Here is a 72,089-nt window from a genome sequence, read left to right on the forward strand (position 1 = left end):
TCCACGCGCCTTCATTCTAGTAACTGAATGTCCAGTCATGAGTTCTAGAATGCTGGTGTCTTGAATCCCTAGGGAAGATGTTAACTGATGTTTGCAAGATGAGCCCTGGAGCTCTGTGTATCACACGAGGTAAGGTTGTAGCAGCCTGGCAGCTCTTATGTCCTGAGGGAAGCCATTTGTGTTTGTCACACTGAGGAGTCACCCTTAGGAGTGAGGCATTGGTGCTACCTGTCATTAGCCATGTCTTCTTCCTTCTTGGTAGAGAGTTTATGTACACAAAAGCCACCTCATGATATTAAGTTGGCTTAGGTCTGACGAGTTTCTTGATATCTGGCAGAAGCACCGATTTAACCCCCACGACTCTAAGTAATAATGTACAATCTGCAGGCATCCTGTTCTGTGTGCCGTGACTATAACTCACGACTCTAAGTGATAATATACATTCCGCAAGCATCCTGCTCTGTGCGCCATGGCTCTGTCTCATGAGTCTGCTTTAGATGCCGGTCTTGGAGGTTATCCAGTCTCGATACTTAGTCACTCTTGTGTAGACTCCAGGCTTGTTTGGAAGAGCACATGATTGTCCCCAACTTACTATGCCCACAATATACCAGATGTCCCGATTGTCATAAACCAGAGGTCCACCAGAATCACCCTGGAATAGAAATAAAGGCTCAAATTCAAGATCATAACATTCATCTCTTTTCCACAGACTTTGTCCCCCCAAAAAAAGAAAAAGAAGAAAAAAGAAATTGTTATATGGACTACAGAGACAGACTGTGAATAGATTTTATGTGTGTTTCAACTGAGTTAAGTATTTTTTAACTGTAAAGTACATTTTCTTTTTTAGTAGAAAGACCAATAAGCATTCATATGTAATGGTTACATTATGTCTGGCTGATCATCCTTGTATTTTTTATTTGTTTGGGTAGACATGTTCTACATATATGCTGGGGTTAGACAACAGTTTATGCACATAAAATGTTAAATATGAGATTATTATTTATAGTAGTAAAGAAAAACTTCCAAAGGTCACTTCTGAATATTACTGGCTTGGTTGTGCTTTATTGCCCAGCTCTTGGTCTCCATTTCTTTAGCTCATTTACTTCTCATTTACATTTTCTTAGTGAATTATAAAAGTTCCTTTTTTTCTTTTATGTAGTGAGAGAGATTAATTAGACAGATACTCTTACTGAAGGCAAAAATATGTTTTCAGAGGTTGAAATGCCTCAGTTTTAGGCCCATTTCTGTAAATTATGGGCTATGTGATCTTGAGTAAAATATTTTAACTTTCTCTGTCTCTTTTACTTCATTCTTCGATTCACTTATCTTACAAAAAGATTTATTTGTATGTATGTGGTGTGGTGTGGGGTGTGCATGTGTGCGTGCATGCGTGTGTGTGTGTGTGTGTGTGTGTGTGTGTGTGTGTGTGCAGGTACCTGTAGTGTTCAGAAGAGGGCACTGGATCCCCTGAAGTTGGAACTACTGCTACTGGTGGTTGTGGGCAGCCTGCGATGGGCACTGGGATTCGAACTCAGGTCTTCCAGAACTGCCTAGGCACTCTTAACCACTAAGCCATGTTTCTAACCTCCTCCATATACTCTTTCTAACCATTTGTTTAGTTCCTATTATATGCCTCATAAATTTTGATAGTTATTGAAGATATAATAATGACTCCCCAAAAAATGAATGTTTCCTTTGCTCACAGAGCTTGAAGTATACATTGAATAGGCTAATATTTAAATAAATCCCAAACAAAGACAAATCATAACTATGGTTACTGACAGAGAAACTAAAATATGAACATTTGATTGTTCAGGGTGTACCCTCCCAGTACAGCCCTTGGGAATGTAATGGTGTTGGTATGAGAAGGTAGAGGGGTTGGTTGTGCATCGGGAAGTGGCAATGTATTGCATTCTAGACAGAAGGAGCATTTTCACAAATGCTCCGTGGTGTGAAAGAATCTAGCATATACAAGGATAAAAAAGATGGAATTGGGGAGTGAAAAAATGGCAGGAGGATGGGATCAGAGGTGTGAGGAGACTGGCAGATGGGGGCAGGAATTACAGACTTCATTTAGAAAGCTTTGTTTTGTATTTTTAAGAACAAAAAACAGCGACGGAAATATTTTAATGAGCCACTTGACATAGCTAGAGCAGCATATTATTATAAATATTGCTGACGTTTATCTGACAAACGCACTAAAGAAGTACAAGAGTGAAAATGAGATGACTAGTGAGGAGATGGAAGCTATGTGGCGAGCAGAAAGAAGAGAGCAGGAAGAACAGTACAGAACCGGTGAAACAGAAATTACAACAAAAGTAAAAATCCAGCGGATTCAATCAGCAACTTGATACGGGGCATGAAGAGGAAAATGGTCTGGAAATCATTGAAGACTTGAGAGAAGACAATGCTTCAAGAAAGAAGGTAGTAAGCATTAGTAAATGCTGTTAATGGGCTTTTAAAAACAAGAACAATGTCAAAGATGCCTATTAGAATTTAACATTGATGTCACTGGTGAGTCATTAGGGAGGAATATTTGGAAAAAAATAATAGGGAAAATCCAGTACATGATGGTTGAAAGCATTAGAAGGAAGTGAGAAATAGAGACAGTCGGCATAGACATTCTTTCCAAATATTATATAGCCAAGCCACAAATAGGGTTCTAGCTGGAGGCATCTAGCTAGAGATTTCCTCGCAAGACAGCTGAACAACAATAATAAAACAAAACCAGTTAGTTGCAAGGTAAATGTAAGTAAGAGACTCAGTCAGAGCCACTGTGAACTCTCCCCGAAAGGCCAGTGAGAGCAGAAACTTGAGTGGAGAAGGGGGAGTGGGCTGTAGAGAAGAGGTGACTTACAGAGCTCTCCCTTGAACAAGAGTGGCTTGAAACTACAAGTCAATAAATGGAAAATCTGTACAAATTCACAAATATGGGAAAAATATACTTCTAGACAACCAGTGAGCCACAAGAGAAATACAAAAGAAAATACTCTGAGACAAAAATTGAAACAGTATCCCCCAAAAATTATGAGATGCAGGAAAAATAGATGCATAAGGAAACTTACAGTGTGGAATGGCTAGATCAGAAACAAATAACAATCTCAATTAAATATAACATTACTCCTTGAAAAGGGGGAAAAAACGAACAAACTAAGGTCAAAGTTGGAAAACAGAAGGAAATGAAGTACAGAGCAGAAATAAGTAAAATATATACTAGAAAAACAGGAAAAAGGCATGTACAAATTGTTCTTTTTACCATTCTACTCACAATAGCTAGAAAATGGAAGCAGACTAGATGCCTTTCTACTGATTAATGGATAATAAAAATGTAGTACAACAGAATTCTGTTCAGCAATAAGGAAACACAAAATCATGAAACTTGCTATTAGATGGATGGAACTGGAAAATATGCTAGTGAAGTAGCTCAAACTCCAAAAGGAAAACACCACATGTTCTCTTTGTGGATCTTAGCCATGAATCTTGAGATCTGAGTAACCACAGAAGCCAGGGCAGTAGAAAGGGACCACTGTGGGTGGGGGGTGGGCGATCTAGCTCTGAAGAAGATGATAGGGCATAGGTGTTATCAAAAAGGAAATGGGCAAATGGGGAGGAGGAACTTAATTGGAGAGGAGGAAAAGGAGGATAACACAGAGGGAGAGACAGGAAGGCGGGATAAATAACACCAAAGATGTTTAAAAAGCCACAGGAAAATACATCATTTTATAATGTATTATATTATAAGCTCACACACATGCACACACATGCATGCATGCCCACACATAATTAAGTTCATAATATAGGTGAAAGTGTTCCCCCAAGAGCCATACACTATCTAACAAAAACCCTCAATTCCTGCCGAGGGAAACCTGCCTTGTAGTTGTTGGTCAAGAGGTTCCAAGAAAACGAGTTATTCAGAGGAGTGGTTCTCTGTCTTTGGGGCTTGATTTAGAGAAAATAACAATGGAAGTCAAGCATGGTGGTGCACTCTTATAACCTCAGAATTTGGGTGGTAGAGAAAAGAAGGTTAAGAGTTTAAGGTCATCCTCAGGTACATAGCAAGTTTGAGGCTAACCTGTACTGCTATATGAGACTCTTGTCTCAATGTTCCACTCCCATCCCTCATCTCAAATAAGGAAGGAAAAAGAATAATGAAGCATAAAGTAATTGTGTGGGCCAAAAGAGGGGACAACTGAGTTTATTTTCCTGAAGTGTAGAATAGGGAAAATTATATAGTTCTGCATATATCTTGCTACATTGAAAATCAATAATAATATAAGAAAATAATAAGTATAAACAATAATATAACAATAAAATGCTGTTCTAAAGGGGCTGTACTTTGGGTCTGTGCACATTAAACACTCAATACAGTTGTCCTACTAGTATATGCTAAGCTCAGAAAGAGCCAATAGAAACTTCTTTAGAAAGATTGACTTCAACTTTCGACTTACCTTACATGCATCTACTTTTCCTTCCATGAATCCAGCGCACAGCATCCCTGGAGTTATCAGGCCGTCATACACATCCTTTCTGTTACACACATCAGTGCCTATGGTTTCCACCCTGGCTTGCCGGAGTTTATTTTGTGTAGGTCCTATTACATACACACAGATAAATAAGCAAAGAAATAATGTGCTATTTAAATATGACTGTGCCTCTGCTACAGACTAGAGGTAAACTGTGTATACCCAGGAGCCAAAGCACAAGTATTTTATTAATATTGGTTTTTGCTGAATTGTATCTGCTCTATCCTAAGTGTCTGCATGAAAGAAATCAAACATACAAGCCTCAGAACTGTATCATATTAGTGGTTCTCCCAAAGCATCCTTTAAAACTACATGCAGATATTATATGTATACAAGAGTTTCCATGAGGATACACTCTGCACTCTTCACTGGATGCTCAGAGAGATCAATCACACTGATCTAGTTCAAGTTGCATGATAAATAAATTTGCTGTTTTTTTTTCAGCTAATATCAAAGGAGAAACCAAGACACAACACAGAGAAGCATTCTTCCTGGTGTCACTGGTAGTGTGTTATTTAAGGCATTTCACAACATAGAAAGTAAATTGGGTGAACTTGTGCCAGCTGTCTGACAGCAGAGTGGTGATAAGGGCTAGGAGTGGAGGATGCTGCATGGTTGAACACAGATAGGAAGTAGCTTGGGGTTTGGGTGACCTAGGGGTGAATAAACATTAGTTAGTTAGTGAAAATGAAATTCATAATAAACTCTTTGAAAGTCTAGTTGGATATATATGAGATATATGTGAAAAGTTTTCATAACAAAACTATACATTCAAAGAGCTAGTCTAAGTGTTTTAGCATGTGTCCTGTCTCTTACTTCCTTCAGTGTACTCTTTTTTGGGGGGATGGGGTTCAAGACAGGGGTTTTCTCTGTGTAGCCCTGGCTGTTCTGGAACTCGATCTGTAGACTAGGCTGCCCTTGAACTCAGAGATCTGCCTGCTGCTACCTCCCAGTGCTAGGATTAAAGGCGTGTGTCACCATACATGGCATCATCAGTAGATTCTTCATTGAACATTAAATGTGTCACTTTTAAGTATTTGATTTATCTCTCTGTGTGTAGCAAATTAGTACTTAGAATTCTTAAGGTTTGATTTTCAATTTATGAAATTCTTAGACTTGATATCTTTAAAAATTTCTAAAGCGAGGATAAGGGAAAAATAAGGAAAAGACAACATCAAGAACGAGATTTAAAATATATGCTGATCAAAAGGATTTACACCAAGGAAGTATACAATTTGTTTATAGCTACTCCAGTATGTGTCCTTTATTATATTATCTAATGTACTCTTTTCTTCTTTATTAATTTCTGTCCTTTCTTACTACTCTTTCAGTTGTGAACTCTGAGACAAGGTTATTTCATTTACTTTTCAACATTCAGCACCCCATTCCACCAAGGACCACACACGTAAGAGCTTTGCCATCATTATCAATATCATCATCATCATCACCATCATCATCATCATCATCATCATCATCATCATCATCATCATCTGTGTGTATGTATGTGTATGTGTGTGGGTCGTAGCATTTGTGTGAGTATGTGTTTGTATGTGTGCACATATGAATATGTGCACAAGTGTGTATCTATGTACATGCATGTGGAGGATAGGGGCTGCTGGTCACTGCTTTCTTCAATCACTGTCAGCAAATGTTTTGAGACTGAGTTTTAGGTTTTCTCACTTAACACTGAATTCATTGATTACAGGTTTGAGGCACACAGTTGGCTTACATGTGGATGTTGTGGACCCTAACTCATAACCTTTTGCTTGTGCAAAAAGATATGTTTCCCCTGCACCAATATTTTTATGAAAATATTTTTGTATCAAAAAAAATAGGGTGGAACTACTCACCATCATCTACAATAGACCCAAATCCCGTGACAAACACACTTGTTTTCGGTGGCAGTTTCATAGACGAATCTGGGAGGCAGACTCTCTGAACCACATTTGAAAACTCTACACGGGTGGTGAGCTGGGCCAGAGCAATGTCGTTTTCGTTGCTTTCTCTGTGATAATTTTCATGGATGATAATCTTGCCAACACTTCGTTTCACTGCAGGTGGTGTTATAGTTGTACCAAAAGTAGCAATCCACTTACTTGGGTCTCTGTTTCTACAGGAAATTAAAGGTAATATTTGTGATGGTTCTCATTACCTTCTTAAAAAAAAAAAAAGATCAAAATCATACTTCTACCCGACTTTTAGAATTAAGCTCTTGAAGAATTCCTATGGTGGAAGAATCAACAGTTGGTGCTACTGTGAGAAAGGGGTATCCTATGGTTAAACAAAATAATTGTACATAATTTTTCAATCAATTAGCATGATCAGTTTTCAAAATTCAAAGTTGTGCCTTGTTAGAGTTCATTGGGCTCTCACTCTTTGATTTCAGTGATTTATGCAGAAACTAATTTGCTCTCTTTTCGATAATGAACGTACTAACAGAGAAGTTCCCTCTGCGTCAAAACACCCATCCTGATTTGACAACTTACTTGTTGGTTCTTGTTTACTGTGATCTTCGAGGCTGAGCAGAATGTGTCCACTGTGCCCTTCCTCGTATGCACAGAATTGTTTCTCCACCCAGGCCCACACCCCTTCCTGACAGTCAAGGGCTAAGCTGTTCTTACTGGAAGCCAGGCTCACACAGCCCTTTGCTGTAGTCTGTTCCCTCCTGCTCTTACCAGATCTTCTTTCACATAGATGGTTTTTTCTTTTTCAGGGTTATGTCACAAACTCCATCCAGCCCAATCAGCTCTTACCTGCCATAATTCTTCCCCAAAGTCCATTTCAGTTCTCGAATTATTCGCATCACAAATGATTAAACATATACAGGAACCAGAAATTGACCCAGTCAAGGGAAGTTGGGTAGAAGGAAATCACAGAGGAGAATTCAGAAAAGAAATTTCCTCATTTTTAAGGGATTATTATGTTGGTGAATCATCGACTTTTTTTTTTCTGAAATGATTTTTTTGTGTTTGCCTGTGTGAGGCTATGTGTACATGAATACAGGTGTCAGTGGGGGCAAGAGGCATCTGATCTGCTGGAGCTTGGGGTCACAGGCAATTGTTTCACACTTATTATGTCTGCTGGGGATGGAACTTGGGTCCTCTTTGAGAGTAGAATATTTTCTTAACCACAGAGCCATCTCTCCAGCCCATGAACATTACATTCTATATTGCCTGCTCTGAAGTCAAAGCTCTTCTTCCCTTCCTTCCTTTCTTTCTTATTTTAGAAAAAGTATTTATTTTGTATTTTGAGATTATCATATAAGTACACCATTCCCCCTTCCCTGAATCATCAACTTTTAAGATCAAACATTTTCAAAGTGCACTAGACTTCCCAGGGATGACCAGACAGAGCAAGGAGCAGAAAGAGAGTTCTTCTCTCATCTATTTATTTATTTATTTATTAATGGAAAATTTGTTCGATGTAGGCACACTAGGACAAGAACCTTCATTTGATACCTAGAATTCTAGGGGAGATAATGACTAACATGACTCCAGGAGTTAAGTAGATCACAGTTGTGGACAACAAAATAGAAGGATCATCCTTTTGTGTATCATCGAGACTCACAACAGGCCTAAACACCCTGCTTTGTGAATAAGGACACTAAGAGATACTCAGGCCTTGCTACATTTTGTCTTCCTACATCTTGTCAAAAACTTTTTCTGACTCACATTGTTTCTTTAAGACTGGAGTAAACTGCCGGGCGGTGGTGGCGCACGCCTTTAATCCCAGCACTCGGGAGGCAGAGCCAGGCGGATCTCTGTGAGTTCGAGGCCAGCCTGGGCTACCAAGTGAGTTCCAGGAAAGGCGCAAAGCTACACGGAGAAACCCTGTCTCGGAAAAAAAAAAAAAAAGACTGGAGTAAACTTTCCTGGATATGAAGCACTGGGATTGTACTTAAACACCATTTTAAAAAATATTATTTCTATACAAAAATTCATTTATTAAAATATGAAAACTATTTGGATAACTTCTATATTATCTTCAAAATATCCCTTTATTCATTTTCTAAATAGTATTTCAAGTATACAATATACAAAATTATGGCACTCTGAAAATATAATCCCTTTTCTTCAGGATCATCACCTTATCCAGCTCTTTGAATTTCTCCTATCAATATCAAATATGCTCTATTTGCCACATTAAAAAGTCTTTCTTTGACTTCATAATTGCCATTAACTTCCAAATTTCTTTGCCATCTCTCATTTATACACTCCTTAAAAGGAGTTTTTAAAGTTGCTGCACTTGTTCCTTCAATTACTTTTTCTTACCACACTATGAAAAATTACCTTATTAAGGTCAATAACAATCTTTACTTTACCCACTTCAACATCCAGTTCCTATGTCCACCTCCAGAAACTGCACTAGACTCATTGAAGGGAGTGTTTATATCCATTGCTAATATTAATCTGGCATTCTGATTGTAATTGTTACTTTATATAAACAGAGGACAATTGTAAACTAAAGTGAATTAACACTTTTACCAAAACAGAAAAACAAATGTTGAGAGACTATAAGGACTTGAATGTGTCAGAAAGTCTTTTTTTTTTTTTAATTTGGTTTTTCAAGACAGCGTTTCTCTATGTAGCTTTGGTGCCTGTTCTGGATATCCCTCTGTAGATCAGGCTGGTCTTGAACTCACAGAGATCCACCTGGCTCTGCTTCCTGAGTGCTGGGATTAAAAGCATGTGCCACCACCGCCTAGCCTCAGAAAGTCTTAACAAGCAAGTGGGACTTGTGTTCATCATGAAGACACAGTACTAGTTGCTTTGGGATTCATAGATATGCAATAGTGAGTCTCTTCTTCATTGAGGGAGGAACAGATAACTGTAAATTCATTAGGTCATTCTCATTTTACACCTTGTCTATGTAGAGACTGGTGAAGTGTCTTGGATTTATTCTGTTGCTGCCCTTAAAAGAATGATAAAAAAGCTTCCTAGAAGCACCAGGGAAAAGCTGCTTTGGGAGGACATATAGACAGTGGCATTGTGCAAGCAAAGAACCTTTATTCAGAGACCCTCCTGTCTTTTAAGATTCTCTCTATGCTGATGGTAATTCCCAAGGGAGAAAAGATTATGCAATTCAATCTCCAGGTACTCTTGAGAGTCTATGTATGTCTGGATTTTGAGAGCAACAACCACAAAAGCTAAGCTGAGAGCTCACACTATGCTATCTATACATGACCAAAATTCCATGCTATGAGGGCAGAGTGACACCTCTCCACACCTTCTGAGTCATGCATTCCCTTGGGGTTTCCTGGATAATGCATTGAGAAGGGAGTGCTTCAAAACAGATTTCGAAGCCTTTTTATTTTCTTTGTAATCAAATAATACTGGATACTGACAGTGGGAAGTCAATTAATTATTAGGGAGCAGAACAGAAGTGGCTAACTTTTCTCCTTGAGTATGTTGAAGACAAGTATTGTAGTTTTTTCACGGCAAATAACCTGTAATATTATGGGAAAGACAGCACTAGAATCACAATGATACAAACCAAGCACGCATGTAGAGCTCAGAGAAGGTACAGACCAGAGGACAAGCTGGTGAGACTGAGCCGTTCCCTTGCATTCAATCATTGACAAAAGAGGACTAGGAAACATACAAAAGCCCTGTCAACTTACTTCCAGAAACAGTGAGCTGCCGTGAGCAGCCATGTGTTGCTGATGAGCGTGGCTCCACACTGATGGCCAGCCCCTATGAGCTGTAGGCTGGCCTGCCATGGCCACTCCCCTTCCATAGCCGTTTCCCTTCCTTGGACAATTCGTTCAGTAGTAGAGGATGCTGGCAACGGCATGTTTGAAGAGGACATCCTTATCCCACATCCTGAAAAAGAAACACATAGTAGTTTGTTCTCATGACAACAGAGGAAAGTATCATGACTTATATTTAGGGAAGTTACCAAGAAAACCCTTTGCTCAATAACTCTTTAACCCATTCTTAACAGTCACTGGCATGTGTGTGTGTATATATATATATATATATATATATGTGTGTGTGTGTGTGTGTGTGTATGTGTGTGTGTGCATATATGTATATATGTGTGTGTATGTATATATGTATGTATATGTATATATGCATGTATATGTATATATAGTATTTATTACCCTGAGGTTGAGAAATATTTACCAATATGCTTAGGCATTTAGTTCAAAAATCAACTTCTGTCTCTCTATAAAACATATGGACACATATATTTGTAATCCCAGTATTCGAGATGCCTCTACTGGAATTTTGTCAGTATTTAGCCAGCCAGGGCTACACAACACAGTAACCCTCTCACAAACAAATAATATAGATCGATAATATGAGTCAAAAATAATAAATGAGCTTAGAAATAGAAGCAAAAACAGAAACAGCTTTATTGGGTGCAGAATAGATTTGAAAGTTGGAAAGTGCAGCCAGCTAGACTGAGCAAGTGTTCTGTCAAGGGGACATCAAATGTGTATGTGGTAACTTAGCATCCTTTGAGGGAGAGGGATGGAGTTGGGGCAAGTTCACAGATCAGAAACTAATGTGAACCCCGGTGGTCTTAAATTTTGTAAGTCTCTTGGAATGTCTAAGTCAAGAAATATACAATAAACTGACCAATCTGGTGTGCCCAATACCTGTTAAGAAATAATTAGGCTGGGGAAAGAAATCTCTATGGTAGATTGAGTCCCTGATGTGAGATATTTTTGTGGTAATCTGACCATGTCAGCATGTAATTGAAGTACAGAAAAGGATTTTTATTATCCTGATGACCATCCTAGACTCATTTTGTCATTTATTTTTTATCAACATATAGGTTATTTCTAAACATCAAAAATGTCTAGATACTTTTTAGATGAGAAAACCCGGCCTTGGAGAGGGACACAAGTCTTGGAGAGGGACACAAGTTGCTGTACATCACCTAGCTGGTGAGTGGCAGAGTGGGATGTAACATTAGGAGATTCCACATCCAAGCCAATATAGTATTTTACTGTTGAGAGACAGCCCAACATTGAATATAGGTCATGGTTTGCCCTTCGTGTGACAAGAATTGATTTATTATCTTTCATGTATTTTACTAATTTTAAATGATATTTTTCTTTTTCTAAAATGAAAACTACTCTATAAGAGCAGTTTAGAAAAACTCTTATTCCCTGATATCTTCAACTGATCAAACTTCAAACCAACCTTTAAAAACACTTGTAAGTGTTCTTACAACATTGATAATAGGCACATGTTTGCTTACAAAACTCAAAATATATGCAAGTGTGATAGGGTGAAGCAGGGTGAAAACCTTAAAAACTTTTTAAAAACACCTTAAAACCTTAAAAAGTAAAAATAAAAACTTCAACTTGGTCCTTTCTTGAATTATGAGAGAATATTAAAAATATTTTTAAAATATTAATACATCATCTAAAGTATTACACAACATGTATAGAGTATAAAGACTAAAATCACATTGATATACACCTAATATGGGAAATATTAAAAACAAAAATGATAAGACTAAGTACTTTATTTATGAAAGTATAAAAAGAAATGGAAAATCTTGTGATCTGTACTAACTCTTTTGTGATTCTTATCCATTCTCTTTATTAAAAAATAAACAGTTAATTGTGGATTTTGGAACTTACGACTATTGAGAAGATTTCTCATCTTTTTGCTGTCAATAGCTGTAAGAAAAGAATAGAAGTTAGTTGATATGACAACACAGTCCTTTTCCTGGACTATTTTGTTTACATGTTCATGAACAGCATTGCTAACTATCTGAAGTATCCATAATTCAGGAGGACTTCGAAATTTTCATAACCAAGTAATATATTATAATACTCTGACATAATCATTGCTTCAAATAATAGAATTTCATTTGAAAATAAACTCAGAGCATCTTACTTTATGATTTTTCTTTTATGAATAAGTAAAACAATTAGGAATGAAGGAGCAAGGGTAAATGTGCCAATGGCTTTCTTTACGGGGCTGTAGTCAAAGTCAAGGAAGTGGCCTCCAATTTCCATCACAACTGATGTTGTCCCTCAGTGTCCTTTGTCTGTATTCCCAACGGTCAGTGATGAAGTTAGACCCTCAGGGCCCAATGTCAAGGAAGGCCCTAATCTAACAAGAATTAGGAATTCTGTCCATGGACCTTGCTGACTTCTACCTGAGACCCTATCTCATATTGAAGTGTCTAAGAAGTTTGTGACTCGGCACTAAGAGAAGTGCATGTAGCTACTTCACTTATAACCTGTCTAAAGACCCCACCCATTTACAACTCTTACCCCACAGCTATGCCTGTAGAGAAGTAGCCAGAGACTAGGTAGTGATCCAGTGTAGGCAGACCCTGTCTGATCATTTTTTTTTTAATTTTATAATTTGATTTAATTTTACATATCAGCCATGGATTCCCCTGTCCTCCTTCCTCCCACCCCCTCCCTCGCCCTCCCCCAGCCCACCCCCCATTCCCATATCCTCCAGGAAGCTTTCCTCCTTTCCCAGACATGGTTCTTCTGGAAAGGGAGTCTTGTAATCTACTGTTGTTTAGGGTTAGAGAGTTCTCTATGACCTGTTCTTCACAGAAAGGTACATGGGTCAAACTCTCAGTAGCTGCTTTAGGAAAGAGGGATTCTAGTTGCTTGCCTTGGAGCAGAAGAGAGAAAATTAGGGAGTGTGAGATCCAGAAACGACTATCTTTGAAGGCCCTTTAGATTTATTTACTTTAGTTCAAAACTCTCCACGCCAAACAACATACTTTGGAGTATTCTGTTCTGTTATGAAAGTCCAAATAGGAATGTAAGCCCCAATCCCTGCTAAGGATTTCCCAGAGATTTTTTTTTTAAATGAATGGTATGTATGTAACAGAAGGAAATATATGCAAATGAATATTTAATATCAAGCATTGTCTTAAAATATGCTTATTTGGGTATCAAAATACCCTGTATGTTAAAAATGTCATTGTGTATAACCAAAGCCAAAAGTACTTTTGAAAACCATAAGACATTCTGTGATTTAATAATGCAGTAAACGTTTATGGTTTATATTTTACTTTAAGTATGTGATCATGACTTGGTAATAGCTTTATTATCAATAATCAAGATTTTCTCTGAGAATCCTCTTTACAGAATAATGAATATGTCCTATTTTCTTTTGGAGTGAAATATTTTAACAATCAAAATAATCTATAATAAGTAATGTGATCATCATTATTTCTAACTACCTATGAAATATATGGAAAGATTTGACTTAAAGATGTCCATGAAGGATCTACAAGCCCTTCCCTCTTTTATATAAAATCAAAAGTAACTAAACTTAGAAGTTAATGAGATAAAGCAAAGAATCTGGAAGGCCTGCTTTCCTGAGATGCAGAAACAGACTAAGGAGGTAAAGGAAAAAGAAACAAGTCCAGTTCTTGCATCTTAAAACACCATTTAAGACAGCATTTTATTTGAAGCAGTATTCTATTTTGGCAGAGAACAATAGAATCCCTCTTGGCATGGATTCTAACTAGCTCTAAGGTACTTCTCATTTTAATTTCATAAACTATTTGAACTTCATTTTCTTCTGCTTTGGGGGAAAACTAGGACTTTCCTGATATTTTCTTTTCTTTTGAGAGTAACAGGGAAATAATGAAAATATTTTGAAGTTAGAAATAAGTCAGAGGACCTTTTTATAGTTTATGTCTCTCTTATTTCAGAATCATTCTTCATACATGTTTGTTTCTTTGCTATAAAATGTAACTCATGGGGCTATAGAGAATTCAGTAGTCAAGAGGACTTGATGTTCTTGCAGAAGACCAGGGGCATTTCAGCATCCACATCTGCCTGTAATTCCAACACCAAGGGATCAGGCATCCTCTTCAGGCCTCCACTGGCATCTTCACACATGTGCACATGAACTCACACAGGCACATACACACTCACATTAATAGGTAAAAAGTCTCAAAAAAAACCAAACAAACAAAAATCCCTCAAAATGAACCCATAAAGGATTATGAGGCTCTTAATGTCTCTGTTTAATTCTGGTTATTTTTGCTGATTCATGTCTCAGGGCCTTGTTTAATGTCAAGCTCCCCATGTAAAATGTTGAAAATAATGCCTAGCCTTTGATGCATTTTAAAATATCCAATATCGTTTGGTTAAAAAACTTAGAAATTTTGTCAAAAGCTCTCATAAGTTTAGAAAAAAGTGTAATTCTAAATTTTATCTCACAGGGAATTTTTAATTTAGTTTTCTTCCACACTGATATGCTTTTATTTTGTGTGTGAGCATGCACATGCATGCATGCATTTACCATGTACATACAGGAGCCCACAGATGTCAGAAAGTTATCAGTTACCTTGGAACTTGGCTTACAGGTAATTGTGTTCTGTCATGTGGATGCTTGGAGCTGAACCTGTATCCTTTGCAAGAACAGAAAGTATTCTTAAATGCTCAGTCATTTCTCTAGGCCCATTGATACGTTTATTAGTAGTGAATTTGTAAAATGGGAAAATACATGAACCACATTCTTCTGACAAATACAGGAGACTGCAGTCAAAGAAAATTGGAAAAATGGCGAACAACAACAAAATACTTACGTGTGAGGCTAAATGATGGTTTATATATAGTCAAAGGCAACTGCTTGATCTTCAGACTTTGATATAAAGTTGTTTCAATTTTTTTCTTGATTCGTTCAACACTATCAGTAGATGGGTATCGAAACATGAGCACCATAAGAATGTTCACACCCTGTTCATCTGGACTGGAGCAAAATAGAGAAATAATTCCATCTCTGTGATCTCCATGAATTAAAAGAAACATTGTTGATGGGTATTTATGCACAGGAGACTTAGCATTACATCCAGATAAAGGGAACAAGATAGCGTACATAATGATAATGAGTGTGGCAAGCACTGTAGAAGGGAAAGCAACACGGTAGAAATACTAAGATTATTCTCACTTTTCCTCGGTTCAGAGAGTCTTGTGAGGTACTCATGAAACCACACTTTGTACTCACTTAAAGAATTAGCTTTTTAAGGCATTTTGAATGAAAGTGGTAAGATAGCTGAGGTCATTAGCCTCCTGAGCACAGAACTATACCGCATTTCTAACCTATCCTGATGTTTACTGAAACTCTCTCATGTATTCTGGCCAGAGGGATGTGGTCAGAAATGATGTCCCTTACTGCCAAGGTTTCATGCTTCTCTTGTCTGAGGCAGAAGTAGAAGATCTTGTGGCAATGCAATACTATAATGCCCACTGGCATCCACTTTTTTGCCCCCACTTTTGACTCTTTGAGTTGACCTACGGAAATGCAATAAATATTGTACAAAAACACTGATATTTTGGTATTTTATACAAATAAAAGAAGAAAGGAGACAAAAAGAAAAAGATGAAAAAAGACTATCACTCAGAAGTTAAACAACCATACATATCCTTTCTATTATCCACCTATCATCTCTATCAACCCCCTATCATATCTATCTATCTGTCTGTCTGTCTGTCTGTTTGCCTATCTATCTATCTATCTATCTATCTATCTATCTATCTATCTATCTATCTATCAACTCTCTATCTCTTTTTCTCTCTATCTATAATCTATAATCTCCATATCTATCTCTCATCATCTGTCTAATTATCACCTATCTATCATCTATCCATCTATCTCAGTGTGAAATCTAGGCCTTTTAAACATCATACTAAAACACACACAGAAGCTAGTGAGATGGCTCAGCAGGTAAAGGTGCTTGCCCCCAAACCTAATTATCTGAGTTTGATCCTTGGAATCCACATGGTGGAAGTAGAGAACTGACTCCTACAAGTTGTCCTCTGACTTCCATGGGCATTCTGGCTGATGCACATGCCCATATATGCACAGGATTTTTAAAAATGTAAAAAAAAAAAAAAGATAGATCTTAGTCTCTGATAATAACTCCATGTTTAATTTACATATATTACATTTTGCCAAAGTACTAAAACAAAAAGATGTTTTTTAAAAACAACAAAAAATTGTTCATATTAAGGAAAAATATTCCATAGGAAGGGACAGTGATGGTTACAGAGACGTAAAGAAAGGAAAATGAAAAGGTCCTACATTCTGTTCTATTTTGCTCCTTCTTGACGGGGGCAGGTTGGTGTTAGTAGAACCATCTCATTTCCTCTCCTTTCTGTGTAGTGTTTCTTACCTAATAGCAGTGAGTCTCCTTTGAAGTGCCTTCTATCTTCCTACTGTGACTAAGAAGTCATTGAAATGGTCAGACAGCTTAATTCGTGTTGCTTAAATTTTATGAAATCTCTTTGCTAAAATGATTCTCAGGCTGGCTGAGCAGCCATGTCAGTTAAACGTGCCACCTCTGCGTTATTGGCTTGAAATGACAGATCAGGTCTACATACCTAATCTTGATCACATGGGACTTGATAAATCGACCCACTCCAGAAGAACGTCGAAACATCCTAGACATCTGATAAAAAAAATAAATAAATAAAAACTGTTAGTCCTGAGAAACATATTATTTCTTATCTATCAAGAATTTTTTTGTGAAGAATAGGTTTTTAGCTGATTTTCATGATGCATATTGGCTTTCCACAGTGAGAAGACTAAATCTGTGTTCAATCCTTTTGGGACTGAACAACCTTTTCAAAAATGGCCAAATTTACTGATCCTCTCTAAAATGGGGTGATTGTGATATCTGCCTTACAGAGTTGATTTGGGAAGTAAAATTTGGAGCTTGAATGATGGATCAGTGGTTATGAATTCTTTCACTGAAATCATAAGGATAAAGATATGGATCCCAGTACCTGTGAGATAAGCCCAGTTTCCTTCCAGACTCCTGTAATTCCAGCTCTTAGGGGCTGCAGAGGCTTGCGGCTTTAAGCCTCTCCCCAAAAGCAAGCACCTGGGTTCAAGAAGAAACTGTGGCTCAGAGGAATAGATGAAAATGATATATATAAGAGGATACTTTATGTGATACCCTCTTCTGGCCTTGTATGTTCACAGAAAGGTGTACATGTACACTCATATAGACCCATACACGCACACACAAAGACAAATAGAATTTTTAAAAGTAAATAAAATTATATCATACCCGTGACGTCTAGCAAACTACTTACAAAATAATTTCAGTCTTAATTACCAAATGAATTAAAGTATGTGTTATTTTTAAGACATCATCCTCAGTCAAAAAAAAAAAAAGTCCAACAGCTGTTTGCTACACTCTCGTAGCGTCTAGTCTACCACTGATCCCAGTTTTGCTGATTTTGTCGATGATTACTGCATCACTTGACCATTTGAATGACTGTAACAACTCTGACACCTCACTCTGAGTCATCTCTCTGAGACATTCAGGGCTAAACATCTAATACTAGCACTAGTAACCAGTTTCACAACCCTTCCTACCATGAGCATGACATTTCTCAATCTTTCCAGATTGAACCTGTGAAGGATTTGAGATGTTCAGAGAATTTATTTCCTAAAGAGCCACGATTCCCTAAAAGGAGGCTTTATGAAACGTACCATCAAAGAGCACTGGGCTGACCATCCAAAGTCAGTAGACACAGGTATGTGTTAAAGGAACCAAAGTCTACTTACAAACTAAGTCTTACACCCCACCCCCAGTTACTACTCCCTCTGGGGACAAGGCGTTCTGTGTTCCTGCTCCATATGGTTTCTTCCTCTTCTTCACTCCACAAAATTAGTACAACACTCAGAAGACTCTACCTTCTAAATATTAAACCCATTTTCCTTGTTTTGGTCTAGTGACGGAGTAATGCCGTCTCCTGAAAACCCTGTGTTATATGGTCCTACTTGTTCCTGCAGTGTTCCCTCACAATGCAAGGGAAACTGACATCTATAAAATAGAAAGATGAATACATTAAACTCATGTTTCCAGATAGTATCTCCCTCAGAGTAGGCGCTATTATCCTCCTCCTTTGTTGGTCCCATCCTTGGCCCTCACTTGAAAGCCGCCTCTGCCTGTCTGTGGTTTTACAAAAGAGAATGTGAACATGCAGACTGATTCTGGAAGCTGGCTATCATGAGGTATCTATCAGTAAACAAATGGACAAAGAAAATATATTGTGTTATAAATGCATAATGGATTTTTAAGTCATATGAAAGAATGCAGTAATGCTATCTTCAGGATAATAGATGGAAAGAGTAAAGTCAGAAAAATAAGCTAGATCAGAAAGACAAATACCACATTCTTTCTCATATGTGAATCCTAGATTTTATGCATAAAATACCTTAAATATATAAATATATGCATACATAGCATAAAGTAGTAGTGTAAATATCTGGGAAAAGGAAGGAGACAGAGAAGGGGGAGGGGAATTAAGGAGAGGGTGATTGAGGAAAAGGGATTGGAAGTGAGAAAGGTCAAAGTACACGGTAAATGTGAATGAAAATGTATTTCTGAAACCAATCACTGTATACATAAATATATAGCAGTAAAATAATTTTTTCAAAATTGAAAACAGAATGGAGAGATGGTTCAGCCATTAAAGGCTAGGCTCACAACCAAATTACCAAATATTTTTTTCAAAATTTGTGTGTTGCTGGGTGGTAGTGGTTCCTGCCTTTAATCCCAGCACTCGGGAGACAGAGCCAGGAGGATCTCTGTGAGTTCAAGGCCAGCCTGGTCTACAGAGTGAGATCCAGGACAAGCACCAAAACTACACAGAGAAACCTTGTCTCAAAAAAACAAACAAACAAAAAGTTTGTTTGGAAATACCCAGTATACAACTCAAACAGTCAGTTAGTATAAACTCAATGACACTAACAAATTTATGAACAAAAAAATCAAAGAAAACAAGATTAGCCATTTATTTTATATAAAAATGAACTATTTTCTTGGAAGCCATTGTTATGGTCATTTTTCTAAAGAAATTGAATTTTTCTTATTGGTATATTTTCATTGAGTACTCAATAATATGATATCTAGTCCAAACTACTAATTCTATCCTTAGGTTTTTATGGTCCAACCCTAAAAATAACTTTGGTAATGATTATTTCACTTAAAAATCTGTGTCTAAACAGATGGTAAAAACCATTTTTTACCTTAAAATAAGATCGTAATTATCTCCCTTGGCTTTACTTGAAACAGTGGGTGTGGTTCTTAGTAGGCTGGTGGCTGCTCAGTTACTGTTTGGGTTTTTATTCTTTTCTCCTCTGGTAAGTAACTGTAGAAAGACTATGTTCTCAAGAAAGATCAACTGCTCTTGGATACCAGGAGATACTGCTTGAGAATTATCCTTGAGGTCTAGCTATGAAAATAAGGCCAGTTGTACAGGTATCTTTCTACTATAAGGGTGAATATGGGTCAGTAGAGGAAGAACACACTGATAGAACAGTCTGCTCCAGGAAGGCTTCCTGCTGACTCCAAAAGTTTCCTTCCTCAAATCTCCAAAATCCTGATCATTCAAATCACACAATTAGCAGTTGTACACTGACTGTGACAGGTCTCAGATTGTTCCATCCTGTCATTACTTAGTTTTAATATTGACTGCATTCTTTTCCATGAATAAGCTTCCATTAATAATCAAGATTATATGTTCTTTGAAGGAAGGGACTGAGCTGACCTTGGCATTATTTAGAGTTTTGCAGAAGGTATGTATGACTGAGCAATTACATATTCATTAATGATTGATTATCTACAGTTATGGCTAGTCTTAATCAGCATTATAAAGGAAAAACAGCTCTTATACTGCTTTTTTTATTCTTCTTATAGCTGTCTTCTTCCCTTTATATCACTAATTTATTCATTCAGTACAATCAAATGTACCCTATGTTCAAGGCATTGTAGTAGACACTGGATAAAAAGCACTGAACAAAAATAGTGCCAACCTTAAACTCAAAATACAGTTAGAAAGTAATAAAACAGACATTATCAAGAGTCATAAGTAAAGTAATGTAAGATAAACAGCTAAGAAATTGTAAAAGAGAAAGGTTCTCCAAGTAGGTGATGTTGGAGTGATATTTCAGATGATGAGGAATCAACAAGGTTGAGATAGTCTTCTATGTGGGAGGAACAGAATCGGCAAAGAATCCAAAAGAAGGCCAATATGGGCCGAGCAAAGTGAGCAAGGCAGGGTATGCAGAGACGGGAGGAGGTAGAGCCAGAGCATGTGAGCATTTGGAAACTCCGGTGAAGAGCTTAGATTTTGTTCTGAGCATATTCAGAAGCCATTAAGAAATTCTAAGCAAACAAATACAATACAGCATTTTCAAAAAGTCATTCTGATTTCTCTGTAGATGTGAGAGGGATCCTGAGTGGAAGCAGTGATAACTGATTTGAATATGTGAGCTATTATTCCAGCTAGTCTAGAATGGAGATAATGAACTAGACATAGAAATGTGACTCATGACTTGAATAAGCAAAGAGATAGAATTGTTCACTGAAAATTCAGAGTGAGAGAACACTAGAGGGAGCAGTCTTCAAGACAGGCATTTAAACTAGATTAATTTGAGATGCCTCCAAGAGTTCAAAGTAGAAATGTCAGGTAGACCATTGAATGAGGGTGAAGTTTTATCTATATAGTTCAAATGGAACTAAACTTATCTCCATGGCTCACAAAATTGGCAGAGTTTCAACATCTTGAAATTCTAAACATCTTTAATTCTAAATTTGACCAACCAAATAAGACCGATTCTTCAAACATTCATCTAAGGATGGTCATGGAGAAATACCCTGCTGCTTCAGTTAGTAACTTAGAAAAACGCATCAAGCAAGCATTAGTTGTATCTTCCAAGGAGAGAAAAAATAAGGAAGGACATTAGACCAAGGACATTGCTTGATCCCCTGAAACCAGCCTTATCAGAAACCAAGTGAGTCTCTGCTGTTGCCCACTAGTCTTCATTTTATTTATCTATATTTTAACTTACACTTGTTTAATGTTATTTAGCCCTGAATGTGTCCTATATGTCAACAGAGGAGAAATTCAAATAAATAAATAAATAGATTAAATAGCTAAAGCTCACAACCAAAAGAAGAAGAAATTTCTATGGCATTAGATTTGTTTTTTACAGTGTGGTAGATTGTGATGAAGAATTCATATTTATTTAACAATAAATTCATAATCACATTTACAATAAATTGTACTGAGTGGGTAGATGTAGCAGTTTCTGTAAGTGTCGGCTGATAACACCTCACACCTGTACTGCCCCACAGCTGTGTCCTTGTCTGACCTGGGAAACTTGCCCAGTGATGTCTGGAAAGTTATTATCTACCTTGTCAGGCATCACCTTTTGGTGTATGACAAACAGCCCAGCCCTACTATGTCTACACAGAATCACCTCTGTGATGTAACCTAAGTCCCAAATCTTCCCCACAACCCAAGCTGAGCCTGGACTTTTGAAACCACATCTTTGCTTAGATTCTTCCTGTGTGCATTCCTGCTGTCTCTGCATTCTAAATAAAATTTCCTGGAATTATTAGTTTAAAAAAATCATTTAATCAGAAATCTTCATTAATCAGGAACTTCCAGTCACAGAATTTGCTTGTTATAACTCAATATAGACAAGAATAAATTCTCTGGAATCAGAGAATGCTGCACTAAGTATCCATTCCTGCTGGGGGCCACAGGATTATGCAGTGAGAAATTCAGCCATCATAAAAAGGCCAACCCATCAGAGCCAAGGGTTCTGATGGAGGATTTAAATAAAAAACACAAAGCATATTGGCATTATTGCCTTTTGAGTGGTTTGGCTGTTTCTTGCTATAGATTTCTTGTGTAAAGCCATAAGCTTTTCCCCATATATTACAAATTTGGGATTTATTCCCATGGCATAGCAGTGTTTTGACCATTTACTGGGCACAAGTTCTCCTATGTGCTGGTATATTGGGTGACATCCCCTCCATTCTGTGGGACCTCCAGTGAGAGAATTCAAAGTCAATAAACTTGATTCCCACAGCCTAATCTCCACTCCATTCCCTGAGACATACATTAGAAGCCAGCTCCCTGCAATTATCTCCCATTCAGCAGGACACGTGGTCAGGAAAGGATCTTTCAAATAGATCACATTTGGGACCTTCAGAGAGAAAGGAATGTCCAAGCTCATTTGATTCCTGGTCCCTTCTGATTATGGAGATTGAGTGTCCTAAATTCTCCTGCAGCTGACTTGGGAAAGTGCTAACCTCAGCTGACCTCCCTGCTCTACCCTAAAAAGCTATTAATCCCCCTCATTCTAACTGCTTAGGTGATAGATGTAAACCGTTGCACATTTATTTATCATTAACCCCTACTTTAATTATACACACCTATGAATGAAGCATCATGCATGAACTCCCTCAGAATGGAGAACCCTATTAAATCAGCCTTTCTGCTTCTCAGCACTGTCCAGCATCTTTCTGGCCACGCCTCCCCAGAAGCAGAAAAGTGCTGATGGTGTCACTTGGGACAGCTCCTATCTGCCTCTTGTTCCTGAGAAGAAATGCTAGCTCTATAATTGTGGTGATATACTGTGTACCCTGGTAAACTTGCCTGAGGATCAGAGGACAGAGCCAGCCACTAGATTAGACACAGAGGTCAGGCAGTGAAGTCACACACCTTTGAGATCTCATGTCTTTTCTTGGGAAATACACATGCCTTTAATCCCAGGAAGTAATATGGCAGGGCAGAGAAAGGTATATAAGGCGTGAGGAAACAGGAACTCACTCTCTTGAGGCTGAGGATTTCGTAGAGGTAAGAGCCAGTGGCTGGCTGTTCTGCTTCTCTGATCTTTCAGTTTTCACCCTGATATCTAGCTCTGGGTTTTTTATTAAAAGACCATCTAGAAGCTGGGAGGTGGTGGCACACACCCTTAGTCCAAGCACTCAGGAGGCAGAGTCAGGAGGATCTCTGTGAGTTCAAAGCCAGCCTGGTTTACACAGACTGAGTTCCAGGGCAGGGTCCAAAGCTAAGTTGAGAAACCCTGTCTTGAAAAACAAAACAAAACAAAACAAATAAACAAAAGACCATCTAGATTCGAACAACAGTAACTTTTCGATTACCAGAGAACTGCCTTTGTTTTGTGTGTGTATATAAACTGAAAGACTCTGCAGCAGAAAAGAATAAAAAAAGTTGGCAAGAAAAAACATGGAGTGAGAGATTTTTTGTCCTCAGATCTTTTGAGTCTTAAGTTGGCTGTAGCCTTTCCACTGAACCCTGGGAGGACATTGAGGCTGGCCCTCAATAGCCCTCCATACATTCCACTGTGTCCTCTTGTTGGAAGTTCTGCTGTCACAGATTCCCAATATTTGGATGAGTCTTAGCTCTCAGTTGGGAAAATATTCAATGAACTTCAGCAGAAAAGTGGTTTGCATAGTAACTTTTTATGTTCTCATGTCCTTTTTGTATTTCAAATGTTATATCTTGACTTAGAAAGAAAATAAGAGGAACATTCAAACAGCCCCTCAAGCTTTACCATTGTTTTAGAATATTTTTTAATCATAAAAAGGGTTTCAGTAAATGTTCTTATGGTACATGGGATTAGATAAAGATAAAGTGAACGACTTTAACTAAATCAGTAATACTGAGTATGAAAACAATTGTTATCTTGTTTTTTTCTTTTTTTTTTGAAAATATAATTTAATTACATTTCTCTCTTCCCTTTCATCCCTCTACATCCTCCCATATATCCCTCCATATTCTCTTTCAAATTCATGGCCTTTGTTGTTGTTATTTTTTTTTTTACTAATTGTTATCGCATATATGTGTGTGTGTGTATATATATACATACATATATATATATATATATATATGTATGTGTATATGTATATCATGTTCAGTCCACATAATGCTACCTGTATGTATGTTTTCAGGGTTGACCATTTGCCACTGGACAATCAACTGATGTGCTCTTCCCTAAGAAGTAATGCCACTTCCATTCCCAGCTATCTACGGTTGCTTTATTTTAATCTGTCTTAGCTCTGCCCCAAACAGCAGAGTATTATACAAGTAGTCAATCAGAGAATTGCTGTGGAGTACTCCCTTTGTACACTGTAAAGATTTGTCACTCAAATTGGTTTAATAAAATGCTGATTGGCCAGTAGCCAGGCGAAAAGTATAGGAGGGACAGCCAGGCTGAGAATGCTGGGAGGAAGAAGGACAGAGTCAGAGGAGATGCCAGCCAGCTGCTAAGGATGCAGGATGTATAAAAAATGAGGTAACAGTACATGAGCCACATGGCAAATCATAGATAAAAAATATGTATTAATTAAATATAAGAGTTAGGTAGTAACAAGCCTGAGCTATTGGCCAATCATTTATAATTACTATTGAGCCTTTATGTCAGTTATTTGGGAACTGGTGGGCAGGACAGAAACTCCCACTAACAGAGAAGTCCATGGCAATCACTGTGTGGCTCTGAGATTGCAGGTAGTCTGCAGACAGAGAAAGGTGCTAAGAATAATGACTAGCCTTAAGATTTCTACTGAGGACTGATATAAGGCATCTATTTAACTGTTCATAAATTATTGTACATAGTCATAATGCTGTATTTATCCCCTCTCTTGGCCACTAATAAAACATAACATATTATCTATTATCATTATTTGACAGAATCCTACAAAATAGGATTCTATAAATATTCATTAAATACATATACAAAAAAATAATTTAGAAATCCATTAAATGGATAGAAAGATAAATGAATGAGTCATAAGCTACACTTTTTCATTTTCATCTCAAATATGTTTGGAGTAGAAAGAATATCTTAATAATTAAAAGGTTGTAGCCTGCATAAAAAAAGTGAAAGAAAAATCATTAAAACTGGAAGACTATACAATGAGAATAGTTCAATAGTTTGAATAGTTTCTGATGTTACTAAATGAAAACTGGTAAGTTGTCATCAGAAAAGTAATCAACTAGGAAACTCTCAGTTGTTTATTGTGTACAAGTCTTTACTGTACAAAACTCTTTAATTCTGTGTTATCCTTTGAGAAAGTGGATGTCAAATGAGAAATTATGAAGAAATGAGCAAATAAAATATTCAAAAACATAGAAGTAGCATTAAGGAAGGACTGACTTCTAAGAACTAGGAATTTTGAAAAAGTGAGTGTAGACTACATTTAAATTAATGGATTTGGGTTCAAGGTGACAGACTTCTCTTTAAAGACCTCATTAAAATTGTGTTAAATATAAAAGTAGGTAATAAACCCAAACACTAACAAAAAGTAGGAAAGATTTCCTTAATAGATGAGAGAGTCATTTCATGTCTTGAATTCAGACAAAGAAAGAAAGATAACTGGCTAGAGAGATGGCTCAGCAGCTTAATACTGGCTGTTCTTCCAGAGTACCCGAGTTCTATCCAAGTACCCACACTGGGCAGCTCCCTACTACCTGTCACTCTAACTCCAGGGGTTCCAGTATCCCTGTTCTGCCTTCTTGGTCATCTGCACTCATGTGCACATGTGAACATAGACGTATGAACCTATACACAACTTAAAAATAAAGTAAATCTTTGAAAAAGAGGAAAAAATCCTGAATTTAAAATTACAAAATGTACCTAGTATTAAATCTTAAAAAAAAACTAAGCAATTATTTATTTATTCTTTCTTTAACCCATGGAATCCAATTAGTGCTGTCTATATTGAAATGGGTGTGAGGTCCTGGGAGAACTTGGGTTGAAAGTGAAGGATGAATATAATCAAGATACATTGTACATATATACACATTTTTAAAAAAAGAATAAACTTCTAAAAATGAGTAATCTCTTTAAAGAAACAGTTTAAAGTTTTATTGAAATGCATCAAAGAAGTTCTAAATGAATTAGTCATTTTGTGCAGGCCTCTACATTTGAAGCAAGTTAAATAAAATTCCAACAAATGTGTGTGTGTGTGTGTGTGTGTGTGTGTGTGTGTTTGATACATAAAAGCAAAATTCAAGATTAGCCAAGATAAACCTGAATAAGATTATAATTCTAGATTATATGTATTAGATGTACTGGGTGTATATTCTGAAAAATGTATTTGAATCCAGAAATCTGTGAATATGATATCATTAAGCTATGAGAGAAGACCTGAAGATAGATTTCTTGGAGGCACTGAATGCCATATTAAAAAGCCTCATCAGAATGAAAATTTATAGAGAAATTAGGAGGAAGACCTTGTGAAGATGGAGACAGAGATTAGAGATTTTACTATTTGCAACAACAGATTAAGGAATGCTTGGAGCAGCCAGAAGTTAAAACAGATAAGGAATAACCCTTGCTATTGATGGAGTGAAAAATAGTTGCACAATTAAAGAGTTTATATGCCTCAGTTAATATGTCAAAACTTCATTTGTGGAGGGGTTGGCCTGACAGATAAGCATGAGAATGACTATTGTACCATAGTAGTGCTAAGAACACTGCTTTTTACATTATGGAGGAAATGAATTTAATTTTTTAATTCAAACACACATGTGAGTCAGTTCCATATAGCATAAATTTTAAATGTAAAAGGGAAAGCCAGGGTTTTAAAACCCAATGATATAGAATCAGAAATGATTTCTCATGCAAGTACAAATGGTACTTATGAGAAAATAATGATATGAATAACATTTTAAAATTTAGATCACCTGTCCATCTCAATACAGTATAACAATAATAAAAATGCAAGGAAGAAATTAAAAATGTCATTTTCAATATGTATTATCAGTGTAGGTTTATATACAAATGGTCAAAATCTTTAACAAATATTAATGGAAAAGAAATGCACATGGCAGATAACTATAGCAAAACTTAATTACTAAACAGGGAAATGAGAATTAAATCCTTAATGAGATTCAGGCTGCCAGCATGGCAAATTTTAATAGTCAAATTGTTAAATTCTGAGAAGGTTGTAGATCAGTGCTTCCCATTGAGCTTACCATTCTCTCAATCTGATGACTTCTTTCTATAAACTCTCTTGATGACCTCATCCCATAATTCTCTTTGTACTTGATGTTTGTGACTTGAAAAGAGGCAAGGTAATAGAATGACTTATCATCTGAAAGGCAAGGAGAATGGAAGATCCTGGGTTACATGTACTAGGTTTTTTGTTTTCCATCTTGAACAAAAGTTACTGTAGAACTCAAGAACGTCACCTTATAATTTCATCATGGCAGTCAGCCAACACAGAAAATTCAGTTCCCAAAGAACACTGACTGATACTCCTCTTGTAGATCCATATGCCTATCAAAACTTTCCTACAGTTAGACATGTACCATATAATGAAAAGTCAATGACAAATTAAATCATAAAAGTCATGTGCATTCTTTTCTCAGAGAACTGCTAACATACGTTTATCAGGGTTTTGATGAAACAGTTGCCCGAGTTTTGAAAAATCTATCCTCTTCATAATTCCCACTACCACCAGCAATCTAGTTTATGTTGTGTTATTGAGAGCAAAATCTACAGCCTTCTTAAGAGTATCCCTGCCGCTTCTCCCATTCTCCACAGAGCATCCAGTTGTGTCGAGAGCTGTCTTAGAGACTGCCAATTTGGCAATACCACTTGCCCACCAGAAGCCTTTCCTTTAGCCCATTACTATGGGAAGGAATGCCAACTCTTTTACTTTAACACACTGCATCCTTACTTGCATGGAACCTGCCTTCTTTTTGATATTCTTTGCTACATACTCAGAATTTGTGTTGAAGCAGCAGCAAAACTGTTTGTGTTTTCCTATATTTAGTATCCCCCTAAAGATTTTGCCTCTCTATTACTTTCTCAGGAAATCTCTGTTGGAGGGTGTTCTCTACTGTTTTCATCCTATTCTTGACATTGCCTCTTTTCAAGATGCTATTTGCTGCATCGACACTGAGCTACCAACCTCAACTGCACAGCTATACTACACTTTGAAGAGCTCCTACTATAAAATTCTAAAGGTTTATGCTTTTTTTTTCAATAGGATGTCAGCCTCTGGAGGGGAACTTTGGACTACTTTTTATTCAAAGAGGAAGAAACATTTCTGATAATAATAGCAAAAAGAACACAGTGTCATGAGTGCCCTAAACTTTTTTTATAAAGTAATAAATTAAGGAATATCTATTTCAATACTCTGTACTTATTAACTACACAATATTTTATGTTAAAATTGACATTTTAATTTAATTATAATTCCATTTCAAAATGCTTTCTAGATTAAAAATTATATCAAAGACCTGGAATGAGTAAGAATTACATTTATAAGAGAATAAACATATTCTAACTCTAATACCTACAAGTACTTGACATTATTATTTGGTTTTTTTTTCTGTTTTAACTGTTGTTTTATCTGGCTGAGGTGGATTACTACCACAATTTCATATCTTCTTTTTCTTATTTATCAGTTAACCCTAAGAATTTTTTTGAGACATAGTCTCTCTACACAGCCCTGGCTGTCCTAGAACTTATTCTGTAGACAAAGCTTGCCTCGAACTCACAGAGATGCACCTGTCTCTGCCTCCAAAGTGCTGGGATTAAAGGTGTGCCTATGCCCAGCTAGTATTTTGTATCTTAAAAATATAGTTTAGTTATCAAAGTTAAAAGTTGAAAAAGATGCATCAACGATGCCTTTTTACCTAAATAATCTATGCTCCATTTCGATTGTATTTATGGTTTCACTTTTAAGATCATAGCTTAATTCTTTGTCATGGATGAGTAGATGAATGAATCAATACTAAGTTCTAATCAATCACTGTTTACATGCAGTGTCCTAACAGATCCAAGCTATATCCCCACTCATATCTTCACAAGATTTCATAGCTGAGTTCTTTTATAAGAGGCTTTGTTATTTACTTCAATGACAGGTATTTTTTCAGTGATGTCTCTATGTATATTTCAATGCATTTTAATATATTATAATCTCAAAATATAAAAAAGTGATTTAAAAATCAATTAAAATGATGTAAAACACGAAGTTATGAATGGTTGTTGTTATTTTATTATTTTGCTATTGGAAAAATTCCATGTCATAAAATAGAGTCTGGAATCAGCATAATGATAATCCAAAAACAGCTTTCTCTGACTCTAAAACCCCTTACATTTTGCAGCTGTGTACTGTAATTAAACCATGTGCAAAGCAAATAGGTTTTTTTTTCAAATTATAATATAATATATCACTTCCTCTTTCCCTTTTCTTCCTTCAAACCTCACATGTATACACCCTTGCTTTCATTCAAATTCATGGCTACACATGCATATTCATAAATGCATAAATACAACCTGCTCAGTCCATATAATGTTACTCGTATGCATATGTTTTCAGACTGGCATTTGTCTCTGGGGAGACTATTGCTTCAATACTCAGCATCCTAAGTTGTCTGCAATTCTGTGTCTAGGGTTGCCAGTCCAATCTCTTGGAATGTTGTAGAGATGTAAAGGTGACTACAATAAACACTTAAATCATTATAAAAACTCTAAAATACATTGTATATTGTACTTTAATTTTAGTAGTCATTACATTACACTATAGTGATACTGAGCTTCCCTGGTAATTTCTGTAGTGAGGAAGTTGGACACAAAAAGGACTTTTTAAAGCTTGATTAATAGAAACTAACATCCCAAACCACCCAAGCTGGTGGACGTGAAATTAAAACCATGATACATCTGTCTCTGTATCTCATCAAAAAACAGAACTCCTACATCCCTGGAAGTAGAGTTGGTCCTGCATAGAGAGAAAACAAGTCGGCTGTCCCAAAGCAGATGAGCACTTTATAGCTTTGAGAAACCAAGTTTTAACACGGTTTCAAAAATTAGGTTTATGAATTTTGTGAAAATTCAATTTTACAAACTATATCCTTCAAAATTTTATGTGACATTATATAGCAGTTTTACCTTTACACCATAACAAGGGATAAAATAATTAATACAAAATTATCCTAAAATTTTTAACTATATAAAATTTAGAAAAACAGCTAGTATGTAATTCTAATAAGTAAATGCAACAATAAAAAGTCAAGTATCCTCCCTAAAAAAGAGCAGATAATTTTCAAACCCATGTGTTTGGACTTTCAGTTCATTCTATAGATCATATGATATGGTAGTGAGTGTGGTTTTATTCATTAATCTTTAAAGATACTCATATAGTTATTAAAAATATGGTCATTTAAAAATATTCCATAAACTTTTTCACTGGCAGTTTTTTCCAATATGCAACTGGCAATGAACACTAATCTATGAAGTATTCAAAATCAGTTTTTAAAAAAAGAAAAAGACATAGAAAAAGTAGAGAAAATGAAAGAAAGAAAAATGATTTGATAAGAAATGAGATACATTTTTTTTTTTGAGACAGGGTTTCTCTGTGTAGCTTTGCGCCTTTCCTGGGACTCACTTGGTAGCCCAGGCTGGCCTCAAACTCACAGAGATCTGCCTGGCTCTGCCTCCCTAGTGCTGGGACTAAAGGCGTGTGCCACCACCGCCTGGCCGAAATATATTTTTTAAACAAACAATTATAGGAAACACAAATGACCTACTGACTCATGGATAGGTCCTCAACATCACTGCTGATCAGACAAATGCAAATTAAAATTAAAATTTCAATGCTAATGTTACCTGCACCAAATTAGCAATTATAAGAAGGCATGGAAATTACTAAATGTTGATGATACGTGACAGTGATAATTGACATACAGTGATAAAAAATAAACAGTTAATTAAAAAAAAAGTCTCCATAGTCCAGGGTTTATACAGATAACCATACATTTTCATGTTTCCTAGGCAAACCCTTGTACATGTTCACATGTATACCAAGATAATATATGCGTAAGGTAAATAGTGGCCGGTATTCTCTTAAAATCTGTAACGTTCAGTAATCCCCAGGTACATAAAAAGGTAAGTAAATTAGGGTTGCTATAGCAATACAAATTTATTCTCATATAATTCCGGAAGTGAGAAGTCTCACAGCAGTTCGTAGGTTTAGGACCTCCATGTAGTGGAGTTTGGTCTTTCTGGAAAAATCTGTCTTGCCATTTTCTAGAGTGACCTCATCCTTCAGCTCCTCGTTCCACGTCACGTGACCTCGTTTCCCTTCTCTTTCAGTGCCTTCTCCCCTTCGACTTCTTTTTCTCCTCCTTCCTAGAAGCACCCTTGCAGTTCTACTTAGGGACCATACAGAACATCTATATAATAGCCCCATCTCGACATGATTAATGTCTCCTCTGCTGTGTAACATTCACTCAGTCTGAAGATGAGGATATGGACCTCATTGGACGAGGGCCTATCACAACCTTTACGACAGCTTTTTAAAATGCTTTTAGACACTATTTTTATTGTTCTTTCACTGTTTCTTTCTGAGGCACTGGGGTTCTTTGGAATTTATTTGCTGTTTTTAAGACACGGTCTTATTCTACAGCACAGATTGACTGGGAATTTGCGTGTGTTTCAGGCTGACCTGGTGAGTCTCCTGTCCCAGGCTCCCAGGTCCTGAAACTACTGGCATAAGGAGGGTATTTTTAATTTTAGGTTTATTGACTTCCAACCCAAAATGTCAATAAGAAAGATAAAATTACAGGAGATAATTTGATTTGGGTTTGTCTAAGAAATAAATATTAATGAGCCAATTAAACTGTGTAAACTGTAAAGTGTGTAAAAGTTCCCAGACAAGTAAACTGGGAACTTTAAACACTTTTCACTTTTACTTTATAGATTGTTCCAGTGTCGTATTATCATTAATACTGTGGGAGTTCCTAAAATCTTTTTTTTTTTTTTTTTTTTTGGTTTCTCGAGACAGGGTTTCTCTGTGTAGCTTTGCGCCTCTCCTGGAACTCACTTGGTAGCCCAGGCTGGCCTCGAACTCACAGAGATTCGCCTGGCTCTGCCTCCCTAGTGCTGGGACTAAAGGTGTGTGCCACCACCGCCCGGCCAGTTCCTAAAATCTTAAACAAAGTTTCGATCATTTATGTTTACAAATATGCAAAGACAGAGGTAAGTGAATCTTAGCTGTGTGTTATTTGGTTTTATCTGTGATAGCGTTTTTCTATACAGTTAGAAATTAGTTCTGAGTTTTTCATTCTCCCTCAATCATGAAAGTACTTTTCTTTCCTTCAGATAAAATGTTGACTTTGACTTCTTTAAGATGTTTTGGGGTAACTTTTTTATATAACAAGCTTTTACCCTCCCCCTCCTCCCCCTTCTTTCTTTCCCTTCTCCTTTCTTCTAACCTCCTTCCTTCCTTCCTTCCTCCCTCCCTCCCTCCCTCCCTCCCTCCTCCTTTCCTTCCTTCCCTCCTCTCTGTCTCTGTCTCTCTCTGTCTCTGTGTCTGTCTGTCTCTGTCTGTCTGTCTCTGTCTGTCTCTGTCTCTGTCTCTCTTTCTCTCTCTCTCTCTCTCTCTCTCTCTCTCTCTCTCTCTCTCTCTCTTTCCATTTCCTTATTTCTTTGTGGTATTGGTGATTTGAATCCACAACTGAGTACCTCCTAGACAATTGTTCTTCTACTGAACAATATCCTCAGCATTCTTTAATTCTTAAATTTTGAGACAGGCTGTTCATTTGATGAGGCTGTTCTTTATCTTACTCTGAAACTCAGGTAGTCCTTGAACTTGTAATTCTCCTTCTCCAGTCTCCAGACCAGCTGGGACTACTAGTTAATACTACTGAGTTATATCTATTATAAGCTTTCTGGAGGTAATTCATCAATATATTGATTCTGAGAAGAATCAATGGAAAACGAATGGAAACACATGAAGCCCATAACTTGACATTATTTGTCCTTATTCTGAAGAATTTTTTTCCCTTTTTTAAAATTCTTCTTTGTGTTTCATTTACATGTGCTTATCAGCATTGTGTCTATTTAAAATTTTTAGTATTTAGAAATGTGTAATGCAGCCTTTCTGTTCTTAGCAAACTACACTTTTACATCAATAAAATATTATATTTACCATTGAATGTCATCAAAATGTCCAATTTTATGCAACAGAGTGCACTGCACAATAGGAACTGAGCCAGGAGACTTACCTTCAACGACGAAGTGAGTGACAATGCCAATTGTGATTCCTACGATTGCTGCAATTGCCAATGTGAAAAGAGAGAGTCGAATAGGGTCCCAAAATTGTTGTTGTCTTCTGTGGTATTCAATTCGTGGGTATTCAGTTTCTGAAAATTCAACTGGTCTGAAGTAACAGAATGAAAAATGACAGCAATTCAGTAGACTTAATCATGGTCCTCCCTCACATGTATTTCCCTCTTTCTTTTTTTATTGAAAATAGATTCAGTGGAGAGTCTAAACCAGAAGTCACCATTGGGTCCCTCAAAAGTCAAGGAACCCTGCAGAACAGAAGAAAGAAAGATTGCAACAGTCAGAGAGGATAGAGGACATCAGGAGAACAGGGCCCACCGAATCATGTGCATTTTCTCATGTTCATTCCTTTGTCTAATGATTGGTATTGCTAAGTAGCATTGGGTTACTTGAATCGCAACGAGAACACCGTAATGTGCATACCCTCCCCAAACCACAAGCACAGTACATTAAGTTCTATCAATGTGATGATTTCTTTGGCCTGATTTTTGTGTGGCATACTGGAAATTTAAATGCTTGGTAATGAAATATAAATGCTAAATTAAAAAATTTATACTTTATAAAAATGTTTAAGTCATTTAAAGAAGGGAGATTTTAAGCACAGCTTTGCATAGTTCCATCAGTTGTAATTGATTAAAAATAAAAGACTTTAATAAGACTTAAAAAAAAATCTTAAGAAATTAGAACAATCCATCCCTCACCCCAAATCCACAGATTGAGTGGGCCCATCTGCTAGGGAGGACTCCTCATGCTGTGGCTGGAAGCTGAATCTGAATACTCCTCACAGGCTGACCTGGGGAACTTCCTCAATACTGTGACCCTCAGCTGGGCTGGGCTCTTCTAACTCAGAGGTCTCCTCCCTGCCAGTGCCAGGGGCTGAGCACACTCCAGATGCCAATTTCTGCTTCCCCCTGTCCCCTTGGTAGAGGTCTTTAGGGTCTTGGCCTGGCACCATCTAACCAAATTCTAGAGAAGTGGACCTTAGAAGGTGCACTCTCTGCTCCCTGGGGCCTTAGGGAAAAGAACCCGACCCTGGTGAAAGGGAGAGGAGGGGATTTAATTTATTTCTTTTTCTTTTGAGCTATCTCCCTCTCTGAGTGAGTTTTCATTTCATCCTAGTGGCATGGTTTTTATTATCTGGGTAACAGCAAGCAACGGAGAAAAAAGAGAGAGATTAAAAAGAAAAGAAAAGAAAAAAATTCTTGATGGTTTGTTTTTAAAGTAACTATATGAGCTAGAGAGAGAATGTTCAGTTTAAGAGCACTTGCTGCTCTTCCAAAGGACCTAGATTTGATTTCCAGCACCCACATGGTGACTCACAACCATCTGTAACTCCAGTTCCAGGGGATCCATCTTCTTCTTCTGGCCTGTGCTGGTACCGCATTCACGTGGTACATAGATACACGTGCAAGCAAAACACTCAGACACATAAATAAATACATTTATTTGTAAAATAAATACAAAATAGTTTTAAAAAAAGTAACAACATAGCTGGACAGTAGTGGCACACGCCTTTAATCCCAGCACTCAGGAGGCAGAGGCATGGGGATCTCTGTGAGTTTGAGGCCACCCTGGTCTACAAAGTAAGTTCCAGGACAGCCAAGGCTACACCGAGAAATCCTGTCTCTAAAAACAAAAAAAAAAAAAACAAAAAAAAAAAAATAGAGCATCACTTGCAAGACATGATCAGGGTTCTTTGTATTTTATTAGTATCCCCAGCAAAATCTCACAACTTATGAGTTGTACTTGATGACATTCCAGTATTTTTATGACTTGTATCACTCATTTGTCCCAGTTTCCCTGGTACACTACTTCTTCTTGGGACAGCGCTTCTTTTTCCAACAACAACAAAAAAGTTGCTATTTACTTAATTTCTGATTTCTCGAATGACATTCAGTGCTATGGTTTTTGTATTTTTATGAAAACTTTTTATTTGACAAACATGCACTGAAAATGTTCACTAGTATGAAAGCAATCCTCATGTTGTTACTTTTGACATTAAAATGCTTCACAAATCAACGTGTTTACCGAAAGGTTTTGATATGTGCTTTGCCTTTAGGATACTCATACTTTCGTAGAGGAGAAAGACATGGAAACAAGTTGTTGCAGCTCAGTTTTTTTAAAGATTATGTAACAAACAACCCTTTGGAGGGATATGGTAGGAGGTTTTTATCAAGAAGGTTACAGTGTGTGTGTGTGTGTGTGTGTGTGTGTGTGTGTGTGTGTGTTTCTTCGTTTCTTTTTGAGACCGGCACTCACTACATAACCCTGACAGACTTGGAACTCACTATGTAGACAAGACTGGCTTTTAACGCACAGATATCTAGGTTAGTCCCTGACTGTGCCTTGAGGGTTCTGGGATTAAAGGGGTGTGCTGCTGTGCCCAGCGTAGGCTACATTATTAAAACTTTGAGGAATCACTAGATATGAAGAAAAAGAATGGAGAAAACAGAACATGAAAAAGAAAACCTGAAAGGGTGAGGTGTGAGGAAGGGCTCCCTACAAATAATTGGTATCAGAAATAAAAATATAAATAAAATTAGGCTTTTGCCTTGAAGAATTTATGTTCTGCAAAGTGTATGCAGACAGGAAGCCTTTTCCAATACTACAGTACTAAAATAGGATGGAGTAGAATAGTCTGCTGTAAACTCAGAAGTGTGAGGTTTATAATCCCTGCAGACAGGTGGGCAACCAAAATTGTGATCAGGTAGTGAACATAACATAAATCACACAGGTGTGAAAGGAATGGGGATTAGGCAAGACACGGACAGGTATGTCAGGATAGAGGCGGTGTTTAAGAAACAAGAGAGAGGTGGCGAATGCCTGGACTGAGGTTGCAGCGTGGGAAGGAAAGAACATAGATCCAGCTTTAATCCCTGAGCCTTGCTGAGTGATTGACTGGGTGTGGGACAAAGAAACGATTGTCGGCTCATTAGAGTGGATGTCCAGGCAAACTGTTATGCTTCTAGGAAAGATGAGGACAATTAAAGGAAAAAAAAGTGCTTCCAATTAGGTATCAATAATGCTGATAGGATGCTCGGGCCGAGTCAGCTGGAAATAACATCTTTACTTTTGTATCACCAATGCCTACTCATATTTCAATGAAGGCAACTCTTAAGGTTGAAACTGCACAACCCAGAAGAAAAAAATCCCCCACATTCCCATGAGCATTGCTCTGCTTCTCTCTGATTATTTTGTGTATGTACCTAGTATTGTAATTCATTTGTATTCTTAGTCCCCCTTTCTCCACTTTTTCTTGATTTCATTCCTGCAACCTGACCCTTTCAAAAATCAGGAGAATCAAATTTTACCAAATTCCTTGTGACGATAGCTAAGCATCACATCATAAGATGCACCATTGTAAAAAAGACCCTTTTTCGTTTATCACAGTCATATTTAATTTTGAAACATATTTCTTCTATCATTGACTACTTGTTTTCATCCTGATAGGGCTCAAACGGTAAATTCTATCCCATAAAAGTTGAAGTGGGTTTTACCTAATATGTCTGTCCTGCGAAGTAGAGCCTACAGGGACAGCAGGAAGATGCCACCCAATTACTGAGGAAGTAACTTTCATCATCTTACGGTTTTGATATGAATTGCTTCCTCAAGTGGTCCATGTATTGGAGACTTGGTCTCCAGATGGTGGTATGTCAAGAAGAAAACATTCTTTGCCATGCCATTCAGCCACAATCTTCACCATCACCACATTCTAAGAACAAGGGAGCTGCAGGTACTCTATGCCCAGACACCTCTGAAACCCTGAGTGATTGCATCTTCCTGTAAGTTGTTTATCCCAGATGTTTTGGTTTTTTTTTTTTTTTTTTTTTTTAATCAATGAAAAAATCCTAGAACCCTCAAAGCAGGGGAAAAGGTTCATAAAAATCCACTTAGGTAGCAGTAGGGAGAACTGGCCCTGCCCCTCACCATCAGCACCATTCTGGAGAGTGGGCCCTGCACCTCCCCAAGCAGCACAGTAGAGCTGTCCCTGCTAACAAGGGTGCAGGTGATCCAGCCTTACATATGCAAGAGTGTAAGAGCTGTCCCCCAACTTGCTCCTTGTCCCTCAACACCTAGCCACCTACTGCAGGTGGTAAAAGCTGATCCTGGGGTCATTAGAGTGGGAAAGCTGACCTTGACCCTCACCAGCTGCAGTACTTAGGAGAGCAGGCCCTGTACCTAGCCCAGGCAACATAATAGATGAGCTGACCCAGTTAACAGAGGCATAGGTGATCTGGTGCCGCCTGGAATGCACATGGAAGATCTGCCTCGCCCCCCCCCCCCTTCATCTTCTGTATGGTAGAGTGGGTGAGGGAGAGATGACCTCTCCCTTTTCCCACCCCTCACTACCTACAGCAGGTGGGAGAACTGGCCCTGAGGTCATGAGAATGAGAGAATTGGCACTGCCCCCTAATGGCAGCAGCACTCTGGAGAGCAGGCCTTGCACCTTGCCTAAGCAGCACAATAGAGCTGACCTTGTTGGCAGAGGTGCAGGTAAGTATGCCTGAGGGGCATGAGAGCAAGCAGACTGACCCCATGTTCTCTCATCTGCCATGTAGTGGCATGAGAGGGAAAAAAATGTCCTCCCTCCCTTCATCCCTCACCACCTGTGGCAAGTGAGAGAACTGGCCCTGGGGCCACAGAGTAGGAGAACTGGTTCTGCCCCTCACCAGCTGCAGCCCACTGGGGGAGTGGGTACACATGGCACCTGACCTGGGCAGCACACTAGAACTGACCCTGTTGGTGAGGGTGCAGGTGAGTCAGGCCTGTGGGCATGAGAGCAGGAAAGCTGTCCCCAACTCCTCCCTTGTATGCTATGGGATGGTAAGGGTAAGGAAAATATGCCCCCCACCCCTTGCCACCTGAGAAAGGTGGGAGAGCCAACCTCGGGGGCATAAAAATGGAAGAGCTGGTCCTGCTGCTCACCAAGCACAGCAGTCTGGATAGTGGGTCCTGCACCTCACCTGGGCAAAACAATAGAGCTAGCACTGGTGGTGTGAGTGCAGGTGAACAGGACCCAGGGATGTGAGAACAGGAGAACTGGCCTCACTCCTTGCTGTCTGCTACATTGGGTGAGCTAGCTGGGGCAGTGCTGGAGAGCTTACCTGGGTGGTGATGATTAGGGAAAGCTGGCAGGCTGACCCAGCCACCACCCAGGCACAGAACCAAGACTATGAGTTAGCCCACCCCTACAACTGCTGGAGCATGTGAAGGGGTCAAACCTAAAGAGCAGGGGTTGAGATATAGATGTCTCAGTTAGGGTTGGTCACCGAGCAGTCTCTTATTCTTTATACTTTTAGCAGTTGGAGTTCTTAGTGTTAATCACAAAAAAAAATGACAGAGGGATAAAAGATGCACTTGTCTATAGATATATTGATCAATAACTGAAGGTAGTGTAACTGGTGTCTATTTAGCAAAATAATAGTCATATGTTCTCCCCTTGGGCCTATGACTTCTTTAGCATAGGTTTTTGGGTTTTTTTTTTTTTTTATCCTTTAGAGCTGTGCCAGGCATGGGTTCAATCTTGTGAAACTGGCCTTAAATACAATCAGAAAGTATTTGGTTACTCTTATAATATTTATGCTACTGTTGCACCAGTAAGCATATCTTGCCAAGGCGGTCATTATCATAACTCATGGGGTTTCACAGCTTGGTGAGATCAGTCATTACTTTTCTCCTTTAGTAGCATGTGTTGCGCCTTCCAGCACTATGGAAACTGGCCAGTAGGGATGAAGCCTCCAGGTCATTATTAGATTTGTGTCTCCATATTCTATGACTCAAGTATGTGATGTCTTCATCAATAGGCTCTTACCATCAAGTTCTAGAAGGTAACCAAGAGCAATGGCAATAGGCTGTAGTGTTTGAGGGCACATGGTACCCCGCTGATCAACAAGTGCAAGAGAGGTAACTGGTTCTCGGCACTGGGCTCTTTATTTGATAGCCTATTGAGCCTAAGAGGAACATTGTTCTATTCTTACAGGACACCTTCATCTAAACTCTTGTCTATATATGTTGTTTGTATATCTATAGCAGTAGGTTCCCATATGCCTTTTTCAAAGGACATTAGTTTTCCTTCCCTATACTCTTTCCTCTACCCTACCTTCCTGTCCACACTTCATTTTATCCTTCTTGATTATTACTCCTCAATCCCCCTTTATACTGCCTATCTTCTATCTCCCCTTCCTTGAAAGATATTTTAAAATAATGATATAAATAAAACTTGACAAGAGACCATAAGCATCTCTTAGAAAAAAGAGCAGTATGTCATACCACTTTTTAATCTAGCCCTGATATATAAGCTCTGACATAAATAATACTGCCTTTCATATGAATGAATAATAGCAAATAAGAGAAATGAAGTCTATACCTAATTCCAGGAGAAATTGTTTATATGCAAAATCTAAAGAATATTAAGAATTAGTCTTTAGATTCAAACAGTGATTTTAAAGATGATCACTAAAAATAATTATTGATAAATTAACAAAGAAAATGGCCCATATTATATATATATATGCATATATATTATATGTATATGTTGTGTAATATTTGTACACTGTGTGAAGGTGTATTACTGTGATTGATGTAATAAAAAGCTGAACAGCCAATAGCTAAGAGGAGATTATAGGTGGAACTTCCAGGCAGAGAGAACCCCGGGAAGAAAAAAGTCAGAATCACCAGCCAGATGTGGAAGAAGCAGGATGAGCAGTATGGAGAAGAGGTAACGAACCTCAGGAAGAACCTAGATTGAAAAGTATGGACTAATTTAAGTTATAAGAACTAGTTAGAAACAAGCCTAAGTTAAGGCTGAATTTTTATAATTAATAAGAAGTCATGTCATTTGGTGTTTGTAGAAAAAAATCTGACTATATGGATATATATAGCAAATGAAAAAATAGATTCAAGAGCTAAGAAAAGCTGAAAGGTTACTTTGATGGTTGCAGCAGTCTGGTTTGGTTCAGCTGATGGCACCATGTTGAAAATGTAATCAGTAACAGAGTATAACCTTCCCTAGAGGATAGTATTAAGTGTATCTCCCCATCTGTGAGTTTCCACATTCCTTCCTTCACACACACAAAAGGTAGAAAACTCAGCCTCAACTTGGTACTGATCCCCAACATGCACAGTAGCCTCGAATCCAAAGAATGAACAGTCTAGCACAATAGGAAGTATGCCCTCAAAACCACGGAAACTGACTCTTCCACTCTACAGGGAAGACCTGAGGACCAGCCAGCCAGCAATCTCCGATCCCTAATCCTACCACTCTGCCACCAGTGGCCCTACTCTACTCAGTGAATGACTCCAAGAACTTGAGAACTGGTCCACTAGGGCAGTGCATACCCCCAGCAAAGTCACACCATTGTCTCCACATAATCCTGTGGTGTATCTCATCAAGGTACTTTCAGACACACTAAATCTGAATATATCTTTAAAAAAAAAAACATGACACTATATCTCAGTACTCCCCAGAACCAAAGTCAAAGCACCTTGCCCAATCAATACTCATATTTCATTGGAAGAAAATGCCTTTCCTTTCAAAGATTCTCCATGAAATTGAAAGAAGCAGCTATTTGACTTTACAAGTATCAATATAAAGACTCGATAACCGCCTTCAAAGAAATAGAGCAATATTCTAGTAATAGTCCCCAATGTTAAATCTTTAAAGTGTTGAAAAGATAATTGAAAACAATCATTTGAGGGAACTGAGCCAGAAACAAGAGACTACAGATGAACAATTCAACATTGACAGTACAACAATGGTCTGAATGACACAAAGCAAAAGATAAACAGGCTACAAGCCACAGCCCCAGAGAAGCTAGGTAAAGAGGAGGTACATGTGCTGTGGGATGTTCTGTATGCTGTGAATGTGTTGCTCTGATTGGTTGATAAATAAAAAGCTGATTGGCCAGTAGCCAGGCGGGAAGTATAGGTGGGATAAACAGACAAGGAGAATTCTAGGAAGGGGCAGACGCCAGCAGCTACCAGAGGAACAACATGCCAGCAGATCAGTAAGCCAAGACCACTTGGCAACTTATAGATTAATAGAAATGGGTTAATTTAAGATATAAGAACTAGATAGCAAGAACCCTGCCATAGCCATACAGTTTTAAATAATATAAACCTCTGTGTGTTTACTTGGGGTATGTGAGTGGGAGAGATTTGTCCAGACCGCCGCCAGGCCAGGACAGAAAAACTTTCAGTTATAGACATGCATAGGTCACTCCAGGAAGGAGAAATGGTTAAGATCTTCTGGGTTAACTGGGACGGGGGAGTATAGAGGGAGGGGATGGGGAATAGGAACATGAGGGCTTGAGATGTCCCAGTTTGGTGAAGGACACAGAGGGAGAACAATGAAAGAGATATCTTGACAAAATGAGCCATTATGGGCTTAGGGGGAAATCTGGTGCTAGGGAAATTCCCAGGAACCCACAATGATGTCCCCAGCTATGACTCATAGTGATGGTGGGGAGGGTACCTGAACTGGCCTTCCCCTGTACTCAGATCAGTGACTACCCCAATTATCATAATAGAACCTACATCCAGCAAGTGATGGAAGCAGATACAGAGACCCACAGCCAAGCAGTTGGCCAAGCTCCTGAAGTTCAGTTGAAGAGAGTGAGGAGGGATCATACGAGCAAGAGGGGTCAAGATTATGATGGGAAAAAACACAGAGACAGCTGATCCAAGTTAGTGGAAGCCCAGGGACTCTGGACTGACAGCTGGGGAGTCTGCATGGGACCGCACTAGGACCCTTGAATGAGGGTGACAGATGTGTGACTTGATCTGTTTGTGAGTCCCCTAGCAATTGGACCAGGACTCATCCTGAGTGCATGAACTGGCTTTTGTAGAGCCCATTCCCTATGGTTCCATGCCTTACTCAGCCTTGATAGGAGGGGGGCGGCTTGGATCTGCCCCAATTTGGCATGCCAGCCTATGTTGAATACCCAAGGGAGTCCTTACCCTCTATGAGGAGTGGGTGGTCGTAGGATAGGGAGAGGTGGGGGGAGGAAAATGGGAGAAGGGTCAACAGAGAGTGGTATGTAAAAACGAAAAAAACTTTAAATAAATAAGTAAACATTAAAAAGTAATGGTTTGAATGAGTTCAATACATAAATGTATATAATGTATATCATGTACAACATATAATATAAATATATCACATATGCATTGTCTTTAAAAGAATCAGACTAAAAATATATCAGGGAAGCAGAGCATTCAATAGTTGAAATAAAACACAGTTGACAGTCCCAACAAAAGAGTAGACAGAGCAAGCGGAACAGTTCCTGAACTTGACTACAGGTCTTTTGAACTAAATCATCAGATGTGGAAGCAGGGCAGGAGCTGATTGCTATGCTACAGCATGTAAAATGATGCAGCATTTATGGTGCACTGATGTTGGTATTTTCACGATGAGAAAAAATAACTGTGTTAACCTTATGTATTTGAAAGAAAAGGAACAAAAATTAGAGGACTGCAAAACATGCACTTGGTTTTGTCAGAAAGCATGCGAGGGGACATTCTTAGCTGTGAGTGACTTCAGTGGCATAAAGAACTGGTGACATGATGGGGCACTGAGGGACTGTCAAGTATACTTTGGTCATCAAACTAAGCTCCCTATCAGCTAAAAATACCCGGTTTAGCAGACAATAAGGAAGAGAAAAACTGCAAGGTATGGAAAGAAGCTATATAGCACCTTGCTTTAATGTTAGAGTATGGGAGAGCTTTGCACGTGAGGGGAAATGTTATCCTACTACATTTTAATGACACTGGAGAATGAAAACGTAAGATAGTTCAAGAATTTGTTCATACTAATTACGTACATTTTCTGAAAATTATTTCTAAAGCTTTAGAGCTACACACATCCAGTATTGGATTCTTCATAGCTGACTTCAAAAATCATCATGAGCATGTCAGAGCACTAAGAAACAAGTCCCTCCAATACTGTAATACAGAAAAGTCAGCTTCACCTCTTAAAACAGCTCCATCTACAAATGTGTTTAGTAACTTAATTTACTTTGTATGAATATAAAAAACATTGGGTAGTTTCCCCTATGTTCTTCAAAAATATGTCAAGCTCTTCAAATATTTTATTTTTTGAATTACTATTTGAGATTAATTAGAATTATCATTTTTGCCCCAAGAAAATATAATGGGCTATCATGTACCCTCCAAAAATATTGAGAACAGATCATGTTCGATGTTTCACCTAACTGATTATCCAATAACAAGTGATCAGTTCTAAAAACATATACATTCAAGTAATACTAAATGGACTCAGCATGGTGTGTGTGTGTGTGTGTGTGTGTGTGTGTGTGTGTGTGTGTGTGTGAGAGAGAGAGAGAGAGAGAGAGAGAGAGAGAGAGAGAGAGAGAGAGAGAGAATAATTAAAGAATGAAAGACAATGAATTTAAGGAGGAGTTGGGCAGGACACATGAACCGGAAGAGCGAATGTGGGAAGCCAGGAATGTCGGAGGTAGAGGAAGTACTGAGTGGGTGTGTGTTGTTGATATAAGCATAGTCATGTCACACACCCCAATATCTAGACCCATGGAAATGGCAAATCCTTCTCTGGGTGAGAATAAGAGGCATAGCAGAACCTTCCTCTGGTTCAAGTATGAGGGTTTTCAAACAAATGTTGACAGGGTATGCAAACCATCAACTGAAGCTTCCTTCTCTGGGATGACTGAAGCCTGAGATTGTGCCTCTGCTGCCTTGTTCTGCTGTATACAACAAACCTTCTTCCTCAATTTAGATATATAAAATAAATGTGCTGAGTTTCCAGGTTGCTGTTATAGATGGTGTGTATCCATCACAATGCATGCGGTCCAGACAGGTCTCAGCTTTTCTATACTTATGTTTGTATGTCTGTCCTTTCTTCATTCCCCAAACAATGTAGGATGCATCAGGGAACATTACAGTAATGTAACTATATTTTAATTTTTAAAAAACCAAAATTAAATATATATGTGCGTGTATTGAGAACAGAACATATTAAATGAGTTAAATTATCTCATTCATTGAGCACATGTTCATTAAACATCTACTGTGTTCCAGACATTATTTTAGATACAAGAGATTCAGCATAAATGTACGTACACACACACACACACACACACACACACACACACACACACACATTTTGGCTTCCAGTAGGAAAGAAAGACATAGTGGACAACAGACAAATTTATACAGCAATGTAAAATACTAGGGAAGAGGAAAGAATTAATGTAAGAGAGGTAGTTAGATTACACTGAGCAGGAAAGAACATTTTGAACGGACAAAGGAAGATGTAAACAAAGTGAAAAACAGAGCCATGTAGATATCTAAGGTTTGTTCTTCAACCAGCAAAAAAAGAATGACGAGTCTAAGGGCTTAAAGTTGGAACAGTGAAGTATTTGCAGAGAACAGAAGTTTGGTGTGGACAATGTGTCGTGCACATGGGGAAAAGAAGATAATGAGGACATTGAAACTTATAAAACAGATCATAATCTGGAGACCAGCAGGTCATAGTAAAGACATCATGTAATTCTCAATCAGAAGGGAAGCCATTATGGAGTTTCGATCTGTGAGCTGAAATAATTTCTTTACAAAGATCACCTTCTCAAAAATGCAATGGATCAAGGCAGGTTGTGATGAGTGGAAACAGCAAACCGTCAAGAGGACCATAGCAGTGTAGCAGTAACTCTGGTGAGAGATAATGATGGCATGGACTAGGACATTACCAGTAAGATAAAAATTCATCCCTGATAGAATTTCCAGAAAGAATTAAAGAGGTTCCTAGGCTCCCTGATAGGTTATTGAACCCTGAATGGTCAGCCATAAACACATGTATATCTCTACAACACACACACACACACACACACACACACACACACACACACATCTATGATGAATAATTTGGGAGGAAGGAAGTGGGAAACAGGAGAGGAGACAAGGGGGTGCAAATGATGTAACTACAATACAAATTACGAAATTATATAACCTAGCTGTTATCATAGAGCCTTTATCCAGTGGCAGATGGAGGCATATACAGAGATCCACGGCCAGGCACCAGGCTGAGTTCCGGGAATCCAATGGATGAGAGAGAGGAGACATACTGCAGGTGAGGGACGTCGAGATCATGATGGGAGGATGTGCAGAGATGACGGACCACACTAGTGGAAACCCATGAACTGTGGACTGGTGGCTGTGGAGCCCCTATGGGAATGCACTAGGCCCTTTGGACACGGAAGACGGTTATTTGGCTCGAACTGTTTGGGGAGCACCCAGGCAGGGGGATCAGGATCTGTCCCTGGTGCATGGGCAGGCTTCTGGGAATCCAGTGCCTGTGGTGTGACACTTTGCACAGCCTTGGTGCCGTGGGAAGGGGCTTGGACATGCCTAGGCTCAGTGAGCTGGGCTCTGCTGACTCCCCATGAGAGACCTTGATTTGGGGGATGTGGGGATGCGGAGTGGCTTGGGAAATAGGGCTGGGGGGTGGGAGGAGGGAGGAGGGGGGTCTGTGGATAGCATAAGGAATGAGTAGAAAATTTCTCAATAAAGAAAAAAAAAGAAATTTCCCTCCCTATTTTATTTATTTTTTTATTACTCACTGCCAGAACAGGCAAAATAAAAATATTTGAAAATAGAAAGAAAAAAAATTATTTTAAAAACTTAAATCATAAAAATGACTTTAGCCTGAACAGAGTTAGTAATATATAGTAATCCAGTAGCCTTACCATACTATGAGTGGAGTAAAATCTATTTCTCAAAATAATCTTCATACAGAATGCTCATCTATAGAACAGATGTTAGACAGTTGTTTTGAGGTAGAGAATGAAAATAGAATTGTTCTAGTATGAAATCTCACTACCAGTCAGACCTCTGAAACACAACGGAGACTTCTCTTTTGAATTCCAAATTGACATACAAACCCTTTAGCAAGACCCTAGGATCCATGTGTAATGCAAAACTTGGAAGTTGACCTGTAACATGGACCTGATTCACCTTTGTCAGCCTTTTCCCAGTATGCACCCAGGAAACACATCTTTGTTTTTAACTATCATCTCCATAAAGTCTTTTCACTTCCAGGGACAAGCAGCCAGGTGCTGGTTATAGTTATGAGTCATGGATGCATTGTCTTTCTCAATGCCTCCGAAGAGATATGCATTAGTCAGTTTTCTGTCACCATGACAAAATACCCAAGTCAGTAAACAATTTTTTTTTTTAAAAAAAGGCTTATTTTGCTCAAGTAGTTGAAGTCCTCAGTATATGGTTAGTTAAGTCCATTGCCTTTGGACCTCTGGAAAGGCAGTTCATCACCATGAGAGTTAATGGCAGAAGAAGGGCAGCCAGGAAGTCAAAGGGAGGAAGAGGAAGATTCCATGAGGGCATGACCTCAGAGATTTAATTGCCTCCCACTGAATTAATCTCATTTAATTTCACCTCTCAAAGGTTCCGTGAACTCTCAAAAATGCTAAGCTATGCCTTTTGTAGACATAAATACAAATAAATCAAAATATGCCAAGGAAGAAAAAGGAGACAGACAAGTTAGTTTTTGAAAGTGAGACCTGCTTTCTCTAAGACTAGCTGCTAATACAAATGTATTAAGTATAGAAGAAGGGACTGAATTTCCTTCTCAGTTTTACCAACCAGCCATATGAAATCAGATTTTACAGGAAAACATAACCTACAGTTAACTTATTTTAATCACCAATGCTAAAATTATCTGTATTCTGGCAACACTGGGTATTGTCCTGCCTAGTCTTCAAATTCCTTCCGAAATTCCCTGTCTTTTCTCATGCTATTTATCCTGATGATGGTTTTTAGATTTGTCTTCCCAGCTTTTATATCCATCCATTGGCTGTATTTTCATAGAGACACACAGAAAAGATTGAATCCTTTAGTCACACTCCATGCATTTAAAAAGTATTTGCTACCTACTGTGTGCCTTGCACTGAGGTAGGCACAGATTATTCACTGATAAACACACTAAAGTCCTTGTTCTTCAATAAATAAAAATAATCTGTTTATTTACACTTTCTTCTACCAGTCAACCTGAAGATTACATGCCCCCACAACCTACTCTCACAAGGAAATGCTAGGGGCATGCTGATGAAGCATTTGCTATGTGTTTATCGTAAGTCGATAAAAATCAACAAGAGTTACATAGGAGCTGATTGTCAATTAGAAAGCCACAGTTCTCTGAGAACTTTAAAATTTCTGTTCTTCCTCATTTGGAATGAGGACTTTGATTTATGAGTCAAATGACAGCTATGGGCAGTTCATTTTTTATAAAAGTGCCAAAAACATGGGCTGGAAAAGAAATGGTACAGGAAAAAAAATGGTACAGGAAAAATTGTATATCTACCTACATAAAAATGAAATTAGATCCCTATCTTGCATCCTAAACAAAAATCAATTCAAAATGGACTAAAGTCCTTATTTTAAAACCAGAAATGCTGGAACTTCTAAAGGAACACATAGATAAAATACTTCAGGACTTTGGTATAGGCAGCAAACTTCTGTACAGAATCTCATAGAAGCATAGGAAACAGCCCCAAACTGACAAATAGTATTGCATAAAATTCAAAGCTTCTCCATAGCCAAAGAAATCACAGAAAATGAAAAGATAGCCTGTAGGATAAGAGAAAGATATTTACCAACTATACTTCAGACAAAGCATTTAGTGTCTAGAATATATTAAAAAAAAACTACAAAAAAATTTTAAGTTAAAAATCTGAAAATAGGTCAGTTTGGGCTTTCTCTCGACCATTGCCAGTAGTATATTGTGGAGGTATCTTTTGTGGATTTCTGGGGACCTCTCTAGCACTTTGATTCTTCCTATTCCCATGGGGTCTTCATTTATCATGGTATCTCTTTCCTTGTTCTTCCTCTCTGTTCTTGATCCATCTGTGATCTCCCGCTCCCCTAAGCTCTCTTTTCCCTGACCCTTGCCCTCCATTACCCCCCCCCCACGTCCAGTTTGCTCATGTAGATCTCATCCATTTCTCTGTCATTGGGCAATCCCTATATCTTTCTTAGGGTGCTCTGTACTAGGTACCCTTCCTGGAGTTGTGAGTAGCAGTCCAGTCATCCTTTGCTTTACATCTAGTATCCACCTATGAGTGAGTACATACCATGTTTGTCTTTCTGAGTCTGGGTTACCTCACTCAGGATGATTTTTTCTAGATCCATCCATTTGTCTGCAAACCTCATGATGTCATTGTTTTTCTCTGCTGAGTAGTATTCCATTGTGTATATGTACCACATTTTATTTATTCATTCTTCAGTTGAAGGACATCTAGGTTGTTTCCAGATTCTGGCTATTACAAACAATGCTTCTATGAACATAGGCGAGCATGTACCCTTGTGGTATGATTGAGCATTCCTTGGGTATATGCCCAAGAGTGGTATAGCTGGGTCTTGAGAGAGATTGATTCCCAATTTTCTAAGAAAGCGCCATATTGATTTCCAAAGTGGTTGTACAAACTTGCATTCCCATCAAAAGTGGAGGAGTGTTCCCCTTGCTCCACATCCTCTCCAACATAAGCTGACCTACTCTGGTGATCAGATGGCAGAACACCCTAACTGTCGTGATAGAACTCTCATCCAATGACTGACAGAAGCAGATGCAGAGATCCACCGCCAGGCCCCAGGTGGAGCTCCAGGAGTCCAATCAGTGAGAGAGAGGAGGGATTATATGAGCAAGATATATTGTGACCATTATTGGAAAAAGCACAGGGACAAATAGCCAAACTAGTGGAAACACATGAACTATGAACCAATAGCTGAGGAACCCCCATGGAACTGGATCAGGTCCTCTGGATAAGTGAGACAGTTGATTAGCTTGAACTATTTAGGAGGCCCCTAGGCAGTAGGACAGAGACCTGTCAGTGCATGAGCTGGCTGTTTGGAGCCTGGGGCCTATGCTGGGACACGTTGCTCAGCCTAGGTGAAGGGAGGAGGGGACTAGACCTGCCTCAACTGAATCTACCAGGCCGAGCTGAATCCCCAGGGGAGTCCATGCCTTGGAGGAGGTGGGAATGGGGGGTGGATTCGGGGAGGGCAGGGCAGTGGGTGGGAGGATGGAGGACAGGGGAATCCATGGATGATATGTAAAATTAAATTAATTATAAAATTAAAACAAAGAGTACTTGTTGCTCTTACAAACTAAAAAAAAAAAAAAATCTGAAAATTATGACCAAAAAAATGGACCAGTGACCTAAACAGTTTTCAAAACAAACAACAAACAAAAAGTAAAAACAAAAAACAAAGAAAAGAAAAAGAAATAAAAATGGCCAAGAAACATGTTATAAAAAATGTTCAACATCTCTAACCATTGCAGATATAACAAAATTAAAACCATTTTGAGGTGTCATCCTACCCAAGTCAACACTGCCCACCATCAAGCAAACAAACGCAATGCATGCTGGGAAGAATGTAATGAAAGGATTATCCTTAACATCTGTAGGTGGGAGTATAAGCTAGTGCAGCCACCATGGAAATTTGTGTGGAAGCTTCTCAAAAGACTAAAATTAGAACTACCATATGATCCACACCACATCACTCGTGGTTATATACTCAGAGAATTCTACATCCTACTATAGAGAAACTTGCATATCAATATTTCTAGCTGTTCTTTTCACAATAAAAAGGAACCAGAACCAGCCTAACTGACCATCAACAGTTAAGTGAATAATAAAAACACGGTACACATATACAATGCAGTTTCATTCAGCCATAGGGAAAACTTTAAATCAGAAAATCTGCAGGTAAATAGATAGAATTGGAAGATGTTAAGTGAACTAACCCAGGCTCTCGCACATGGACTTGGCATCTAATGTAAAAATATGCACATGCAGGTGAAAATAAACATATATAACAGGTGGGAAGCTAGAAAGGGGACCTTGTGACTAGAAAAGTAAAAAGGCTTTCAGAGGCGGAAGTGGGAAGACAACAGCGCAGTGTGGAGGAAGGGAATGCTGGGTGCCAAGGGTACAGTGACAAGGAGGGGGGGAGGAGGCAAGGAGTTAATGTGGAAATCAAGCAAAATGAAGTAGGGAGGAAAACACTATTACTTTGTAAACTAATTAATTTTTAATTAACAAAACAATACCACTCTGAATTAGAAACAGAGCCAAAGATGTACAGCGAATAGATAGATGGGTATGCTGGTTTGACTCAGCATTACATCTGAAAGAAAGAGAAGCTTGTCAAGGAGTTAAGGACAAATGAGAAGATATGGGGTCTACTTAAATATACTTGAATCACCTGTGACGGTATTACTTAAATCTTCATGATCATTCTTACGTGACTTTTTAATTGAGCTTATTTTTCTGTTTATTTCTAGTGGTATTAACGTGTTACAAGGCAATACAGTACAATTAATTTGAACCTTGTAAATCGAATGAATCAGATAAAAATTCTATCAAGATGAGGATTTAAATATTTAATTATCCTGAGCACTAAAGAGATGTACATAACCAGATGTAAATTAAGTGTAATGCAGCCTTCTACATGCAGCATAAATATTTATGCACGGATCAGATGTTCTCACAACAGCAACCCTGAGGGGAAATTCTTCCAGTGTCTTACACATGTCCTAACACATTTGTGTTCAAGCTGGAGCGCAAATAAACATTAAAGATTCAGCTTGGGCACAATCCACTCTACTTCTTGCCAAAATGCCTTCATTTCTGGGCATGTCATGAATAGTTCTATCTCTTTATTAGTATCTCTTTTGCATGAGTTAACTGAGGTTAACGATCACATCCGTGTAGTGATACACATGAAGATTGGCAAGCTACAGCAAGAGATGAAATACGTGATATTCATTTCAAACACAGTTTTAAACACTCAAAGGGAAAAAAATGAACCTCATCAAAACTCATAGGCGCACCCTTCCACAGGGCAAAATAACATTGCAGTTTATTAAATCATGCTAGTTTTTCATTAAAGTCTAACTTAAAATCCTTCAGCTTTGGCTAATCTTGCTGAGGTTTACTTTGGATAAACTAAAGGTGTTTTTAAGAAGTTAGGAGGTTAACTGCCCCATGCTCCTTCCTTCTCTCCAACACTTCTTTCTAGTTTTGCATTTACTCTCAAAAACCAGTAAGTTAGATAACAGCCTGAGTACCAAAGTTACAACACATAGGGACTAGCTTAATGATAGGATTCTACGTATGTGTATAATCACTTACTTATGTGTACAATCACAGTATAAAATATTATATATATACACCTTGTCTCCCAGTTAATCTTGCTTAAGAAAGTATTTATCAAGCATTAAAATGTTTAGATCTGGGGTTTTGCATCACAAATCTCTTCCTCTTTTCTATTTTTCTCATTCTTTTTGCTTTTGAGACAAAATCTTGTTGTGTAGCTTGGACTGACCTAGGTCTGTGCATACACACATGAAATTGTCAAAGAACAAACTTAACTAACAAAAACCAAAAAACTACTGATAAATATTTAATTATGAGGGAAATTGGTATAAGAAATGGAGGACGCTCCTATTCTACAACAGGGAAACCATATCTCATGTTTAGGATCAAGTATGGCTTCTTTAAAGACAAATAAACAAGACAGCCCGCAGATCATCTCATTGACAAGATCCAGGAAAAGCTGAAGCAGAGGGGCCAAAGGAATAGCTCAGGGGTTCATAAACTGAGCCACCAACATGCATGAAACCAGCTGAGAAGGGGATAATCAAAATAATTCCAAAAGAGATTTGGATGTGGGCAGTAAACAGAGTCTTCTCAATCTACCGAATCTTGTAATATATAGAGTTAATCGAAGACTAACAGTGTACACATATCTAGTTATGCCAAATTTCTCCAAATATTTTTGAAATCTAATAAATGTAAAAATGTTATAAAAAATCAGTAATAATAGAGACACTAAACAAAGATTACACATATGAAGGAAACAGTCACTGCAATGACTATACAAAAGCATCTTACATATTGTTATTTTTTTATCCTTTCCACATGCTTTTTATAGTCTGCTATGCTGCAGCCTAGGATTGCATGCTGCTTTATAGTTCATGCATGTGTAGAGTTTACTTGGGAAAGGCAGACTTGAATCTTTGCTGTTTGAATGTATTAAAGGCATTTGTAGTGCAATCACTTAGAAATCTTGTTGACCTGAAACATCTCAGCCCTGATTAAGAATCACAGTAAACTCGGGTCCATAGTACTTTGACAGTCATATTGGAGGGAGAAAGTAAATATATCACCTGATTTCCTACCTGAAATAGAACTCCTAATGGGAAAGTCCTGTTGTTTTCTGTACCATGACTGGGATATGAGTGACTAGGTCTCAAGTACTACAGCAAAATGTAAGAGCATCGATTGTGATTTGATTCTGGGAAGCTGTTGCAGTTCTATTATTACTGTTGTTGTTATCATCATCATTGTTATTATTATTGTTGTAGTTATTAATTATTGTGTGTCAGACATGGAATTGGGCTCACCTTGTCTCTGGGAAATACTAGGCCTGGCATAATAAAAACTGTAACTAAAAATGTTAAATTGCAGCAAAATGTGTATGAAATCCTCTGTTTTCCTTCCATGTGGCACGAGTGGCTGACTAGATCTACACCTCTCACGTCAATGCGTTTTTTCTTTTTTCAATTTTATGAAATAGTTCAATGATATCAGTAAACTATCTTTTAAAATCAAGTTCATATCTTACAACCAAAAATAATCATTCTGACCTTGAATCCAAGAAATAATTCATGAGAAATCAAACGCTATCACCTGTGACTTAAACTGAGAGATGATCACTAGAGGAAAAAAATAGTTAAAATTGTGACTTGTAAAAATTCCATAGACTGTCAATCACACTCCCTCTAGAAAATTATATTTTAATGTTGAATATTTTTATATACTATCCCTAAAATCATTAATATTTTGTTTTGTATTCAAAGATTAGTTACATAAAGTACTATTAGTTGCGATGAATTTAAAGCTGAAATAAATACTGGCTCTGTTTACCTGTGTTCATCTATAGTAGACTCTAAATGGAGAGTACTATTGTTATCCAGGTTCTGGCAAAATAAGCACACACACACACACACATACACACACAAATACACACAGGCACACATACATGCACACACACACACACACACACACACACACACGCACGCACGCGCACACACACACACAGGCACACATATGCACATACATGCACACATTTAAAATGCAATTATTTTCCATGAGCAGTGATGTTCTGCACTTTGCTTTCTATATGGTTGTCTGAAGAGATTTGTATTTTACTAGTATTTTGCAATCTAGTACAGAGGGAGGAGCTGTGATTAAGATATAAGTGCCCTAGATAAAGGACATCAGCAGTGTTCTCATTTACAACTCACATGATCTGCATATTCAATAAACAAAATTAACATGTCCCAGAATTTCTCTGTCACATTACTGAAGGGTCACATGTGAGAGATAATGACTAGGTTAGAAGGCTACATGCAGAGACATCTAAGAGCTTGTCATTCTTGTCATTTTCCCTTCAAAGCTGTGCCTTATTTACTTTTTATTGTTTTGTTTTCAATACATCCCGATCGCATTTTTCCTCCCTCCACTCTTCCCAGTCCCCCGTCCACCTCCCCTGTCCCCCAGATCCACTCCTCCTCCATTTCCCTTCAGAAAGAGCAGGCTGCCCAGGGATATCACCTGAACACAGCATAACCAGATACAACAAGACTAGGCACATAGCCTCAGATCAAAGCTGGGCAAAGTCATGTAACTCAAACTAAATTTTATAAGACATAATTTTTTTGAAAAATTATTTTTGCATTTTTGACAACACATTAAGTGACTCACTGATAATTAATAAAATCATCTAATCTAATCTATACAAGTTTTTAAAAACCATGCCATGTAATTCTGGAATAACAATAAGGTAGTTGGATTACGACTTCTGAAATTTTAAATATAACTTACAAACTGTGTTTTGCTTAAGGCTTAAAATTAGATTTTATCCCTGTGAAAATGTCTAAAAGTCTTATTATTGGTTTCATATTCAGATAGATCCTACCTGTATTTCCATATATAAATTAACAGGTATTTGCTTCCATATTCTTTTGAAAACCTATTAATCAACTTACTATGTTTAGCTATAAATAAAGCTACAAAAAGTACAATGAAATGCATTATTTCATAGTTACAGGCATATTAATACTTCATTAAGAGTACCATGAGGTTTTAAAACTAACTTCCCTGTATTTTTTCCAATGCAGAAAACAGTTAAACATTACAAATGCAACATTGGTTTTCTCGACATTACCATGTGAATCAATGAAAATAAAATTCTAATGAACTGATTCTATTCTGACTAATATTTATGTCAATTATTCTAATGTACAGGCAACACATAACCTAAGAAGGTAATCTAGTTCTGGGCACCAAGAACAATTTAATACATGCCTTGTTTAATGTATTAAGTCAATTCCAGGATGACACTCATGAAAACAGTACATTTTCTTATTAATTTAACAAAGAGGACATTTTAATGATTCCTGAATTCTTGATTTAGTTAAAAACATCTTTTTTTAATGTGTCTGGGATGTAGGATGATGGATAAATCTAGACTGAAATGTACAAATATCAGAAATACCTAACTGAGTTTGTTCATGTTAATAGCAGCTTATTTCTCCATGTTTCTGAATAATAAGTAGTAACTCAGTCCAGATTTCTAACTAATAGAGAGCACTGTAAAAGTTAGAGAAAACAAATTCCCCACCACTTAAAGCTTGAGTCAGCACCCCTAATTTTGTAAATACAGTAGAGAGCAGCAAGTAAACCACTTCTTATATGCTGTCACAGCTGTACAACTTATCTGCAAAGAGTGTTTAATGTTCTTTCAATAACTTCTGTCGAAAGAGAAGGATGGAGCCAAATGAGTTAAAATGTGATCAAATTAATGGCTTGTTGATTTTGAAAGAGTAGTAAATACTAACTGAACTCTTGCTGGTCTGATTGGGCCAAGGAGTGAACAACATTAGCAGTTCCCAGGGAAAGTATGTTGTCCCAAAACAATGATGGACGGAAGGCAAGGAATCCAGTTCCATGTCCTCCACAGAGGACACACTTCTCAAGTTAACTCTATACAAATGTTTCTGTACATTCTGTTGAAGATGCTTGCCTCAATTCTCTCACCTAACGCCTCTTACACTCAATCGTAATGGCACATTGGTTAATGTATTTTTAGAGTGTGTTATGGCACATAAACCATGAAAATAACAACTGTTCCTTTACCTATATGGAATATAAGCTATGGAAATAAGATTAATCATTCCTTTACCTGTCAGAATGGTGGCAAAGAGCATGAAAGCAATTGAAGGTTGGGGTCAAAAATCAAGGTACAATCCAGAACACGTAGCTGTCTGGGAGTAGAACAACATGGAAGGGTGAATGACCGGGGAGGGAAGACAGGCAGAAAGTCATAGACAGTGGAGCAGGAAATATCACACTGATGTAGTAGAGAGGAGAGATAATGTGATACTGTGCATGGAGTTTCGAGGCGGTATCTATGCTGATGCATCAGTCCTCAGCGTTCTGTTCAGGTTTATGTATATGACTGAAATGTCTTCAGTGTAAAAGATGGGAGCCAGCCAAATGACCTGATTCTTAATCTATTTTTGAATACATTCATCAAAATAAAAGTGCCTCCTCTTTCTCCTCTTCCACCCTCCTCCTATCTCCACTCCTCCTCCTCCTCCTCCTCCTCCTCCTCCTCCTCCTCCTCCTCCTCCTCCTCCTCCTCTTCTTTTTCTATTCCTCCTTGCCTTCTTTCAGTTTGTATTGCTTTTCTGATGGTTTGATACTGGTGTATGCTCTAAGTCCTCTACCTGTTTATTCACCTGATTAGTAAAAGAAGGAAAGAAGGAAGAAAGGAAGAAAAAGAAAGAAGGGAAAATGCTCCAATAGAGAGCAAGCACAAGAATCTTCCAAGGATGCTCTCAGGTGAGGGGATAAGAGTCAAGGCAGTTGTTTGCCATCATATAGATCAAAGGATTTACCTGTTTTCATTTTCTCTACAGTATCAGCATGTATCTTGTACTCTCTCTTACAGGTTTTTTTTTTTTTCTATTCTCAGGACTTATTTCTTTCCAAAATGCTTTATCTTATCTTATTTCCTGGAATGTATCTTCAAAATTGTTTTACATACCACTATCTAAGCCAACATTTTAAAACAGCACATAGCACTGAAACATGTATTCTGAATGTTGCATTAGACACTCTAAATATAACACTCAAAGAAAAATAAAACAAGACTAGGAAAATACTTAATAAATTTGAGTTATATTAAATTGTTAGTTTATAATGATTTTAACCTACAAATGGGGTAATGACTTTAATTTTCTTATAGCCTTTAATTGTGCATTGTATTGTACATTTTCTAAAGTTGTATTTTGCTTCATTTTTATTTTATAATGCAAACTATGCCCCAAACATGGGCTGCTTTCTTGCTTAATTGCAATGTCATATAAACTACTGAATGCCTCAAAGTCATTTGTTTTCAAGTTTTGAGCAATAACAAGCATTTAATTATAACATTAAAACTTTGTAAAAATAAAAAAGTCCTACATTTTAAACATGGACAATGACAGAAAACTTGCAATCAAGATTTTTATCATACACACAATTGAAACAATATAATATACAGAGTCCAAAACAACTACAAATGTCTCAGATGTTACTTTGAGTTGATATTGAACTTGGATTTTTAATTTTTTTTCAAGGGTTCAGGATGCATCATGATAAATAATTAAGTCTTAATATGTCTATGTTTCAAAATTATGAAAACTTTCTACTTCTTTCTAAATATCTTTATAGTACCATGACCTTAGGAGAACTAGCCCTATATTATTTCTCACAAAAAAAATACCATTTTTACAGTTTGCTGTGACTGCTTTAAGCAACAACTCTTGACCCAGATTGTTTCTACATTTTTTTTCTGCATTTGTTGAATGTTGCTAAAAGATGCTTTTTGGGTCTTTTCAAGTATAATTTGTGCAAAGCAATAAACGACAGCAATATTTAAAGTTGTTAAAATGCGTTTCAAAACTTTGATCTTGATTAGTTTGCAAAATAAATGAAAAACACATCCTAGAACAGTGGTTCTCAACCTGTGGATCTTGACCCCTTTGGGGAACATATGACCCTTTCTCAGGGGTCACCTAAGGCCATCCTGCATATAAGATATTTACATCATAATATGTATCAGTAGCAAAAATCGCTGTTACGAAGTAGCAACAAAAATAATTTTATGGTTGGGGATCACCATAACATGAGGAATTTTATTAAAGGGTCTCAGTGTTAGAAAGGTTGAGAACCACTGTCACAGAATTTTAGCATATAATCTAAAAGTTGACTTTAGCAGGTAAGTAAGTAAAGTGAATCTTTCAAAGGAATAGTTACACAACCTTCATCTCACGTTTATGATGTTTATAACTCACTTCTGTTATCATATTTCCTCCTTAAATTTGAAACACCAGAAAACATTTTTTTCTTGGGAGGCAGAGGCAGGTGAATCTCTGTGAGTTCAAGGCCTGCCTGGGCTAGAGTGAGTTCCAGGAAAGGCGCAAAGCTACACAGAGAAACCCTGTCTCGAAAAACCAAATATAGATAGATAGATAGATAGATAGATAGATAGATAGATAGATAGATAGATAGATAGATAGATATGCATCTTCTTATTCTTTTACATAATCTTGTATTTATATGTCTGCACACATGATAGATACACACAGCATATGTATATAGATAATTTAGGTAGCCATGTCATGTGTATATAATGTATTACTAGTATACTATAATAAATATTGGTTGAATTATGAATGAAATCAAAATCTAGTCAATTAACACTTATCTAATGTTTTCTTCTCTTCAGTGATAAGTTTCCTTCAGCAGAACAATACGTTTACTTAGAATAAAGCATCTCTATTGTTACGCTTTTTATTTATTTTCAGAATTGCTGTTACGAATATCTCATTAGCATTGTTAATCAATGTTATGAGTCATGAACCTGAGTGTTTCATTTACTCATAACCTTTCCTATTTTTCTCAATAATCATTAGCTTTAGTCATATATAGTCATGAATGCCATACAAATATTGAGGGTCTGCAATGAGACAGGAAATATGTTTAGCACTAGGAATAAAGAGAGCATTCTGTTTACCTGGAAAGACATGATTGAAGGCAATTAAATTTATAGAGAGATGAGTGTTGATTGTCAGATACTCAGTGTTTTATGTGGGCCTGGGGTGAACAACTGTGCTTTAGGAATGGCTACTGTAGCAGCTTAGAGGAAAAGAATATCATAGCAAATTTCATTAGTATCGTGAAGGAAGACTGTGGGAGGTCACTAAATGTGGGAAGGTGCATTCCTTATAGGCGAGGAAGCAATCCATGAGGAGGTGGAACCCCACCTCTCCCCTTATCAAGCTTTGCTGCTGTAACCAAATGACAATAGAGTCACCAAGTGAGCTGGTTCCCTTAAAGCTCTAAATAGCAAATTTCATCATTCCTTCCTCCTTCCATTTTTATCAGACTCTCATAATGAAGTTTAGAGATATTTAACCTGGCACAAAGACCCTTCCTAAACTAATCATCTCAATTTAATTAGATGATATCCTGAGTCTTCTTGGAAGCATACTTAAAATCTCATGACTTCGAATGACCGTCTTAGTCCAGAATATATACTTATTTTCCTCCAACTCATTTCTACATGTTTGTAAAGGCAACCATCATTTCTTACATATTTAGAGATCCTTTCATGAGATTGGGCAGACAGATTTATTATAACCTTTGTGTGCTTCTCATTTTTATGAATGTCACATTCAGCCATCAAGGTAGAGTTTATTGACTTGTCTCTCGACACCAGATTCTACTTTCTTGTAACTGTATCTCCTGTCATTACTTCATTTGTAGATGGTGAAATGAAACAAAACTAGACAACTATGCTCCGGGATAATTTAAACGGGGCTCTTATACTTTAAGGAAATTGTTGTTCTGTACGCTAACTAGTTCTTAACTCTTTGACATCATAGAATATAATTATTCAAATGGACTTCAGTATTATTTCACTTATTGATTTAGAAATACTTTTGACCAAGACCCACAGCAAAAAAAAAATGTTATACATCAAATATTCACACATCTTAAGTATCTCCACAATGAAAATCTTACTACTTAAAATGCTACTATATGAAATAGTACCTCATTAGTTTTTCAACAAAACAAATAAATTAATAATGCCAAAATTAAAATAATAGCAACCCCCAAAATTGTTTTGTATTTATCCTGGAAGATAATCAAAAATTCTGCTAATGGTTATGACCTCTCATGTCTTCTATTTTGCTATTACGTCTTCCTAACTTTTATGTATAAACATGAAGTCTGGAGAGGTAAAGGACTTTCCCAGACAGGTGAGTGGAAACCTGGCTCTAAAACATGTGTGAATAAATATTCCTCTTTCCTCTTCACTTCAGCATTAGCTGGGGCCTTTTCTAAGATGCCGTGGCTTTCTCACTCATTTACTATCTGAAATGAAATCCCTTGGTCAAAGTACCTTTGCTAATGAATGCATTGAATCCACTAACTAGCCTCGTACTGTCTTCATGATCAGTCCACAGTTTGGGCTAGGATGTCTGTTCTAAGAACTTTTGTCAGCCACAATCCTTCCTCCCCAACTTCCTTTCCGTGGTTCTGCCTAATGTTTGTCTTTGGGTCTCTGCATCTGCTCCCATCAGCTGTGTGAGGAAGACTCTCTAATGACAATTGGGCTAAGCACAGATGGGTTGGTGCCTAGTCTTATTGCATCTTGTTATTCCAAGTTCAGCTGCTATCCCTGGGAGGGCTGCTCTTTTCTGAAGGGAAATGAAAGAGCAGTGGATCTGCAGGAGAAAGGAGGTTGGGGGTGGAAACTGGGAGGAGTGAAGGAAGAGGAGGCTGCAGTCAGCATGTATTGTATGAGAGAAGAATAAACAAAAAGAAAAAACAAAAACTAAACCCCAACTCTTGTCTAGAGGTTCTTACTCAGAACTATTCACTCTGAATCAAATCTGAGGAGGCTTCAATGTGACATAACATAGTAAAATGGTCAGAGTAGACAGGCAAGTATAACAAAGGTATTAAAAAACATCCAGAGTAGAAAAGAGATCATAATAATATGTCAGAGTAGGAACGTAGGTATAGGTGATGCCATAAACTAGGAAGGGAAGAGAGGCAGGCTGTTGGAGAGGCATGCCACTGAATTCTGAGATAAAGGTGGATGAAGACTCCAAGTTCTTTGATATATCTTTTTACATTGAAATTGTTAACCTATCATATTCACTTCTGTACATTTTATCTTGCTAAATAATAAATATACTTTCTTATACTTAAAAATAGGACTATCCTGGTGAATTATATTATTAGGATAGGATCTGTCTGGGGCAGCCTTAGGCATGAAATGGACAGTCTTCCTCGGGTTCATGCTGGTATTGGTAAGTAAGTTGGGGCATGTAAAATTACTTATCATTTAAGAATATGACAGTCCACATGCTTAAAGTATTATACTTCATAGAAGACAAACTCAAAATTAAACAATCACAAGGATCACAAAATCAGAATTATGTTTCACACACTGATCAATGGAAACATGGGAAATTTATACAGAGAGACACTAAGCACCTATTTGAGAGATAAAATAACAAGTTTGAGCTATAAGGAGTTTGGAAGAAATCATTGATCACATATTAATTATCCATTTCAGTCTAAACCAATAGCACAAATACTACTACATAAAATCAATAATTTTAATAAAAAATGAAAAGTGATCATTTATTTTGATGTTCAAGTTTTTGTTAACTCAATAATTGTTCACACATGAGTATTTTAATTTAACAATTTCATTCATGTGATATATATACAGTAATCCAATTGTAGTCATCCTTTTACTTGGAATTAAACAAATAAATAATTCAATATTCTTCCCTATTCTATATGTTGTCCCATAATACGTTTCAGTAAAAAATACACTATTAAAGACATATCATATTGAGCATAATAAAAAATCAAATTAACTATGCTTAATATTTTACTCTTTGAAGCAGAGCTTTTTCTAAATGTTAAAATATAATACTGTGAATATACTATATTTAATTTCTATTTAAAAAGAAAGCATCACATTGGTCCCTTTTGTTTCATTCAAAAACCAATGAGACAAAACTTCAACACAAAATATAATCTCACAGAGTTAAAAGAACTTCCACCAGTCAGAATCTGCATAGCCTGTCCCAGGAGATGTAAATCTGTCCCCATTGTCAGCTCACTGAGAAAAGCCGAGTACTTACGCGTACATCATGGACCCAAGACTGGGGAGGCTTCTATCCAGTCACCATCTGATCTCTATCAGCCAGGTCAGGGCTGGGAGGCTGGAAAATAATGACAGTCACTGGGGACAAGAAAGGAAACAAGTCCAACAGGTTTACTGACTGAGGGTTGTTGGCTCCATGGAGCCTGATAGGAGCATGGTCTGGTTGGTGCCAGCCATTGCCACACAGTGCAGTAATTGTCAATACCTGCATAGAGAAGCTCTAAGCAGCAGAGGGCTCAGGTGCGCACCACTGATGATGATTCAGAAGTGGCACTTTTCCAGTCAGGGAGGTATGATCAGAATTGAGGTGTGGACTCAGGTTTCTTTTTTGGTTTTTGTTTTTATTTAAGCAAAACAAAACACTAGAGGACACTGATGCCACTTCCTTTCTTGTCAGATACCTTCTGTCTCTTCCATCTCAGAGGGAGCAGAGTGGTTCTGAGTTCTAGACCAGGGTACCTGTGCCTGCGTCCTTGGATGTATGACCACGGACAGTCAGATTAGCTTATTGAGCAAGCAAAATAGTAAAATTAATTTTACCTAACAGTAGCCACTTTAGCTCTAAAAATAAAAACAAATTTCACCAAAAACAGAAAAGTAAAACAAAAATGTCATTTCTCTTCTTCTCTCATTACCAGAAATATTAGTAGATTTCAGAGGCATAAATAACCCAGTATTTAGAAATAGTCTTCTTATATAATTACGTGCTTGGAGCATTTAAGAATGCATCAATTTCTCATCAAATTATATAAATTTGCCAGGTAAATATTACAGTTTTAAGGTCCACCTTTAAAGATTCCAAACCAAGCCAGACCCAGTGGCATGGGTCTGTAACCACAGTTGTTCAAGAAGGTAGTTGAAGAAAGGTTGTAAGTTAAAGGCTTAGAGAGGCAGTTCTCACCCTGTGGGGTGTGACCCCTGGGCGGGGGTCACATACCAGATACCCTGCACATTGGATATTTACATCATGATTCACAACAGTAGCAAAATCACAGTTATGAAGTAGCAATGTAATAATTTTATGATTGGGGGTCACTACAACATGGAGAACTGTATTAAAGGGTCACAGCATTAGGAAGATTGAGAACCGCTGATTTTGCATGATAATGACCATAGTTTGTTGTATATAGCCTTTATTACATCAGTTACATTGCCCTCACTCCTCCTCTCTTCTGAAGGGCTGTTGGATCATGGCAGACTTTTTTTCCTGCACAGTCAGGCAGTTGTGAAATTTCTGTCCGCAAGTCCATTTTTGTTGCATATTGCATTTATGGATTTGTTTTATTGTTGATGATGAACAATTCCTTTATCTCTGGAATAAAATCAACTTGACCATGATGAATGATCTTTTGAATGTGTTCTTGAGTTGAATTTGAAAATATTTAATGAGTATTTTTATATCTATGTTCTTCAGAGAGATCAGTCTGTAATTTTCTTGTGTGTGTGTGTGTGTGTGTGTGTGTGTGTGTGTGTGTGTGTGTGTATTTAGATATAAACCCTGGTTTAGATATCAGGGTAAAAGAGAATATAGAAACACTTCTTCCTTTCCTGTTTTACATAATGGTCTGAGAAATCCATGCTTGCTTTTTTTTTTTTTTAATAAGGTCAGGTAGGATTTAGCTGGGATTTCGTGTGGGATTTGACTTTTTTACTTGAGAGGTGTTTTGTTTTTGTTTTTGTTTTATTTTAAGTACTTTTTTAATTTCACTGCTTGTCACAAATCTGTTTAAATTCTTTTGTCACACCTTGTTTACCTTTATTAGGTCATATACAAATACAAATTCATCCATTTCTTCTGAATTCCCCAACATAAAATGTGGTGATATTTTGTTTGTGCTCTGACAAATAAAGCTTGCCTGCGGATCAGAAGAAAAAGCCAGCCACTATAGTAAACACAGAGGTCAGGCAGTGGCGGCACACACCTTTAATCCTAGCATTCGGGAGGCAGAGATTCAACCAGATCTCTGTGAGTTCAAGACCACACTGGGAACAGAGCCAGGTGTGGTGGCACACAACTTTAATCCCAGCACTAGTTAACCATAGAGTCTGTACAGACAGACAGGAAGTGATAGAGCTGGGCGGAAATTTAAGATGGCAAATAATCTCATGCCACATAGTGAAGCATGAAGAGATCCCTGGTCCCCCACAAAGAATGTGGATGGTTTCCATCATTAGAAAGAGCAGATGCCCTGGTTCATTAGAATGGCCAATGAACAAGGAATTATACATTTGCACATACACATACACACAAGAATTATTGAAAATTAAAGGCCATGAATTTGAATAAAAAGGAGAGGTATATAAGGGTTTGGAGGAAGGAAAGAGAAGGGTAAAATGATGCAGTTGTATTATAATCTCAAAATATTAAAGAAGTAACTAAAAAACAAAAAAGGGTAATAACTAAACTTCATAACATAACCCTTTCTGTATAGCAAGTTTAAAAAGCCTGTGAAATGATGAAGAAGATAATGTGATTCTGGGTGATAATGCTCTTCCATACTGATTTCCTCTACGAATTGGGAGCTCCATCTATGGATGTTCTTCATTTCCGAAGTAAAAACAGACATTCTTCCTCAAAATCTAATGAGTTTCCTGGACTGTAGGAACAATTGCTTTTTTCTTACTTTTAAAAATATTTATTATTTGCATATGTTGTGTGTAGAGGGGGAGATATGTAGAAATAAAGAGGGCGAACTCATACCTATGTGCATGTGTGGAAGTCCAATGACAAATTTAAGGAGCCATAGCTGCCCCATGCACTCTTCCTCAGTCTCAGTTCAGAAAGGGGCAGGCTTCTCATGGAAGTCAACAAAGCATGACACATCAAGTTGAGATAGGACCAAGCTCCTCCTGCTGCATCAAGGTAGGCAAGACAATTTAGCACAGGGAATTGGTTCCCAAAAACCAGCTCAGGGACAGGTCCTGACCCCACTGCTAGGAGCCCCACAAACAGACCAAGCCACACAACTGTCACACACATGCTGAGGGCCTAGGTCGATCCCATGCAGGCTCCCTAGCAGTCAGTTCAGAGTCTGTGAGCTCCCACTAGCTCAGGTCAGCTGTCTCTGTTGGTTCTCCTGTTATGACCTTGATGCTCCCTAACTTGTATAATCCCTCCTCTCTCTCTCTTTGACTGAACTCAGGAGCTCTGCCCAGTGTTTGGCTGTGGATCCTTGCATCTGTCTCCATCAGTTACCAGATGAATGCTCTCCATTGACAATTATGGTAGTCACCAGTCTGATTACAGAAGACCAGTTCAGGCATCCTCTCCACTACTGCTAGGAGTCTCAGCTGGAGTCATCCAACTCTCTCCACTTACCATGTGTTCTGTGAATCAATGTCCTGTGTTCTCTCTCATATGTGGTTACTATCTTATACTCTCTAGAAATATGTGCTTAAATTGGGGTACCCACAGAAGTCAGGAAACTAGGAAAGGACAATGAGGTAAGATTTCACCAGCATGGAGCATTTGTGGCGTGAAAGAGGAGAGCGGAATAATGAAATAGGATTAAGTGGTAGAGGGAGTAGGAGGGCAAAGTAGAAGAGGGAGTGTGTGGAAGAATAACTAACACTAAGACATTGAAATGCCATTTGGAAACCCAGTACTGTAGAAGCTCCTAAAATACATACATATATGTATATAAAAGTTTAAATGGAGTTGCCCTATAATGCATGGACAGTGCCTCTCCAGATAACATCAACTATCAAACAAAAAGCTCAGTGCCAAGTATGCATTGTGTCTTTCTTGTTGGTTCCTGGGATTCCATAGACCCTCCCACAAACATTGAAAGCAGTTGTTTTCCTTGGGTACCCTCAAGAACTTGATGGTAAGGTATTATTGCCAATGGTGTCACATACTTGAGTTATAGAACACAAGAAATCAAACTTGTACTCTTACAGAAGCTTCATCCCTACTGGTTAGCCTTTAGGCACCAGAAGATTCTATACACTAAAAGTACTGGACATACACAGTGAAATAGTATTTGCTAGACATACTAGGGCTGTTGCACACAGAGCTCATTAAGTGGTCTCGGTGGGCTTAAAAAAAGAACTCATGAAACTATGAGGGTAACATCATGAGGGAGATGTGGGAGCAGGTGTAAGGAAGACATTTTTGATCAAAACATATACATACATATATGAAAGTTTCAAACAATGCTAAAAAGAATAAAAAGAGTTAACATTTAAAGGGAAAGTATGTAAGAATACAAAATGTGCAAAATAACAATCCTTCCTAATCTCTTTTCTGGAAAAAGAATAGAAAGAACACAATCAAGAAATTAGGGTGCACTTTAGAGTTGTATTCCTAAGCAATAAAGGTAGCTTTTCAAAATCTTAATTTTTCTGTAGTGAAGACTGAACCACAGGATTGAGGGGTGCTAAACAAGTACTCTATCGCTGAGCTACATCCTCGGCCCACATCTTTCTAATGTTAAAACAAAGTCTTTCAAAGTTGCCCAAGCTGACCTGTAATTCACTCTGCAGCTCAGGTAGACCTTGAACTTGTGAATCTCCCATTGCAACTTCCTGAATAACTGAAATTACAGACCTATACCATGTGGCCCACTTTCTAAATCATATTTTCTAGGAAGAGATATTTGGATGGGTGAGTAGGTAAATGATAAGTAGGTAGGTGGTGTGATGGTTTGAAAGAAAATGGTCCCCAAAGGGAGTGATACTATTAGGATGTATGGCCTTGTTGGAAGAAGCGTGTCACTGGGGTGGGCTTTGAGGTCACCTATGCTCAAGCTATTTCCAGTGAGACAGACCATTTCATATTGCCTGACGGTCAAGATGTAGGACTCTCAGCTCCATCTCCAGTACCATGTCTGCTTGCATGCCACCATGTCGCACCATGACAATAATGGACTAAACCTCTGAAAATGTAAGCCATCTCAATTAAATGTTTTTCTTTTATAAGAACAATAGAAACCCTAAGACAAATGGGTAGATAGGTAGGTAAATAGGTAGATATGTAGGTAGGTAGAGAGAGAGAGAGAGAGAGAGAGAGAGAGAGAGAGAGAGAGAGAGAGAGAGGCAGGTAGGTAGACAGACAGATGAATAGACAGGTAGATGGTGCCACTATTTGTTTTATTTTGTCAGCTTTTGATACAAGCTAGAGACATTTGGGAAAGAGGGAATCTCAATTAAGAAAATACATCCATCAGATTGGCATGTAAGCAAATTTGTAAATCTGTATGACATTTTCTTGATTAATGATTTGATGTGGGAGGGTCCAGCTCTCTAAAGGTGGTACTAACTATGTGCAGTTAGTCCTAAATGATGTAAGAAAGAAGTCTTAGTGAGAACCTGGGGAGCAAGCCAGTAAGCAGTGTTTCTCCATGGCGTCTTCTTCAGTTCCCACCTTGATGTTCTTCCCTGAGTTTCTGCCCTCACTTCCTTCATGATTGACTGCAACTGTAAGATGAAATAAACCCTGTCCTATCCAAACTGCTTTTGGTCATCGTGTTTTATCACAGTAATAGAAATCAAACAAAGGCAAATAGATAGATGGTAAATAGATAGATAGATAGATAGATAGAGAGAGAGAGAGAGAGAGAGAGAGAGAGAGAGAGAGAGATAGATAGATAGATATAAAATAAGTAGATGATAGATAGAAGAATGATCATTTCTGGACTTCAGTTGGGACTGGGTTCTATTTATGTGCTCCAACAAGATTTACCAATATTACAATTTTTGTATATCCAATTTTTCTAAGAAAAATTCATTTTCATCAGACTCATCATGAATTTTATGAAATCAAACTGATCAAGATCTATTGATACAGAAATGTAAGCTGATTCGATTCCATTACCTTATACATGGGCCCATCCCATCGATAATGTGAAGTTCTCTATTCCTTAGTCACTTGCCAGCTTGTTCTTCTCTTAAACCCTCAGAGTGAAAGTTCACAGGCAAGTCTACTCCAACATACAAGGAAAAAATTTCTAAATTTTCAGAAGTCTTGATGCCATATGCTCCTTTCCCCTTTTCCATTTTGTTTTTATTCTGTATACACAACTGTACTACTTTGTGGGTAAAAATTAAAATGAGTCATACCTTAGAAAAAGAATTGAGAGAAGAAGTAGGATGGGGAGAGATGAGAGAAATGGAAGGAATAGCAAAAAAAAAAAAAGAAAGAAAGAAATAGTCAAACTAAGAGCGAGGAGAAAGGCAACCCCAGGGAAGAAAGAGAAGGAAATGAGAGGGCAGAAAAAATGTGCAGGGAGTGGAGGAAGGAGAGAGACTCAAATTCAGATTACAACAGAAATATTCTCTTGAACTGTATGGATGAGGTTTACATGGTTCTTAATGAAAACAAATAGCCTACATTTTATATAAATAAATATACATAGTTGCATGCACCTAGTTCTTTATTGACTGCATGTTTCTCTTTTTAAATTATTGGATAGTTATATGTATAGGGCCCATTCCAAAATGTATACTCGTTCAAAATATTCAAATAACTTGGTTATCTTTAAACTTCCTTAAACCAAGAACATTTCCAGTTATTGTACTCAAACTTTCATTTGTTGATGCATGCAGTCATTAAACATTCTATGTTGGACACCTGCTTCGTGACAAGTGGTAAGCTAATTGCAGAGCAAAATAGAGCAAGACAAGAATGTTTTCTTGTCTCTCTAAAATAACCTCACAGTGGATAGAGGAAGAGCAGCACCAAACAGAGAATCCTAGGGGGTCTGTGATGGCAGCTGAAGTACCAGGTGCTAGAAAGCGGCATACTTGTCTCCTACAGTCAAGACTCTGGGATCCAGAGAAACCAAACAAGCCCTGTGTTCTGTCAGTGGAGGGTCATTTACTTTTATTTCACTATTTATTTGAAACTAGCTGAAACACTGTTACCCTTCTATTCCAGTATGTCAAATAAGTATTTTTTATCTGAAAAGCCACGTGATTCAGATGCAAATATGAGTCTACAGAATGTATTATAGAATATCTAGTTCGTAATTGCTATAATTCGTCAGGCTCAAACCTATCAAGGCAGATAGCAGAAAATATAGAGTTTTCAACACAGTGTTTTGTTTTATGTATTACACAGAGACACGTGAACTTCTGTCAGATGCTGAAAGCATAATTTCAGTTTTCTATTTTCAATTCATGTTTGCAGCCTAAAATTAGCCACTCTTCCCCATTCATTCTCTCAATTCATGGCTATTTAATGATCATATAGATAATATCGTACCTTACGTTCAAGAGTTCTAATAACTAGTAACAACTATAATAAAGTATATTTTAATTTAAAGTTTAGCTACCTTTCAAAAAAAAAACCTTGATTTTGTTTTTACCCCCCAAATTATACAGGGAAAATTGTGTCATTACGAGAGATCAGTGTTTATGCTAAAAACTTTCAAGCCACACAGAGAAGGCATTTGAAACTGTCATTGATAAGATTTTCAGGTGAAGAATATTTTTATCCTTTAAATTTTTTGAGGTTATAATTACATTATTTCTCTCATCATTGGGGAGCTCTTAGGCCCCTATCCTCCCTCCATACATATACCAGGCATACACCAGAGTCAATGAAATTTCTGTCTCAAGAGTACTGTGGTGAGAGACAGAGATGAATAGCAAACATCTTTCTCCAGCCTCCTTCTGTATTCACACACACGGATACACTGCACATTCACACACACACACACACACACCCAAATAAAAATTTTAGTACTACGTGTACTTTATTCCAAAAATGATGATAACAATTATTTTACTCATATGATGAAGTGCTCTACAGATGCAAAGCACAGTTAAATGTGATGGCCTACCCATCCTTTCATCTTTCAATCACCTCCCTTGAGATCCTTCTTCCCCCTCAATATCTATGGTGCCTTTCTAGTTTCCTAGATTCTACAGCACTCTAAATTAAACACACACATCTGAAGATGACATTTCAGATCAGACACTAGGATCTATGTGGGATGCTGTACTGGGTTACCTCACCTATATAATGTTTTCCACACCATCCATTTATTTATAATTTTTTTCTTTATAACTGATCATAGTAGGGAGGGAGTTGTAAGTTGGAAGAAGGATAGGAGGGTAGAACAGAAGTAAGGGACAACTGACACTAATAATTTTGAGAAAGACGTGGAAACCTATCATTTTTATGAGTGCCATATGTGATTTCATACATAAATATAAAATGATTTAATTGTAATTAGTTTATACAGGGGATTATGCTCATCCCCAAAGCCATAGTTTGCCAAATAAAGAGCCCAGTGCCAGGTATAGGATACCTTTCCCCCAAGTTGTTGGTAAGAGATGTCCCAGAAGTCTCCCCAAACAGTGCAAGCTATTGACGATGCTCCTGGCTGTCTACCAGAACCTGGTGGTAGTGCCCTATTCCTGAAGACAAGGTACACTTTGGAAACATGACAGGAGAAATCAAGCTGGTATCAACCAGTAAGCTTCCTCCATGCTGCCTATCTTCCATAGAACTGTAGGGGTGTTACATAGGCTTCTAGGTGGGGGTGGGAGTCATCATTAGTCTTGCCTGGCTTTGAACTACAATAACGACTAGTGTGGCAAGCAAAATATGCTCATGGGTGAAATAGTGGCACAGATGTTACGGGAGTAACAAGCATTTTCTGAATGGATTTAAGGCCAACTCCATTGGAGGAAACATATGGATGGCACTGCACATATGGCCAATATCCCCATGGGTGGGGAGCTCTTAGGCCCCAGGGAAGAAGCTATTATAATTATTCTGCTAAATGGCAATAGTATCAAACTGCCCTCTAAATTCTTATCTTTCTACCCTTATATTAGTGCAGCTCTAAGACCTCATTGTGAAGTACGTTTGTGTACTGGATGGTAGTCAATGTAGAAACATACAAGTCACAAAGTGCAAAGAATCAGTGATTGCGAGTACTCACCCAGAAATGGGACATCAATATCACTGTACCCACCAAGGCCTCGAAACTATTGGGGAAGAGAGGAAGGAAAGCCTTCAAGAGCCAGAGGCTCAGAAAGAACATGCCTTTTAGACCTGACAAGACTGTTGTACTCATAAACTCACAGCAGCAGTAGTTGCTTATACTAGACCTGCACAATACTGAGCCAATAAACTTTCTACCATGGAAGTTGAAAGGGTTCATGAGCCCTAGCCCTAACTGAGGAGATATTTGTATGTAATGGCCTCTTGGGAAGACAGAGTCAGTTTTCTAGGTGGTCCCTGGTAGATCGACTGTATTTCAGTGGAAGTTCTATACATAGGAGTATATTAGACAGCATAAACTGGTTTGATGCATTTATTTTTTTAAAAAAGAACATGAAGTTTCATTATGGGTAGATAGGGTATATCTAGGAAGAGTTGGGGGAGATATGAAGGTAAATATGATCAAATCATATTGAATAAAATTCTCAGAGAATTAATTAAAGTATTTTAAGAACTATGATGACCTAAAGAAACTTGCTGATCAATCATGTTCCTCTCAGATAGCAGTAACATAGTGATATAACACATGATATTATATGAACTAACTTGATATGTTAGCACAATGTTTTTGTTGTTGTTGTTGTTGTTGTTTCTTTTTGCTTTTTCAGACAGAGTTTCTTTGTGTAGCAGCCCTGGCTGTCCTGGAACTCACTATGTAGACCAGGCTGGCCTTGAACTCACAGAGTACTAAAATATATTTTTATTGAGGCATCTTTTAAATAATCGTTAAGATTTTCTTCAAACAACTAAACCAATGCAGCATTACTATAGCTCTGTATAAGGCTGATGCCACAGTAAAATTGTCTTGCCTTTTAAAAGACTTGGAATTGATCCGTGCATGAAAATTTTCATATCTCATTCTTTCGCAAATCGCGCTTTATATAGACTTAAAGTTATATTAAAGTATATTAATATAGTAGCATGTGAAAATAATTTAAAAATTAACAGGAAGAAATTTGGGGTCCAAACCAAATTTCTTTTTCTGATAATATATAGCAAATACATTTGGAGGTAGTGATTTATTTTATTTTCAAATGAGCTTTTTTCTTTATTACTGACCTTTATGTTTATAACATAATTTTTCTGATATAAAAGGGTTTGTTCCTTTTGACATATTCCAAAAGTGAGTTCTTAAACATTGTACTGATGAGGCTATAGTGGTATTAATTGTGATAACATGGGATTTTTTATTATTTTTTAGATGTATGTGGCTATTGCATTTGACAGACTTCTTTGCCCTTTGTTCCATAGGCAGAACTGGTTATAAAGATCTACTCATATTTACATGAAATATGCTGTATAATGTTCTTCTCAGAAGCAAGTGTAGATTGATAAAAGTGGAGCATGTTTGCTATTCATACATTAGTTATTTGATAGATACTTTAGACA

At 37.7% G+C, this 72,089-nt stretch overlaps 1 protein-coding gene across 1 annotated transcript; it reads right to left on the reverse strand.

Annotated features, from left to right (window-relative positions):
- Positions 1-493: 493 nt before the first annotated feature.
- Positions 494-34,343, reverse strand: LOC131920423 (transmembrane protease serine 11F). Its single transcript, XM_059274756.1, has 10 exons — positions 34,174-34,343; positions 33,328-33,482; positions 27,286-27,404; positions 16,855-16,922; positions 15,060-15,223; positions 12,124-12,162; positions 10,144-10,345; positions 6,374-6,633; positions 4,449-4,591; positions 494-652 (listed from the first exon to the last, which is right to left on the reverse strand). The coding sequence occupies exons 1-10, from the start codon at positions 34,341-34,343 to the stop codon at positions 494-496; spliced, it is 1,479 nt and encodes a 492-aa protein (XP_059130739.1).
- Positions 34,344-72,089: the final 37,746 nt, after the last annotated feature.

This window comes from Peromyscus eremicus, chromosome 10, assembly GCF_949786415.1.
Source record: "Peromyscus eremicus chromosome 10, PerEre_H2_v1, whole genome shotgun sequence".
NCBI lineage: Eukaryota > Metazoa > Chordata > Mammalia > Rodentia > Cricetidae > Peromyscus > Peromyscus eremicus.

Coding starts and splice junctions, on each gene's coding strand:
- LOC131920423 (XM_059274756.1), bottom strand. CDS start 34,343: ATGGTGCCAGGCCAAGACCCTAAAGACCTCTACCAAGGGGACAGGGGG. Junction 10,346..12,123: donor GAGAAATCTTCTCAATAGTC/GTAAGTTCCAAA, acceptor TTTCTTTTTCAG/GATGTGGGATAAGGATGTCC. Junction 653..4,448: donor GAAAAGTAGATGCATGTAAG/GTAAGTCGAAAG, acceptor TTTCTATTCCAG/GGTGATTCTGGTGGACCTCT.